General features: G+C 43.2%; 2 protein-coding genes across 2 annotated transcripts; both read left to right on the top strand.

Annotated features, from left to right (window-relative positions):
* Positions 1-1,335: 1,335 nt before the first annotated feature.
* On the top strand, positions 1,336-24,517 carry TMX4 (thioredoxin related transmembrane protein 4). The gene is made up of 8 exons (XM_035110623.2): positions 1,336-1,599; positions 6,985-7,100; positions 10,646-10,691; positions 11,928-12,056; positions 12,686-12,731; positions 15,100-15,201; positions 17,847-17,904; positions 18,845-24,517. Exons 1-8 carry the CDS (start codon positions 1,364-1,366, stop codon positions 19,096-19,098), a joined length of 987 nt encoding a protein of 328 aa, XP_034966514.1. The 5' UTR covers positions 1,336-1,363; the 3' UTR covers positions 19,099-24,517.
* A 1,034-nt stretch (positions 24,518-25,551) lies between these two features.
* HAO1 (hydroxyacid oxidase 1) lies at positions 25,552-56,980 on the top strand. Its single transcript, XM_035110118.2, has 8 exons — positions 25,552-25,828; positions 33,385-33,536; positions 38,738-38,993; positions 39,896-40,071; positions 41,717-41,808; positions 47,567-47,725; positions 48,344-48,413; positions 49,080-56,980. The coding sequence occupies exons 1-8, from the start codon at positions 25,692-25,694 to the stop codon at positions 49,148-49,150; spliced, it is 1,113 nt and encodes a 370-aa protein (XP_034966009.1). The 5' UTR covers positions 25,552-25,691; the 3' UTR covers positions 49,151-56,980.
* The last annotated feature ends 3,968 nt before the right edge of the window (positions 56,981-60,948 follow it).

Below are 60,948 nucleotides of genomic sequence, written 5' to 3'. Positions count from 1 at the left end.
GCTGCTGCTGCTACATATTGTAGTCTCCATCATCTGGAGCAAGAAGTTGACAAAGGCTGCTGTAGAGTCTCAGGAGTTGAAGCAGCTCAGGAAAGGAGATGCCAATAATAATGGAAAGCATGCTTCTTTGAAGTTTGACCACAGTCACTGTTCTCTTCACCTAAATGTGGTGAGCAATCCTAAAAAAAAGCTCAACAACTTTGGCCGGCCCTCACGCATGTTCACTTTATCAAATCTGGCCCTCTTTGAAAAAAGCTTGGACACCACTGGCATACAGTAACGATTATGGGAAAAGTTGAGGAAAATAAATATGAATTTCGCAGCAAGTTATACGATAAAAGAAAATTGAGGGATCTTTTATCCACATGTGGTGGTTCTGTAAAATAATTAAGGAATATCGGGAAACTATATACAGTATAATGAATTTTTAAAGATACTTAAATAGACACTCCCAAAAAACACCTGAGATTTTCCTCTTGGGGATGGTGACGACGGAGGTTGAAAAAAACCACACAAGAGTTTATTACTATACAGCACCACTGCAGCTAGAACCTTGTTGGCACAAAGGTGGAGAACAAGTCTAGTACCCACTAAGCTAAGGAAGAAAGGCAGTTTAAAATGTTTGAAATATGCTGAACTGGCTGGTCTGACGAAGAGGATAAGAGAAAATGGAGATGAGGAGGAATATACAAGGAGGAATGGATAACATTTATTGAATATTTTAACAACCAATATAGACAAACACATAGTTTAGCAGGTCTCGAAGAAATCCAGAAGAGTTGAAATAGATAAGTTTTTAATAGATGACAAATTGGATTATTGAAAAGATGCGGATTAGGCGGACTAGCAGAAAAGCAAAAGGAACCAGGAAAAGGCTGGAAAGGAAGTCATATGGCATATGTAGACACCATGTATTTGGTACAAAGTTGCAAATGGGACAGGGGGCTAAAGATGCTCTCTGTTCTTGAAAATGCAAATAAAAACAAATTAAAAAGAAGCATTGGGTAACAGCACGGATGACGCTTCGCGCCACGAAGGTCACGTAAACGCCGAGACGTCCGGTACCCATGCGCAGCCGAAATACAACAGTGCAAAAAAAAACCATGCCGGGCTCGATCTTCCCTGTTAATTGCGCAGGAACCTGGTCCCCACAAAGAGAGAGGAGATTCGCGCTGCTCTTCAAGCCACTGTTTTTTCCCCCTCACTCAAAGCGCGTCCCACGAATAGGCACTTCCGTCACTCGCTTCCCCGCACATGGCGGAGGCCGCCCAATGGCAACCGAAAGGGGGGCTGCGTCTCTGCGTCACGGGAAAGCGGAACTCTACGGAGGTTTTTTTTTGGCGGCTGTTTGATTCCTCCCAAGATGGCGGCGGCGGCTCTCCCTCAGTCACTCGGTTCTCGCCGCAGCCGCTCTGGCTGGGACGGGACGACGGGAAGGAGAGCGGCGGCGGCAGCAGCTCCGGCCTTGGTGGCGTTGGCGGCCGCTGTCGCCGCCGTCGCCTCGGCTTCGCAGGATCCCGGGGCGGCGGAGCGGCCACTGAGGGAGCTGAGCGGGTCCAACTGGAGCCTCCTGCTGCAGGGCCAGTGGATGGTCCAATTGTGAGTCGCGGCGTCGCTTACGGCTCTCCAGGGGCTCTCGGACTATGACTCCCGACGGCCCCTGCGCGAGCGCGGCCCTCCTGGGCTGATGGGATTTGTAGTCCAAAGTTTCCAGTAAGGGCGGGGCGGGGACACCACTAAGCAGGCTGATCTCAAAATTGCTCGGGATCTCAATGGAGGAAACTGGACCTTGGTGGGTGGCAGTCGGTGGGTTGGAGGCTCCCTCCCTCTGGCTCCTTTGGTCTTCACTGGGCACATATATTTTTTGCATTGATTAAATTTATACCAGGAGAAATGGGAGGAACCCCAGCAGGTCATCTAGTCCAGCCCGCTCCCCTGCCTTGTAGGGATCTTAAGATGCCGGCCCTCATGCGATTCAAAACCATACCAGACTCTTCTTCTGGTGTTGATTCAGACTCTGATTGTCTTCTGCAATACGGTTAAGGTCATTCCCTTTTAGGTGGTTTGGGGGTGGGGGTGGGGGTGGGGGTGGGGAGGGACAAAGGTTCATTAGTTTTCTTGTTTTGATGCTGGGGAGTAAAACAAGAAAACTATGGAATCTGTCCCGACAAGTCAACCTGGATAACTCAGTGGGCTGGAGCATGGTGCTAGTAATAACATGGTGCTAATAACGGCAACGTTGCAGGTTCTGATCCCTGTATGGGACAGCTGCATATTCTTGCATTGCAGAGGGTTGGACTAGATCAGTCATTCCCAACCTTATATTTGGTCATGCCTCACCTAAGCATCTCTCAAATCCTGATTCCCCCCCTCCCTGTGACATATAATTCTTATTATTCAAAAAGTGAACTATTCACGTGGAGGAAGTCTAAAAGGCCCCTAACTTGGTCTAACTCATTCTCGAATTGCCCCCATTAAAAATCAAATTGCTCCCCTGTGGGCTGGGTGCCCCATGTTGGGATCCACTGGAATAGATGATTCCTCAATGTCCCTTCCAGCTCTACAATTCTAGGGTTCTAAGAGGCGTCCAACTTAGAATTATAGAATTATAGAGTTGGAAGTGAGTCCATTCCAATGTTGGAACAGCATTTACCGTCAGAAAATTCTTCCTGGTGAGTCGTAATCTCCTTGTAACTTGAAGCCATGGGTTCGGGTCCTAGCCTCTGAGGCAGGAGGAAAAAACAAACTGGCTGCATCCTCCATGTGACAGCTGTTTAGATATTAGAAGATGGCTATCCTATCTCACCTCAGACTCTTCTTTTCCAGGGTAAACACAGCTAACTCCCTCAAATGTTCCTTACAACCTGCCCTTCTGGGTGTTTTATTTACGGTGCATTGTTGGTCTTGTTCTGTTTGCTGGTCGCTGATTATCAGGCAACATCACTCTCACCTGGTTGGATGGCTTGCGTTTCTTACCTATGTTTCCATCTCAGGGCTGGCCCACTCAGGAGGCCAGGTGAGGTGATGGCCTCAAGACAGCAGCATCCACAGGGACAGCAGTTCCCAATTTCAATCTCACCATCCTGCCTGTGTTCCTGATGTAAATCTTCACTTGCTCCTTCTTCCCTGTTGGGGAGGGTGCTCTTTTTGTGGGGGATCGATCACCTCAGGTGCCCAATGTATTAGGCCGGTCCTGCCTATGAATCTTCATGGCATTCAGAGATGTGTACACCCATGGCTTTTTTTTTAATTATAAGGATGTCAAATCCCACCCATAGCTTCTTAGTTACCTAATACAGTGGTACCTCGGTTTATGAACACAATTGTTCCGGAAGTCTGTTCATAAACTGAAGCGTTCATAAACTGAAGTGAACTTTCTCATTGAAAGTAATGGAAAGTGGATTAATCCGTTCCAGACGGGTCCGCGGAGTACTTAAACTGACGCGTTCATAAACTGAAGCATGGGTGTAATTGGTTCCGGAAGTCTGTTCATAAACTGAAGCGTTCATAAAATGAAGCGAACTTTCCCATTGAAAGTAATGGAAAATGAATTAATCCGTTCCAGATGGGTTCGCGGCGGAAATGAACCGAAAATTCATAAACCGAGGTGTTCCTAAACCAGATGGGTCGGGCCAAAGGTCCAGCTAACCTAGCATCCCTGTTTCCCACTGTGACACCCAGCTGCTTATGGGAAACCCCTGGACATGAAGGAAACGGCACTCTCCCCCCCCCCCAATATGCTCCCCAGTCATGAGTATTCAAAGGCATATTCTGCCTCTGCTACTGTGAGTAGAAAGCATTGGTCTCCACATTCTCTCTTTTCCCCCCCTTTGCATTTAGGGTGTAACTGTATGCAGAGTTTCTGTAGTCATTGTGCCAACTTTGTAAAGTAAATAACTATATCTCTGTATTGCAGATTAGAGGTTAGACGGAGGAAGAAAGGCGGATCTGCAAATGGCCACTTTCTGAATTTATGGCAGAGATTGCTGCTTTAAAAGATCTGTGCCATAACTGGTCATTGCATACATCTGACTAGGACAGAGAAGGCTGTCTTAGGTTAGGTCATGTAGGCATAGATAACTTTTTTTTTAAAGAGAGCAGTAGACAGCTTAAAAAATGTTTCAGCTGAACCATTTGCATACACATTTTTAGAGGGTGTTTGTTAACATGGCAGCTGGTAACTCGAGCACAGCTTCCTTTTGCACGTTTTGGGCCTTCATAGGATGGAATCTAATTTGTATGGAAACTGCTGAAGTGTTGTAAATCCACTTGTCAGAAACTGGAAGACTGTCAATCTGCTTACAGCTCCAGTTGATTTTTTTGAATATAAAGATAAATTGAATAATAGCAATTCAAGAGAGGGATCCACTACAGTTTAAAAGCAAAAAATATTGTGTGAGAAGCCACACGTTCAAGAACTTAGCTGTTTTCTAGCAAAGAAATGACAACCACATCTGAAGAAATGTGTTTTATGAGTGCAGTATAGAGAAGGTGTGGCCCCTTTGTGGTGTTCCTGCTTGGATCAGGATATATGAACTGAATGTAGTTAGACTGCCCAGAGTTATATTTTTGTATAACAGTTTTTAAGGCACTGAAAGTGGCTGTAGTTTGGAATCCAAAGTTTGCTGCAGTTGTCCTCTAAATTTGTCTTTATTCCTAGATGGACAGTTCCTAGAAAGTGCGTGCCACACAAATGCTGCTATTAAATAGCAGTAAATCCTTTGGTAAACTGGAACTCATGTTAGTTTACTTTGTGCACAAAGAGGATATTGACAGGCATGTTCTTTAATTATTTATTTTATTATATTATAACAGTAGTTGGCCTTAAGGGGACGTTAACATTGGCCTCTGTCCAGCAGCATATTATCCTGACACTTTCTGCATGGGTAGGGCGCTTCAGATGTTAGCAATTTTGGTAGGATATACACTGAAGAAGAAGAAGAAGAAGAAGAGTTTGGAGGTGGGAAATGTCTAATTCAACTAATTTAAAGAATTGCAAAATGGTGAGGCATTTGGTGCAGCAGGGCGACATTAATATGCTTAAGTTGAAAGGTTAAAATTGGGAGCACACAATTTATTCTCAAATTCTTTTTCATTCAAAGGAATCTTTGCCATGCTCTTTGGCCAAAAGGTTTCTCAAAGATCAATAACAAAGACAGTATCAGCATTCAGGGTTACAGTCTAAAAGACATGAATTTGCCAGTTCAGCTTGCCTCCCACAATGGTACTCCTACCAGTCAGTGTTGCTGCTGTTGATACACAATGGTAACTATGGTTGAAGGTCAATCCAGGCGAGACTGGAGCAATTCATAAGCGCGTGTTCTCACTCACTCATATACTTTCTCAATAATTTGTTTCAAAGTGGAAACCCTCCTTGCTAGAGCACACAGCATGTACATCTGCAGCAAAGCACATTGCAGGTGTGTATGTGGATGCCACTGATGTATATTCTGGCAATGTATAGCTGAGAGCATGCATGCTCTCTCATGCATTTATTTCCCAGGTCTTGTTTCAGCTTACCCCACCAGCAGCCCACCATGTATTATCCAGCTGCACATTACTGAGCATATGAGGACTTGGTTGTGCTCATTTCACCCAGCAGCCCACTTGGCCCCAGATACATGCTATATAAACATCAAACATTGAAAAACAAAATATCCTATACAAGCAACAAACAAACCAATAAATCAATAGAAACACAACAACAACAACAACAACAACAACAACAACAACAACAACATCTGAAATAAGTGTTGACATTTTGGGTCTGGAAGAGAGCCTGGGCTCTGGGTCATCATGGTGTCTAGGACTAGAAATAGTCAATTGTCTTGGATGCCGATACAATGACCTAGAAATAAATTTCCCATCCTTTATTTTCTGGAAATTCCAAGAACTGCATGGGGAATGTGTGTAGAGGATGCAGGCAGAGAAAGTTATGTTTCTGTTTGTTTTGTTTAGCTTGTGTAGATTGCTTACCATATACCTTTCTTCTGTGAAGACAAAGTGGCTTACATGAAAATATAAAAATACACCAAAACAAGAATTTTAACTATCATTCTGTTATGTACACTAGATTCAGCCATAATGGAAACAATTAGAATACAGCAACTTAGTTTAAAACAATCCAATAGTAAGCTTTTGATATGTGAGAGGTAGCTGCTAACAGTCTGAATATGGGCAAATAGGGCTCCAAGTGTATATTCTGGCAATATTCATCAAGAGGGAGATTCGCAGTCTTGCTGCCACCAATGAGATAGCCCTGTTCTTGTGTCTGCCTGCTGGATCTCATTTTTCAGGCTGGGGAACCTCTGGATGTTGTTAGACTCAATTCCCATCAGCCCCAGCCTGGCCAATGGTCAGTGATGACGGGAGATCTGGTCTAGCAACACCTGGAGGGTCACACATTGCCCCCCCTTTGTGCCAGTCTTATATGAATGGACACCACAGCTGAGCAGCCAGCCAGGTTCATATGGGAATATTTCTGAGGTGGCCTGGTCTAAAGCCATTAAAGGCAAACACCAGGGCTTTGAAACAGGCCAGGAAACAAATGGGCAATCCATGCAGGTGATACAAGACTGGAGTTGCTTGCTTTCTTGCTTCTGGTGGAAGCATTTTGTGCCAGGTGGAAGTTTCAGGACTACTTTTAAAGGCAGCAAACATGACAATAATCTAGTCTTGAGTAATGTGGCAGAAATATGCAGGCAACTCCCAATTTATGCAGGGGTTATGTTCCGAAGCACTGTGCATTTAAGTGAGATCGCATATGTTTGAAACACCCAATTCCACCTCGTTTTGTGGCTTTTTTGTGATGTTTTCGGGTCACTTCTGAGTTTGGTGTAATGTAGCACACACATTGGACGTACCTAAATTGTTCTCTGCCTGTGACTGATATTCCTCAGGGAATTTCACATTGGCGATACATTGCAAACTCTCCAGATATGGAAATGTGTGCAATCATTTAACTCATGTTGTCACTTTCCTTAGCTATGCCCCTTGGTGTCCCGCTTGTCAGGAGATGGAATCGGCATGGGAGGCTTTTGCAGAAAACAGCAAAGACCATGAACTCAGTGTGGGCAAGGTGGATGTCACTCAAGAACCAGGTAAGCCAAAATTTTCTTTTTAGTGGGGAACTTTAATACAAATATATTTACATGCTTGTTTTCAATAGGGTATTCCTTATCGCCATGCATTGTTAATTTATGGAACTGAAAATCCAGCATTTCTTGCCAAATTCTAGACGTTACTTCTACAGCAGGTGTGGAAAACCTCTGGCTGCAGACATGGGTTCCCATTTGGCCTGGGAGGGCATTTCCCCCAAACCACAGCTGCTTTTTTTGTCATACGTGGGGCAGATAGAATGAATGAATGAAACTTTATTTGCGTCAGCCATCGGCCATAGCAACAAAAGAACATTGCGAACAAAATAAGTTGATTATATAAAACACAGTTTAGGGTCCTGAATCAGCTGTCAAATAGTGGACCATATTCTGATTGCCCCAGCTAAAAACCTTGCAATCTTTTCTGTCATCTGCTCCTCTTGATCTGCCAGGAGAAAAGACACTGTGACAGTGGTTGGGTGACCCGGAATGGACAATAAAAGAGTGGTGATAATCTCTTTCCTCAGGTCTTTGTAAAGAGTGTACGCCAGGAGGGCATGTGCCACTGATTCGGTACTGCCATCTCCGCAGGGACATAAGCGTTTTTCGTGTGGAATCTGTTGGAATCATCCCTCAATTACAGCCGAGGGCAATACATTCAGTCTTGCGAGTGTAAAAGCGTGTCTACATTTTGGAATTGCTAGGTTATACAGATAGGGTGCCAGAGAATCAGAGTGGGGGGATGGGAAATGGTTATACCATGGGCAAAATTTCCTTATTGTGACCAAGTTGTTTGGACGCTCGATATTATTTAGGCGTTGACAAATTTTACTGGGGCAGATAGAGCTGCAGCTGCAAATATACAGTCATGAACCTTAAAGTGCACTCTTGAATCTGCAGTGGCAATTGATGCACGGAGAACTTTCGCAAGCTGAAATTCACCAGCGATGAGTTGATAGGCTGCAACTTCAAGCCTTTCTTGAGTTGGGTTTTCTTTTGCAGCCATATTGCAAAGGACAAACTGGTCATCTGGCATCAAAGCAGTGTCAGATGATTGACAGGTGGGCAGGCCCCCATCCCAACTGTCCAACTGCGGTTGGGGGAAGCAGCCAGGTCCCCAACTCTGTACTACGGCATGCATTGTTAACTAGGCATATTTTAAGTCTGTACTGGAACATTGCTGCTATTGTGGGAATATGATAACTTAACTACAAGTTAACTTGAGCGTTTGGCTGGACGAGCTGGTACATGGTGTTCTTTGATGCATTCAGTTTGCCCCAGATGGCAAGAGGTCTGGGAACCTCTATATGTTAATTTTCTACCCTTGACCTGAGTTGTGCTACTGCTCATCTGCTCACTTAAAGTTAGCAGTGCTTTTATGTATGCTAACTAGAGGATGTTCAGGGTTTTGCTGGAGGACATCTAAAAAATTATCCATTAAAATGAGGAAATAATTGAATCTGAAGAGCAGGCGTTGTCACCTAATTGTAAGCGAGGTTTTTGGGGCTTGGGCAAAAATATCAGTATGAATTTCAAGAGAAGAAACTAAAAGAGTTTTTGATTAGCAAAAGTTCTTGCTTGGTGTGTGTGTCTTTTCCTTAATCATACATGCCGCTGCAGGTAACTCACAAAAACACATACTGATAACATCTTTGCATTTAATTCAGTGGTTGGTTATTCATGCTCCAACTTCACTTGTTGCTCTTCCCTGGATGATGGTGATTAACATTTTCAGGCATTCCACCACTGCATGTCACTAACGGCTATTAGTTTTTTGTTCCCTTTGTTTATGAGATTTGTTGTTCCGTTTGTTGTAGAGCTAAAGCCAGGTGTGCAGTAGCTGCAGCTGTAGTTCCTGCGTTCTTTTGGAAGGCAATTGCTGCCGCTCAGTTTAATAGCAATGTGTGGCCTGCTTTAAGTCGGCCCATACAAATCTATCATATGCTGATTGACTCTAACCTAATCAGGGTGGATAAAAAGCAATGATTTATTTTTTTAAAAAAATCAAATCAGATTTTTTAATTTAAATTGGATTTTTAAAATAAAATGCTTTTGGGGGGAAAATCTTTCTAAAGATAGTTTTCTATTTAAGTTGCATTATAGTCTAAAGGCTATTCATCAGGAAATAAGGATTTGTTTTAAGTTTTTTATGTGTGCTAAAACTCAGTCTAGTTATATTTTTTTTAAAAAATTAACCACATCAGTTAACAAACATGGGTACATGTGCTATAATGTTATTGTTTTAGTTAAATAAATTGTTTAAATTGTTATTAAGGAAATGATTATTTTTCTCCTTCTAATAAAGTACAGCAGAAAAGTTGTCCAAATATAAACAGTTAACTTATTAAGCCTCACAATAATTTCATTATTATCTGTCAATGTATTTCTAATAGTATAACCAAATTTGTAAAACTACTCTGAAAATTTTCCATGAAACCTTCATCTGGTTGTATTAAGATTATACTAGCAAGAATGAGTCTTTCTGTAAAGAAAATGATTTAAATCGTGATTTAAATTCATTTGATTTAAATTAAACCCACCCTGAACCTAAGCAGCACTCTGCTCCTGTAAATATAGACATACTTAATTTACCACATCCTTGCTGCCAGATTGTGAACTTAACGGCGCAATCCTTTGTGCGTCTACTCAGAAGCGAGCCCCATTGAGTACAGTGGGACTTCCTTGCCTTTAAGCATGCATATACGATTGCAGCTTAAGTTTCACTACAGCTGAAAAGTTACTTAGTTACGTAATCAGTGTTCCTGACAACAAAATGAACATTGGTTCCACCATTTGCTCCCACACTGCTTGTTCTCTGGAAGGAGTCTCTTTACTGGCCTAGCATTTTTTGGGCCACAGGCTGCTGTAAAATGTATCATGGTTAAAATCCTTCATTGTAGACGAAAGCAGCTGGGAGAAGGTGTGGCTACAATAGTGCCGGAGGAGTTGTTGGTAGCTGTCAGTACTACTGGTATTATTATTATTATTATTATTATTATTATTATTATTATTATTATTATTATTTATACCCTGCCCATCTGGCAGGGTTTCCCCAACCACTCTGGGCGGCTTACAGCACAAAAAATTGGTAAAACACTAGACACTTACGATACAGGATTGTCATAGCTACAGTCAAACCTCGGCTCCCGAATGTCTTGGGAGTCGATTGTTCTGGCTCCTGAACAACCGAAAACTGGAAGTGAGCGTTCTGGTTTTTTTAATGTTCTTTTGGAAGCCGAACCTCTGACGGGGCTCCCAATTGGCTGCAGGAGCTTCCTGCAGCCAATCAGAAGCCGTGCTTTGGAAGTCAAACGGACTTCCGGAACGGATTCTGTTCAACTTCCGAGGTACGACTACTAAACAGTAGATTTTTAGTTATGCTCAATCACCAGCAGGCGGGAAACCGAAATGGACAACTAGTTTTGGGGACCAGTTTCATACACAGCGTAAAGTGACAGTATTAATTTGGTTTGTTATACGACTGTGTTTAGGAAAGCAAAATAATGTCCTTGGGGAAACTACTCAAAATACTTTTTTTACTTCCTTAGGCGTAAGCGGTCGTTTTTTTGTTACGACACTCCCCACTATTTACCAGTAAGTATCATTTCATTTGTCTGAAAATGACAACTGTTTGCTATTGGAAGACAGTATCTGTCTGTGTCGATTTTGGGGGGTTGGGATGTTGTGAGAATAAGCAGAACAATTCAGAAGTAATGGAAAAACGTGGGCCATATACCGCTCTGTAACTGTTGGTGTTCTAGAGCAGTGTTTCCCTACCAGTGTGCCTCCAGATGTTTTGGGACTACAACTCCCATCATCCCTAGCTAGCAAGACCAGTGGTCAGGAATGATGGGAGTTGTAGTCCCAAAACATCTGGAGGCACACTGGTTGGGAAACACTGTTCTAGAGAATTTAACAACTATCTTTCCTTGGTGGAAGTATAGCTGAGGATCTGGGTGTGTTGGAATTAAAGGTTTTTCAGGTTCAAAGGTGCACTGTTCTCTCTGCAGTTCCTGGCACAGATGAAACAGCAATCTCTTTAAGCAAAGTAACCAAGTGAAGATGAGACAACACTGAATTCACTGTGCTACAGTGAGGAAGGGGGACCACAAATGATTCTTCCTAAATATGATTTTTATTAAAATTTTCTGTTATACAGTTTCAGATAAACGTTTTACATCCTTAAGATATCAAAGACTTCCCCTCTTCTCTTTCTATGGCTCATTTTGCATATCTTATATCCCTGCCTATTTTACAAAAAACTACACCAACTGGTTTTCCGTTATTACATCCATCAAAAATTATTTACCCTGTTGATCTTATCTTAATGCTGCCAGTGTTTTCAGATGCACACATTTATTTTCCATACATTCAATAAACGTTTCCCAATCTTCTTATTCTGTTAAGTCTGCAAGTTGTGCATATTCTGTCAACTTAAGTTGAACTACAAAAGAACATGCAGTGTCTCTTCTTTTGATCAGATACAGTCTTTTGGTTACTTTCAATGTAAGAAAATATGATATCCAGAGGTAGGGGGAGAGAGTGGGTGATAAACCTGCACACTATTTCCCCCCCTTCCCCCCCCCCCGTTTTTCCAACTTGGTCTACGTGTGAGGATTTTATGTCAGCATCATTTCGGTAGGTACTCTTCTGTACATTTGTTGGTTTACGTAGGCAATGAGAGGGGGCCCCAGGGTGTGGTTGTTTGCCTTTAATTGACTGCAGTGAGATTCATTTCCATGTGTGGAAGTGGGGTACAATAGTTCCTGCTGTGTGTTGTGGTTTTAGGTCCGGCGCCATAATTATACTATTACCTGTTTTTGTTTTCAGTGCAAAGGATGGAGTGTTTCGAAGATACCGTGGCTTGAGGACGCTGGAGGATTTAGAAGCCTATATCCTGGAGAGAAAATGGGAAGCTGTAGAACCTGTGGCTGGATGGAAGTCCCCCTCATCTATTATGTAATTGTGTTACAATATATTGTCTTCTTGAAATTGGATCTTTATCTATTTTTGTGGGGGTGAGGGGAGTTGAAAAATAGCTTTAATTATTCTTAACATTTAGGATAACTTTCTGTGGTGTGCCTTTTCCCAGCCCATATCATTGGCTACCACTCACTGGTAGGGAATCTGCTGCACTTGTGACATCAGAAAAGAGGTAATTGTTCTAGATGTCATGGAATGAGTGATTGGAACGTTCACTTGCTGTTCGCCACATGCTTGTAGCAACTAAGTGTATTAATATTATTTTTAATAAATTTATTCATTTGGTTTTTCAAATTAAAGTTTTACACGCAGAAACTGTCATAGGAAGGTAAGAATCTTCTGCAGTGATCTGTGAACTATTACATACAGTCAAATGACTTGTTCTAGTCTTCAGAGCACATTGCCTATCTCTTATAATGATCAAAACACATAATTTATTTCATTATCCCCTACTACACTGTTAAATTATGGTGTAGGTGGTCGAAGATTAGTGCAGATCAAGGATGTGAAATTATTCAATATGTGACATAGAACATGCAAGAATACTTAATTTGTCGTGCTTTATCCATTGACAATGGTAAAACCAGATGGTTATTCTTTATTAGGATGCATGGAATGGCAGGACTCTTCCATTTATCGGCATGGATCAGGGTGAGTGAATGTTCCCCAATTAATTCTATATCTTAAGAAGCTTGCCAATGGCATTGTAATGAACCTAATGGTATATAACCCCATACTTAATGCTAATGAAATGTGAGGTTAGCTCTGTATCCCATGGAGAAGCCTTTGTACTTTTCAGAACTCAGTTCATACGGTGTTGGCTAATTTACTTTATTTCAGCTATACAGTAAATTTCAAAACTGAGATGGGTTATCATCTCAGATGGGTTATCATCTCAGAACTTCTGTACTCTAGTAATTGAACAGTAGCTGTTGAAATGGGAAATTTATGAGGCTATCAGAAGCAAACCCTTGGAAAGGACTCTTATTTACCATATTGCATGCTTAAATTCTAGTCAGCAGAATATGCTGCAAGAGGCTTTTTAAAAACAAAACACAAAACACAAGTACCACTTCCACTCTGATAATTACAGTGTGCAGTGACATTAACTAGTTTGTAGCTGGCTTTATTTTTTTACCAAACGGCATTTATTTATTTTCATAATTTATATCGTGACCTTCAGTGTAAGTTTTATGTTCCCAGGGAGGCTAACAGTGCTGTAAGAAACAATCACGGGGAGATGTGGCTAGTTCTGACATAGTTAGGTTTTAGGTGGCAATGAAAGGCATGCCTGTTTTTCCAGCCTCTTGGTAGATAATGTAGACAAGAGTTTACTGCAGAGACTGTTGTTTATCTTTTGCTGTTTTAGCTGTTAGTTGAGTTGCTATATTTTTAAAAAAATATTATTGCTGTATTTTATTTTATCATGTTGCACTCTGAGAAAGGAAGACTGGGGTGTTGATGTTGTTGTTGATGACAATGATGCAAAAAATAGAAAACAAACCATGCAAATTACCAGTAACACAGCAGCTGTCCCTCTAGATAGAGTAGCTTAGGGTTTATTATTTACCATACTTTTCCGTGTATGGGTTTATTTAAATTTAAAAAATTGTTTAGAAAGGGGGGGGTAGTCTTATACACGGGGCAATCTCCCCCATTTTTTTTAAATTTTGAGTCTCCAAAAATAGGGGGCGTCTTATACATGGGGGCGTGCTATACACGGAAAAATACGGTAAGTTAAAAATGTGGGTGATAGCCAGTTATATCAATCCACGAGTCGAAAAAAAATTCCTTTCCTCTCCTGTCCTCTCCTTCTAGCCCTGCCCTTGTAACCCCTCCACAGATTTGGGAGAATCAAGGGAAGTCTTGTTACACAAGTAGGTTTCACACAGGTTGTCTGCTAATGTGAACCGTCCTGGGACTGCATGGTTTTGCTAGACCTGCTAACTGTACTTCTACACACAATGCGTGTTTTGCTGCATGTTGCTGTTGTTGTTTAGTCGTGTCTGACTATTTCATGAACCAGAGCACGCCAGGCACTCCTGTCTTCTACTGCCTCCTGCCTCCTGGAGTTTAAATTTTGAATTCTTTGTACTATTAAAGTTGTAACGGAAAACATGGTCATAATTCCCCCCCCCCCCGGCAAACAGAAAAGCTTGTTCAGATGACTTGCTTGTGATAGCTGTTCTTGTGAAAGAAGTCTTGCCATCTGTCCAAAACGTAATATGGGAAATATCAATAAATATGTATGGTTTATATTCTTATCTGTGGAATGTAAACCATGTGACATTTTTAGATAGTCCTGCAGGCAAAATTGCATGGCATGAAATTATAATTATAATAAGTGCAGAGCTTGTCACTGCTTTCTGAGGTGGTGGTCATCCAGAGAAATCTATCATGACATCATTCTGGCCTGCCTACGGTCAGATTAATTTTCTGGCAAATTGTAACTGTGATAGCGCTTGCATGCAAAATCAGGGTTTAGATCAGCTTGTTTTCCAGTTGGTGTTGAACGGTTGGACCATAGTACAACAGGTGAGGTGTAAGGAAGCATTTTATCTATAAGCTGCACATTTGTATATTGAGTGAGATGATGAATACCAACATCAGCTGTATTGATACTATTCTGTTTCCTGGTGTCTGTGAGATAGCATTTTTGACCATTTAATCTGCTTTAAGTTAGAGGGAATGTGGAATTCTACAAATGTGTTCTATAACCACATGAATTGCTACTTCAGATCGTTTCTTAGGATGGAGATGGGCAGCTTGATATTGATTGATATTAATTGTTAATGATGATTTTTTGAAGGGGGGGATGAGGTCCTCAGGGATTACTTAAAAATATCAAAAAGCCTAGTTAGGGAGACAAAGACTGAAGACCCAGAAGAAAAAAGAATAGATTTGCATATAATCTGAGTCCCAATTTGTATTAAAGATGATCAATTGATTTTTCTGAATGTCATGTCCGGTACTAAAATTCCACTTTTATTTTAAGCTGTTTGTTTGTCTCCTTTTATAGCAAATGCACAACTACTTAACAGTCACTCTTGGAATCCACATTTGGGGTTCTTATGCAGTCTTCATATTGGCCACTTTATTGATTGGTCTAATCCTGGGCTTGGTAAGATTTATATATATATATATTATTAAACAGAATTGTAAACAGTCTTTACTGTAGATAATATAGCATCTCTAAAGCAGTCACATCACCCTGGAAGTTTGTAGTGGGCTTAGCCATTTGTGATTTTTCAGTGTTAAGGTTCACCTTCCGTCCTACCATTCTAATAAGAATTGTGGAAGATACATGAGGTCTAGAATACTGACACTTTACTAGAGAGGAAGAAAAGATCCTCAGTTCATTAGGGGAGTAAGAGAGAGGCTGATTCCATGTCACAAGAAATGCCAGAAGAACAAGCACAGATACAGGCTTGAGACAGTTTTGACGCACTTTTCCCATGTGCTGTCCCTGAAACAAAATGGGGAAACTCCAGGCTAGAACACCTTAAATTGACATCTAACAAATGAATCCTGTGTTCATTGGGGACCCTCCAGCCTGCAGACCAAGTTGGGTACAGCGGGGGTCAGTTTGGCCCATGAGGCCATTTCCCCTAAGCCAGGCCGATCTGTCCCACACCTGAAGTCATATGTGACATTGGGTGGGGCAACGAAAGATGTGGCTGCAAAGGAACAGTAAGGAGTGTGCACTCCTCATTGTCCCTTGGCGAGTAGGGCTAGCTGACAGTGCTGAAGAGCTGATTGGTGCCCCACTAGGATTGACCGTACTGCCACATGCCTACTTAGAAACTCCCTAGGGCAGTTTGCTCTTGATGCCAGTCAGATGCTTGCCTCTTAAATCAGGGGTCCCCAGACTACGGCCTGCGGGACAGCTGCAGTCCAATTGGCCTCCCAATCCGGCCCGCGACGACCCCTGCCACCCGCTCTTGCGGCGCGCTGCGCGACGGCGCGCTTCCAGATCTGAAAAAAATCGCCGAAAATCGTTTCTGCGCATGCGTATGGGCCTCTCCCGACCCAGAAGAGGTCATTTCCGGTGCACTTCTGGGTCGGGGGAGGCCCATACGCATGCGCACAAACAATTTTCGGCGATTTTTCCGGCCTGGAAGCGCGCCACCGCGCCAGTAAATGGGTTTGCGCATGCGCACTGGCGCGCACTCCCCCACCCTCCGGCCCACTGCGCGCACACTCCCCCGCCCTCTGGCCCACCGTGCGATCGGCGCGGCGGCCACCGGCCCAAAGGCGGGTAATTCTGGGGACCCCTGCTCTAAATGCTACACACGAGCAAGGGACAAACACACTGAGGGCCATATTCTCTGCATTGCTCTGCCTGCCATCTTATCAGGGACGTGGGTGGCGCTGTGGTCTAGACCACTGAACCTCTTGGGCTTGCCGATCAGAAGCTCAGCGGTTCGAATCCCCGCAATGGGGTGAGTTCCCGTTGCTCTGTCCCAGCTCCTGCCAACCTAGCAGTTCGAAAGCATGCCATTGAAAGTAGATAAATAGGTACCACTGCAGCGGGAAGGTAAACGGCATTTCCATGCGCTCTGGTTTCCATCACGGTGTCCCGTTGCACCAGAAGCGGTTTAGTCATGCTGGCCACATGACCCGGAAAGCTGTCAATGGGCAAACGCTGGCTCCCTCGGCCTGAAAGCGAGACGAGCGCCACAACCCCATAGTCACCTTTGGCTAGACCAGGCTTCTTCAACCTCGGCCCTCCAGATGTTTTGAGACTACAATTCCCATCATCCCTGACCACTGGTCCTTCTAGCTAGGGATCATGGGAGTTGTAGGCCAAAAACATCTGGAGGGCTGAGGTTGAGGAAGCCTGGGCTAGACCTAACCATCCTGGGGTCCTTTACCTTTTTACTTTACCTTTGCCTGCCATCTTCCATGAGGTTGAGGGCGAAGTTGGAAGGAGACAGCCTACTCTGCCTGTGGAAACTTTTTCTACACAATTTAGACCCCTGAACTCCTCCGGGTTCTCAACTGTGTGAGTAGTCTGCAGGAATTGATTTGTGAGTTGCACATTAGAATAAGTCATTCCACTTACTATGAATCATTTCTCCTTATTTCCTGTGGTCCTTGTCATACGTACCTGATTTAATGTTATGTTGCTTCATTCCTGTAAAAACCCCACTTTTCCTCTCTAGAGGATACCATAAAATGCTTTCACAAATGTTAATGTTCTTCTGCTGCTGCAGAAGTAAGGTGCATGAAGGCTAAAATTAGTAGATCTTTTGCATTTTTAATATGTGGGGATTTGGCTAAGCTTGGTTGGAATCTAATTTTTGCTGATGCACCTGGAGATGTTAAAACCCAGCAAAGAAGGGAACAATTTAAGGGGAACGCTTTAGATCGCCTCCCGTTGCATGCAAAAGGGTGGAGGGCATTTGAGCCTAAGGCTCATCATGGCTCATTCTTGTAACACTGGCAATTTGATGGAAGCTTGTTCAAACAGAGCATGCCAATCTGTATGCAGTTGAAAATGTCATGCTCATAAGGACAAGCAACAGCACAGTATAATGTGCATAATTGTCAATTGTGTTCATGGTTTTCCCCAGCAGCTGAATAAAATAAAATTACAAGTGAGCTAAAAACACAGCCATTGCACTTATGTGGATATGTAGCGCTGAGATACAGGTGAATGGTAAAACCCCAACAACTTAAAGAATAGCATTCAAATGTGAAGAAACCCGGTTCTGGTTGGAGAGCTTGTGGATTGCCTTTGTAATACTTTCCCCTTTCCTTCAGATACTGGTTTTACTTATAGACTGCATTTTCCCACCTAAGTCCGAAGTGGAATATTCTGGTAAGTATGTAATAAAAAAAAACTAAGCTCAGTGTACAATTTTGCGAGGCAAACTGCATCATTAATGAAAGGTAGATAACTTAAAATGTAATGTTTTCAGCTGTTCCTGTAAAGTGGTTTGAAACTAGACATGTTATCAGATTTCTGTATAAAAGTGTTAAAGGAGCTGACACGGCCAGTTTTTTATATGAAAGTTTGAATAGTACTTGAATTGTGGATTGCCAGTTAATTATATTAAGCAAGTGATATTGGGCCTGTGAAGAGATGAGTCCTTTTCCAAATTGGAAATAGATGGGTGTGATGTTTTTTCAAGTACTGTAAGCAGCATGAGAGCAGCTATTGGGCTGGTGACACTGGAAATGTGTAATGCTTCTTCCTAACCAAGTATGAAGAAGTGTGTGCATTTCTAAAAATTAAGTGGAGTTGAAGGTAAATAGTTTGCTTGGGCAATGATCTGTGGCACATTAATAGTCTGCATTAAAGAAAGACATTATTGTAATGCCAACTGTGATCCATAAAGAATGATACCAAAGGAATTGTATTACCAAATAGGTTTGCTGAAGACTGCAGCCTTATTTTCAAATGGCGGGAAATACTGGATGGCTGGTAGAAGAGGAACAGGCAAAATCGGAAACTTAAAGCATTTCCACTCGCAAAGGAGGATGAATAACTTGCATTGAGCGTGTGAATGTGTATCTGCGTGTGGGAGAGATATTAGGAGGGTAGTGGTCTGGCCCTTTTAGGTAATGCCAAGTTGCAAGGTGATGCAGTTAACATGTAATCCCATGGCACGTGTGGTCTGCTTCTTCACAGCAAGCATAAGAAGAATGACAGAATATAGGAGAGCCACCAGATGGAGGCTGTTGAAGATTTTAAGTTTAACAGCAACTTTAACGTAATGTATATCAGTTTTTTCTCTCTCAATTCTTCCTGCCAACAGACTTGGTGGACTGCAGTGATGATAAAACAGAGGAGCAGCAGGAGACAGTAGAGCACATAGCCGAAGAACCAGTTGCAGAAAAAGGTTTGTCTGATGGAGAAGAGGAGGAAGATGAGTCTCAAGGAAACTCTTCAGAGGACTCTGCAGTTGAAGGATCTGAGACTGAAAATGACTCTGATCACCATGCATTTGACAAAGTGGAGCAAAGCTCTCTAAGGCAACGTAAAAACCAGGTGGAGGCTGATGGACTATAGTGCAATTAGCTGTGTATGTACTTTTTTCTGGACCAAAGAAGCATCGGGGACCATCCTTGATTGCAGCTGAAGCCAAACACTTGACCTGTAAACTGTTACAGCTAAATCCATGCTTTGTGTCGGAAGGCTCCTTGCTGTCATTGTCTTTAGGGCCAGTAATTTCTAAAGTTCATACTGGAAGATAAATTTTTTAATGTCCAGATTGAAGCTATGACAATCATGTAACTTTGATTTTGTACTAGATGCAGGGGTGGTGTTGATGAGAGGCGTTATCTTTTGGCTAGGATGCCATAGGCAAGGCACAGATACAAATTTTGTGTTTCAGTATTATGTGCTTACAGATTTTAGTTAATCTAAGGCATGCTTTGGTGTTTGTTGGACAAGCTAGTCACCCATGGAATTCAAAGCTTTCTGTAAAACCCCCATAGTAGTTCCTCGTTAGATATAAGGCAGCTTCAATTATTATCAGTGAAGAATTCACTTGCATATACATGCAGTGCACCATTATTTTTGAAGTGGTTAAATGCATAGATTGCATACAAGAACACATTGGAGGTGCTTGCCGTATTTTTCTGTGAATGAAACGAGGATTTTTTATTAATAAATTAGGTTAAAAATTTGGGGTTGTCTTATCACAGGGGGGATTGGTTGCAGCTGCAAGCAGGAGATTGTCAGCAGCTATTGGGCGATTGATTTCTGGGGGAGTGTCAAGGACTCTTAACAATTGGCTGCCCCTGCGTCAATTGGGCGGGCGATTGGTGGCTCTTGTGTTGCTTTCAATTGTTTTTCATTGTTGAGTTGGGTGAGCGTTTTTTGGCAACCCCCTCCCCCTCAAAAAGCTCAACAACTCTGGGCAATCCTCCCCCGCAAAAGCTCAACAACTCTACAACTCTTGACAATCTTCCCCCATTTTCTTAATTTTGAGTCCCCCAAAACAGTACAGTACATGGGAAAAATACGATGCTTGCAGTTGCCTAGTGTACATCTGCAGAACACCACAACACACACGTAACTGACTGTAAATTAACATAACATGTAATAAAACTGTAATCGTCATATCAAAAAATTGCCAAGCACAGTTCCTGATGGCAATAACATATCATATTACTATTAACCTTCTATATGTATTATTGTAAAGTCCAAGGATGGTCAAGTCCAACGATTACAACGTACAGTTCCTGTTGGCAATGCCATTTCATACTGATATCTTCCTTCTGCATTGTCAGCTTGCCGATCAGAAGGTCGGTGGTTCGAATCCCTGCGACGGGGTGAGTTCCTGTTGCGTGGTCCCTGCTCCTGCCAACCTAGCAGTTCGAAAGCACGTCAAGTGCAAGTAGATAAATAGGGAGAGCGGGAAGGTAAACGGCATTTCCGTGGGCTGCTCTGGCTCTCCAGAAGCGGTTTTGTCATGCTGGTCACGTGACTTGGAAGCTGTACGCCAGCTCCCTCAACAAGTAAAGCGAGATGAGCGCTGCAACCCCAGAGTCATCCGTGATTGGACCTAACGGTCAGGGGTCCCTTTATGTCTTAAAAGTGCAACAAACAAAACTTCCTTCTGCATCACCCTGTGTCTTGAGAATGTAACAAACGGAACTACTTAGTAACAACAAGCAGCTGATGATAGACCAGTTCTCAGGATACACCCTTGTTTCGCCCATTGGGCTTCTTCAGCAACAAGGTTTCCAGGAGATTTTTCAGTAGGTTTTTTCAGCCAAAAGTAGTCCACAGGAACACATAAGTTAATAGTAATATGATACGTTATTGCCATCAGGAACCGTGCTTTGCAATTTTTCGATATGATGAGTAAATTACAGTTTTATTACATATAATGTTATGTTAATTTACAGTCAGTTACATGTGTGTTGTGCTGTTCTAAATATGATTTACGTAATGAGGGAATTGTGGTGTGTGTTGACTTAGTGTACATCTGCAACATGTAAACAGCACAGCTCCCAGTGCAACAAGTAGTGTAAGTTTATAAGCCTACAAATTTTATTTTGGATGTGCTGACTTGTATCGAAGAAGCATTTTAAAACTATGCACTATCTGTTTCTTGTTAGTGTATCGGGCTTTCATGTGGGTTGCCCGAACACTTGTCCGTAAGGTGAACTCCTCGCTTCCCAGTTCTCTGACCATATACCTGTATGAGGCTCTCCAGGTTACTCAATGTGGCTTTGAACATGTTGATACCTAATACGCATTCCAGCGCAAGGAAGATTCGGGATTAGAAAACATTGCTTAGTTTAAAAGAATGGATGATACCTGAAGTCACTTATTCCTGATGACCAAAATACTCATTTGATTTCAAAAGGTTTAGGTTGCAGCAATCGCTTAAACATAATGCCGTCTGAAAGAAACATCCTTAATGGTTTCAGTTGATTTATTTAACGAACGGCAGTTTGTTTCTAAGTGAATGTTTACTGACTTCATGCATCCCATATATTGATCGGTGTAGTGTAGCTGTGTAAATACAGCTTCAGTGTCGCAGTGACTGTTGTCACCCTACCTAAATGCTCTCTGCAGTGCATTGGAGTGAATTAAGCTTACAGGGTGAAACAAAAGCAATTTAGTGGCAGCATAATCGGATGGCTAGGCTAAGAGAATAAAGAATGCAGAGCAGAGAATGAATGGCAGCTAATTGCTGGACATGATCAGCTGACATGGCAAGAGATCATTCCGTTACACCAAGGGTGTACACCAACCTGTGGCTCTCAGGATATTGTTGGACTACAACTCCCATCTTACCTATCGGAGCTGATGGGAGTTGGACTCCAGGCAACCTATGGAGGGCCACAGGTTAACTACCTCTCTGGTAACTAAATGGTAGGTTTAAACTAATAGTAAAAAGCATACATAGCGTCACAGTGCCCACCCTGTGGCTCTTGCCAATAGAGCACCTTGAATTAAAGTCCTTCATAACCCTTCATTGCACTAAATCAGGAGTGGGGAACAGGTGGGCCTCCTTGTTGTGTTGGTCAGACCAGAACTATTATCTGTAGCCAGCACAGCCTCAGGGATGATGAGATTTGGAGCCCAGCCCATCTCGAGTTCCAAAGGCTAGCCACGTGTGTATTAAGCTATGGCAGCTTCAGAAACCCTATGCTGTGTCAGTTCAAAACATGTTGAGGTCAAAATTCTAGTTGCATCTTGACAGCATTGCTCAAATCCAAGTTGTCCTGAACATAAGCCAGATGCACGACTCAAGTGCATAAAATGCATTAAGTTTTAAAACTACTAGGTGCTGGGTAAATTACTAGAATTGCTTCAATGTGCACATTTAACGTATAGCAAAAATACTGATAATCTGAGATGATGCGACCAGAAAAGCTTAACAGAACCAATTAAAACGATGCGCAATTGGGAAGCCTAAATTTAAACGTCTAGGGAATGCAATTAAAGTAGCAAAAGAAACAACATGGTCACGCTTCTTGATTTGATTCTGAAACCATCCTAGCACAATGCCTTAGCCGTGTTGCCAAGCGTATTTTTCAGGTACATGAGAAAAGGATTAAAGCATTAGAAGTTGACCTCTCCATGTTCCCATGAAAGATAGCTAGACCATAGCTAATTGACAGTTGTTACATTGTTACTGGTAGAGTCTGTCATAATTAGAATCTCAACTAATAATGTATTTGCAGCATGTTATTATTTAATAGCATTTTCATGTTTCAGAAGGTCACTTCATGCACATAATTTCTAAATAAGTATAGTTTACCTAAAAATGCAAAGCAATACTGGCATTTTTTGTTAGGCACTCTCAGGAGAAAGTTCACCAAGCTTGCAATTCTAAGCATGAGTATTTGGAAGTAAACTGTTGAATTCAGTGGGACTTAGTTCCAAGTAAACTGGTTTGGAATTAAATGATCATGGTCTCTTAACAAGACAATCATCAATGCTGTACAGTGGTACCTTGGTTCTCAAACTTAATCCATTCCAGAAGTCTGTTCCAAAACCCAAACGTTGCAAAAACCAAGGCGCGCTTTCCCATAGAAAGTAATGCACAACAGATTAATGTGTTCCAGACTTTAAAAAGCAACCCCTAAAAGAGCAATTTAACATGAATTTTACCATCTAATGAGACCATTGATCATAAAATGAAAGCAATAATCAATGTACTGTACTATAAAATAAAATAAATAAAACAGCATTGTAGATTATAAAAATAAAAATTATCCCCCCCTTACCTGTACTGATGATAGTCATTGTTTGGATGGGGGGGGGCTTTTATCCATTTCCGCAGTCACACGATCAATCAATCAGTAGCTGAACTGGGTTCCACACAGTCACAAAAACAAATTAACCAAAAAAGCCTCAAAAACAAAAACTCAAAATAAATAGCAAAAACAAAAGTGCCAAACTTAATTTGTTCTGGAAGTCTGTTTGACTTCTGAAATGTTCGAAAACCAAGGCGCAGCTTCTGATTGGTGCCGGTGCCCTGTAAACAATAGCCAACAGCCGCATTGGATGTTCGGCTTCCGGAAAACATCTGAAAACTAGAACACTTCGGGGGTTTTGGCATTTGGGAACCAAGGCGTTTGAGAACCAACGTACCACTATATCTGTCACTGCCATACTTAGGAATTCATCCTCGTGTTGCAGTATTAGATAAGGAATTGGCACTTTAGAACTCTGTTGATCAGGTTTTCCAACTCTGCTGGTTTATCCTAGAAAGCTTGCTGTCAGGATGCAGATATGGGGTAGGGGACGTTATGGAGAACAGCTTAAGTTAGTTTAGGACACAGATATCCCAAAGGATGCTAGTGGTTTGTTTTTGTTTTTGTTTTAGTTTGTGAGTTATTTATTTTTAAAAAAATCTTCATGGAAATTCAGTAGCATACCAGTGTGAATTTCTCCTAATGCATATATTTTTATATGCAGTTTTCTGTTCTTTGCACAACAAATATTTTGGTATGTTGTTTTGACTGATTCATGCATTTTTAGACATACATTTCTCTGCACAATACTTGATTGGAGAACAGCATTGCAAAATTTGGACAAGTGGGAATATCGAGGGATGGCTGTTTCGGTTATTTTGTTGTTTCTGACAGTATGAATTAGGCAGGTTCTCCTTTGAATGTGAACTGAATTAAATTTCTCCCCACCCTACTCCCTGATCCCCAGTTGAAACCGATGGTCACATAAACTACTATGTATAAATAAATGTACTATGGTCCAAAGGGTTGCATCAGGGTTTTAACTTGCATGGATGCCAGGTTTTCAGTAAATAGAGGGATTCATTGGTATTGGGCCAAGCAAATGAACCTCAAGGTCAAAGCAAATCATTCCGAAGAAAGGCAATATTATTTTTGTGCTTCTGATTGTTTAGTCGAAACGGTTAGTTTAGTTTGTCATGATTTTTATGCAAAAATATATATACTAAAAATGTTACTGTTTATTTCCTTACTCACTATATAAAAATTATTTATTACATGTCCTGTGTCCATGTAATTTAATGGTGTTAAAAACATCACATCATTTCTATATATTAATATTCCATCCTTCAGGTTCCCAGTTGATGCTGACCAAAATGTATTGCGATGTAGATAGCATTTAGTTCTATTGATGGGAATGTCTTGATTTTTATTTTATTTTTTACCACAATGTTGTTTTCTCCGGTAACTCTAAAACAACCTGCTCTACTTACAAAGCCTCAATTGCACACTTGAAGTGAGTTTCTTTTCTTGTGCCCTGAAGATGCCAGGTGGGAAACCTAGGACTAATATGTCTACACTGCAGACTTTGCTATGTACCTTTAAATTGGTGCTACTGTTGATACAACCTACTTTCTCTGTAGCCTAGAAGGTCAATGGAAATGGTTCTGTTTCAGTCATTTCGTGAAACAAAGGTGGGTGTGAAGGACTTGCTGTACTCCTCAGATTCAAAAGTTAAGTTTATTGCAACAAGATTCTACTAGGGATGCACCGCACAAACGCTTGAAGAGGGGAGCTGTGTTAAAGCTGAACTTGACTTAAAGGCACTTTCAAGATGGGGTTCCAGTCCCATGTGTACTAGATTGCAAATTTATTTATAATCTAGGTTCATTTCCCCTCCCGCTATGTTGCAGTGACTCGTTACATCCCTAACAAGAAAGGAAATTTAAATTTAGCGTTTTGCAAAGTTAGTTACTATTTTCTCCCTTCCTGTGTTCTCTCCAAATGTCACCTTGGCATGCCTTAATTCTAAAAGTATTTTTGTTTTTGCTTTTTCTCTTTTTTGGCCTAGGCTTCCCTTCCTTTTAAAGGTCTTTTGTCTTATGTAGCCTCCTTGAGATGCCTGTAACTTTTTTTAGACTTGTATGTTCCTTTTATAAGCCGTGGTATATCTGAGCCCTCATAGCAACTTTTACATAACCTCCAAGCATGCTTCTAGTTTTCCTGGTTGATATGCATTGGCACATATCCGAATTTGGTAAATGAGAAATAGATGCCAAAGTCCAAAGCAATTGTCCAGAAATGTCAACAGGGGGCTTGTATTTTACTTGGGTTACTTAAAAATATATATATACTGAGTTATCTGAGCTTTGCTTTAATTTAATGATTAACAGGCAGAAACTTTAAATGATCCAAGTGCAACAAAACTGAGTAACCTGCATCATGTCCGAAAAACCAATTTGCATTGCTGACTTTGAGGAACATGCTAAGAAATTTCTTCGAAAATCTGTGTATGACTACTATAAGTCCGGAGCTGATGATCAGCAGACCTTAGCTGAAAATGTATCTGCATTTTCAAGGTAAATAAATAAGTTTGCATGTCATTAAAGGGGGCAATGGGGAATATGAAGCTCCGAAACATGTCTGTAATGGAATTAAGCCGCAGTGACAGTGGACAGCTTGGTTGGCTACAGGAGTCATGCTTAACTGCTGCTGGAGCTTCTGGCTAAATACTCTTTAACTTTCCACTTTCACCATGTCCATGTCTGGTGGGTACTGAGTTGGAGTAAACAGTTTGGACAACTGCGCTGTGCCCCAAAGGCCGCTTTTTTTGAGTGGCTGATAAGGGTGGGATTATCTTGATACCCCTGTTCTCTCAACCCAACAATTTCTCCCTCCTTTCCTTCAGCATGGAAAGAAGCAACAACTTCATTGCACCCCTCTTTGTCTCCTTGCTTGTTGAGATGAAGGGGTATTGAAGAGAAATTGTAGATGTATGCTTCAAAACAGTCCAGGACATGGGGGTGGTGAGGCTAAACAAGTTAATAGCCAACATAGGTGCATTATGCATGCAAGGAAAGAAGAATGTCTTCCTGAGGGAGGCTCTGTATTTCTTAACAGACCTTTCTTTATTCGTCCAAGCCTTTTTAAATTACAGTCGTACCTTGGATCTCGAAACGTCTTGGCTCTCGAACAAATTGGCTCCTGATCAAAACCCAGAAGTGAGTGTTCCAGTTTTCGAACTATTTTTGGAAGCCGAACGTCCAATGGAGCTTCTGCAGCTTCCAATTGGCTGCAGGAGCTTCCTGCAGCCAATCAGAAACCGCGCTTTGGTTTCTGAACGTTTTGGAAGTTCCGGAACGGATTCCGTTTGACTTCCAGGGTTCAATTGTACTGGATTTTCGTCTGGTTGAATAGCTTGATTCCTCTGTCTTTCTAACATTTTGTGCTTTAAATTATTGCGCGTATTGAACTGAAATCCATTTTTTGGAAAAAGGACATGGTACATAAACTTTTAAATAGGTGAGCCCACGAGATTTGACAGGCATCGTGCCGTGTCAGGATTTTCAATCTTGCATTCTTGCAAATATCTTCACTCTAAACTGTTGCTCACTGGCTTTGAAGGGAATGGCTTTCCCCTGAGGAATAAGGCCACCATCTGGGAGGGCTCAGCCAACCAAGCAATTACTCCTTACATTTAACTGGGATATCTTAGTTAGCTAGGCTATAGGCTTGGGCACTTGGTAATAATGGCATCTGACACTGAATGGTTTCCTTTTTTTCGGCCCAGCATGCTAGAGACTGAAAATTGCAATTTCTCCTGACAGAATCCTTGCTTTTCTGCCTAGCAAGCAGGCTGTACTCTGCCCACTGAGAAAGGATGGAAGGGTCAGGGCCCTACAATCGAGGCCCAATTGGTCTGTTGTATATTTTTATTTATTATTTTAATTTATTAAACTAGCTGTTCCCGGTCACGCGTTGCTGTGGCTCAGTCTATTAAATGGGAAAGTAACTCTCCCACTCATGTGCATTGTGGAAAGCCCCCCCCGACCCATTCACCCTCCCCAAACCCATCAGCGCCCCCGTTCCCCACCCCAGCCGCATGACGTCACGACACCGCTCTCTCTGGTCCCCCTGCCGCGTGATGTTTTAATTCACCCATGTGATGGCATTTGCCCCCTCTGTCTATCCCCCTTGCATACACCATGCGCATCATGGGGTGGGCCTGGCCAGTTCCCCTTCCCCTGGCGGTTCCCGGCAGAGGGAGAGACAGGATACGACCCCCACCCTCCCTGCCAGCTGGACATACTCCTAGCAGCCTCTGGGCACTCACACATTTATATTCAGTAGGTTTCCATGTTCTTTGTGATGTCACTGATAGTCTTTAGCCAATGGCAGCAGCTGAGGCCTGAGATTATGATGCAGCATCCTCAGCTGTGTTGCTTTAACATGCAACAAATGGCACTGGTTTTCTATAAAAGCATGTTTTTACCTGTCACAGGTGTGACATCTATATAATCTAGGTATATAAAACACTCGTGTATGCGAATGGAACGTTATGCCAAATTTTCAAAGCAATCGGTCAAGTACTTTTGGAGAGTATAGATTAGTAACAAACGGGCAGTTACATTTTTATTTATATAGATTTGCATACTGCCCTTCCCTTCATAGATCTCAGGGTGGTTCACAACCTAAAAATACAAGATGAAAACACAAAAGTTTTGAAAACTGTCATCACATTACTTCAAAATAATGGCATTGCTGGACTTCATATTTTGCAAATGGCAAAACTTGGCTAGAAACCACATTAAGCTTTTATTTTCCACCATCTCTCTTGTAATATATAAAAATGGAATGAGCAAATCTCAAATACACAGATAACTGTGAACCCTCAAATGACTTATGTTTGGAAACATGCCTTCCTATATTATCTGAACCCCTGAAGGTCAACTTGTCAGATGCTGTGTTATCCTCTTGTAACAGAAGAAAAACCATTTTGACACAATCTAGGTACTTGGTTTCCTGGACGGAATGTAGGAATTAATCTCTGGCTACTTCTGATCACAATAGCCAAGTTTTTCTCAGTGCTGAATAACGTTTTCTGTTCTGAAGGCTGTCACCCTGCGCCTGATCATATGCATAAACTAAGAAATATATTAGCTGAAGAATGAGAACCAGTGACTGAAAATAAACACACTTCATTCTCGAAGTCCACCCACTCTGATTACCAAAATTATGACATGGATGCAGCAATAAGGATGTAAATGTAACATAAAAGTTAAGGTGAATATTATCAAGTGGTCACAATCAGAAAACATTTTAAAGCGTTTTACTAGGATGCCATTCAATCTGTGAGTCCACATTTGCCCTGAGAGAAAGGTCTTGCCCCTTGGACAAAACCAAGTGCCACCAGAATGTTGCTGGACTCCAAATTCCCATCAATCTCAGTTTCCATGACCAATGTCATGGAATAGTGAAAGCGCTAGTTCACGACATCCAGAGGACACCACATTGCCAACCCCTGAAGAATCTCTTCGGCTGAGCTAGGAAAGATATAGATCTGTTTCACCAAGGAAACTGTTCAACAGATTAGTTTATGGCATTTCCCTCCTACTGCAATGCGCTCTACGTGGGGTTACCTTTGAAGGTGACTTGGAAACTACAACTAATCCAGAATGTGGCAGCCAGACTGGTGACTGGGAGTAGCCGCCGAGACCATATAACACCAGTCCTGAAATACCTACACTGCCTCTCAGAACGTTTCTGAGCACAGTTCAAAGTGTTGGTGCTCACCTTTAAAGCCCTAAATTGCCTCGGTCCAGTATACCTGAAGGAGCATCTCCACCCCCATTGTTCAGTTCAGACACTGAGGTCCCTCACCGAGGGCCTTCTGGCAGTTCCCTCCCTGCGATAAGTGAAGTTACAGGGAACCAGATAGAGGGCCTTCTCAGTAGTGGCGCCTGCCCTGTGGAACGCCCTCCAGTCAGATGTCAAGGAAATAAACAACTATTTGACTTTTAGAAGACATCTTAAGGCAGCCCTGTATAGGGAAGTTTTGAATGTTTGATGTTTTGTTGTGTTTTTAATATCCTGTTGGAAGCTGCCCAGAGTGGCTGGGGAAACCCAGCCAGATGGGTGGGGTATAAATAATGCTGCTGCTGCTGCTGATGATTCGTTTATTATTATTCAAGTACTTCCATGCACCATGTCATCACTTTGTAGAGCTCTACTGTTGTGGCGTTTCTCAAAGCTCATCTTCTAGGTTTCAGTTAAAAGCCTGCACTAGCATGCTTTCAAACTGCTAGGTTGGCAGGAGCTGGGACAGAGCAACGGGAGCTCACCCCGTCGTGAGGATTCGAACCGCCAGCCTTCTAAACGGCAGGCTCAGTGGTTTAGACCACAGCACCACCCGCATCCCCATAAAAGCCTCTAATAAGGAAATAAAGATAAAGCATTATATGGACCAAGCTAGTGACAGCTGAATCATAATTTTCAGTGCCCCACTTCCTTCCACTATGATTGCCATTGTTGTCAAGGCCACAAAATAGTATGAATGGGGTACTAAATAATCTTTGATACAGTCATACCTCAGTCTAAGTACGCTTCGGTTTGAGTACTTTCAGTTTAAGTACTCCGTGGACCCGTCTGGAACGGATTAATCCACTTTCCATTACTTTCAATGGGAAAGTTCGCTTCAGGTTAAGTACGGACTTCCAGAACCAATTATACTCATACTTCAGGTTAAGTACACTTCAGGTTGCCCATTTGGTGATATCCATGTGTAGAGTGTAGTTGGAAAATAGTGTTTGTGATGGACCATAAAGAAGGCTGATCGCCGAAGAATTGATGCTTTTGAATTATGGTGCTGGAGGAGACTCTTGAGAGTCCCATGGACTGCAAGAAGATCAAACCTATCCATTCTGAAGGAAATCAGCCCTGAGCGCTCACTGGAAGGACAGATCGTGAAGCTGAGGCTCCAATACTTTGGCCACCTCATGAGAAGAGAAGACTCCCTGGAAAAGACCCTGATGTTGGGAAAGATTGAGGGCAGTAGGAGAAGGGGACGACAGAGGACGAGATGTTTGGACAGTGTTCTTGAAGCTACGAACATGAGTTTGACCAAACTGCGGGAGGCAGTGGAAGACAGGAGTGCCTGACGTGCTCTGGTCCATGGGGTCACGAAGAGTCGGACACGACTAAATGACTAAACAACAACACTTCAGGTTGAGTACTCCGTGGACCCGTCTGGAATGGGTTAATCCACTTTCCATTACTTTCAATGGGAAAGTTCGCTTCAGGTTAAGTACGCTTCAGGTTAAGTACAGAATTCCGGAACCAATTGTGTACTTAAACCGAGGTACCACTGTATAATATGCTCATGGGCTGGCAAGATGGATTGCTATGTCTTCTGTGTCCCTTCATCCCCTGCCACTGATCAGCAGTGAAGTTGATGAATATTTGGATGGGGAGGTGTGAGGGTTATGCATGCAATGTAGTAACTTTTTACTTTGTTGATTCTTGTGGAGTCAAGAGGCTATGGTCTCCCAAGGAATCAGCAGTTAGGATTTCAGGCCAGTGGCTTAAGCCATGAGACAAATTGAGATATGGCTACTTCCCACTCTCTTTACACTTGGCTGTCATAAACGAATGCTAAAGATACTGCAGTGTGGATGATGGCGCCAGCGTTTCTGTAACAATTCGTGAACACACTGCTTTGAAATCTGCCCCCCGCCAAACAAGAGATAACCGAGCTGGCTTCACCCTCTTCAGGTTAGTGCTGGGGAACTAAAAAAAGATTGTCCTCCAATATTTCTGTTCTTGGTGGGTAAAATTCTCTCCCAAAGTCTCTTTCAGCCAGATTGTTTGTTCGAAAATAGATTTTATGGCAAGGTCGTGACGCCTGTGGGCCTGATGACATTCAAGGAAATCAATTTGAAACGACATCTTTCAGCATTTTAAATTAGAGTGGGAGAAAATGATCAAACCTCTGACAATCAGTTCTGACACATTGTATCCCTGACTTTCCCAAAGCCTTTGGACAATGAGCTGCCCTTCGCTGATAAATGTGGGACCAATGACAGCTTGTTTACCAAAGTTGTTCACGCAACGCGTGTCATTGCTTCCCTGAAGCCGAGTGCGAGGAAGGTCATTGAAATAAGACTTTGTCTCAAACATGGAGAGGAAGGAATGGGAGGCTAAGCAGAGTTCAAGGCTCCTAACAGACAATGATATAGACAACTGGTACATCGAGAATACATAGTTGAGCTGTTAACTAAAGCATTTCTGAGGAACACAGAGGTCCTAGTGGAGGCTTGTCAACACACAATGCAACATGGTTTAATCACTTCCCCATTCTGGATGTTTTGACATAGGTTATTCCATTTCTCAGGAGTGGCTTTAAAGCTTAGATATAGAGTAGACCAGCACAACCTGGCCTATATTTATTGTGGCGTCAGTCTACCTGTCTCAGTACTTATGCTTTATAAAAAGAGCATCCAATTCCAGGGAATGCAATAGGTTGTTTGGAGCTGGACAGGTAAAACGTGAGTGGTTCCTGGAGCTTGTGATGTTATTGAAATGTTGCCCGTAGTTAGCACAGTTAAGTCTGCAGCCACTTTCACACCATACCAAGGACTGTGGTACTACTTTAAGCATTCATGACTCCCCCAAAGAAGTCTGGGAGCTGTAGTTCAAGTTGTTAGGAGATACCCTATTGGCCTGAAATTTTCCCCCAAATTCCGACCATGAAAAGTTAAAGTGCGGCTTATATTTGCGACCTTACGGCATGCAGCCAGGAGTGACGAGCCGCTTCACCGCGCCCGCCCTGTGCGTAGTCCCGCATCCTCTCCCCCAAGGTTGGGAAGGGAAAGAGGGAGGAAGGGGGAAAGGCCGCCGACAACGCAGCTCGGCTCCTCCCCCCCGCCCAGTATGCAGCCAGGAGCAGCAAGGAATGGAGTGGCATATATTTGGGTATTTTTTCTTTCTCTCTCTTCCCCCCCCCTTCCAATTTTAAAGGTGCTGTTTATATTCAGGTGTGGCTTATATTCAGGCCAATACGGTATCTATTACCCGCCCCAAGAGCTACAATTTCTGGAGTGGTTTAACAACCCGCCCCTCTTCACAGGGAGCTGGAAATTGTAATTGTGATGGGAAATGTGGGTCCGTAACAACTCTCAATTCTCTGAACAAACTCCAGAATTCTTTGAGGGAAGCCATGATGCTTTACAGTGGTACTGTAGCACCTTAAATGCATGATGTGAATGTGGCCTCTGATTCCTTCAGTGGTTGCGCAGCCTCGGCGATGGCAAAAGCCCCAGTCCGAAACCCCTAATGCTTGACAATATGTCTGCATCGTAGGGCATTACTTGCTTTCCCTCCAGACCTTCTTTACCTGGCAAAAGTTGAAAAGTGTGCGTTGCGTTGACCCTGCCTCTTTAGGTTTCTAGAACTGGACACTTGCCACCCAAGTTACCTTCTCCTGGGTAGCTTCACACCACCTGAAAGTTAAGGAAGAGCTATAGGGACAGAACTACCTAAATTGTATATAAATTTATGTATGCTACTACAGCAGCAAGAACGGTACTTGCCCCAAAATGGAAAGAAGCAGAAGTCCCAGCAAAGGAAGAATGGATACAAAAACTTGTGGAATATGCTGAAATGGCAAATCTTACCAGAAGAATAAGAAATCAAGATAACAAACTTTTTATAAAATAATGGAAATGGTTTATTGAATATTTGCCTGTAAATTGCAAACAGATGAAAACATTGGCAGGATTATTGTAATAACCTGCAGTTTCATAAGAGTTTATATTTGAAGCAGCTGATTAAATGAGCAAATTAAATTAATTTGGACATGCAGAAGATATTTAAAAATAAATTTATGGAACCGCAGAAAGAGGGGGAAGGAAGTCAAACTCTGAAATGTTAAAATGATTGTAAAATTAATGAAATGTATAAATTTGAAAATTAGAACTAAAAACTTTTTCAAAAAAAGAGCTGGTTCCAGTCCATACTGGTGGGAGCATTAAATGATAGTGTTTGCTCAGCAGTAAACAAAGACAAAAAGTGCAGTGCAAACTCTGGAGTTTGATTCCCGTCTGTGATAAGTTGACTTCTCCATTTCCATCTGTGCTAGGTTAAGACTGTACCCTCGGATGCTGAAGAATGTGTCTGCTCTGGACCTGTCGACTTCCATCTTGGGCCAGAAACTCAGCATGCCAATATGTGTAGCAGCGACAGCCATGCAGTGCATGGCTCATGCAGATGGAGAAATTGCAACCGCCAGAGGTATGCTGGAAAACCCATCTCTGAATAATATAACCCAGGAAGGAGCTCAGCAATGTATCCTTGCTGGTTAAAGGAACCTTGGGTGGAATTCCCCTACAGTATTGAGCCCCACCAGCAAACTCCCTGTGCAAGGATTTCCATTTCTGTAGTGGGGCTTCCCTCTTCTTCCCCTGTGTGCTCCCCCATGCGCCCTGAAAATGACTCCTGGGGAGATGGGAGAACCCCCAGAACTTCTGGTGCCTCTTACCAGAAGATGTATAAATAAAGCTGTCAATAATAATAATTAATAATAATTTATTACTTATACCCTGCCCATCTGGCTGGGTTTCCCCAGTCGCTCTGGGCGGCTCCCAATAGAATATTAAAAACATGATAAAGCATCAAACATTGAAAACTTCCCTAAACAGGGCTGCCTTCAGATGTCTTCTAAAAGTCAGATAGTTGTTTATTTCCTTGGCATCTGATGGGAGGGCATTCCACAGGGTGGGTGCCACCACCGAGAAGGCCCTCTGCCTGGTTCCCTATAACCTCACTTCTCATAATGAGGGAACCACCAGAAAGCCTTCGGAGCTGGACCTCAGTGTCTGGAGGCTGAACGACGGGGCTGGTGACGTTCCTACAGGTATAGTGGGCCAACGTCAAAATTGCCTCTCATTTTTTTAAACAGAAACCCTGACAAAATGAAACTTGAGGATTTTCTAGTTAACTCAGTCCACAACTCTGGGCCAAAACAACCAAACAAATCAGTACCTTCAGGGCATATAAATAGTGCCAAGAGCAAAGGCTTGAATGAGGGATTAGTTTTCAATTAGAGGACTGCCACTATTCTTGGGGCTGTTTTTTTGCAAAACATCTAGCTTTGAACACAGATTGGATTGAAATGTGAAAAAACACACCCTTGGGAGTTTTATTGATGAAATTTGATGTCAAGGTGGTTGGATTGTCCTGCACTGTTGTGGACCCTTCCCCAAATCACTTGTTTCTGACAGAAGTAATCTGAGGTTTAAATGTGAACCTAGAATTAAAAGCTTCAGTTGATTGAACTAGTGTTTTGTTTTGTTTTGTTTTAATCGGAACAAAGCTTTCTTTCCCCACTTTGTGGCATCTCAAAACAATATCCTAATCATGGCTGACATCAGGTGTGAAGCAGGTAGCGATATGCCTGTCAATGCAGAGTTGGGAAACTGTAAAGCACACTCCTGGTTGGCAGTGAGAGCAAGGCTCCCTTTTGCCAATGCACAATCATCTGGTTGACAGTGGGAGAGAGCCTTCTGGCAAAGCCAGTAGTGCAGTTGACCCTTCCCCAAACAGGGCACAAGGAATTCTGGTGAACTCACAGATACCACCTATCAGCTGACAGGTTTATTATTTATACCCCGCCCATCTGGCTGGGTTTCCCCAGCCACTCTGGGCGGCTTACAACAGAAAAATGAAATAAAATAATCTATTAAACATTAAAAGCCTCCCTAAACAGGGCTGCCTTCAGATGTCTTCTAAAAAATAATGATTGACAGGAATCTAGGACCAGGGGTAGACTTTGGTATTCTGTCATAAGAAGACACCCTGTTGCGAGGCCAACATTTGGCATGTCCAAATGGGATCTTCTCAGTTATGGATCTACTCAATTTTGTGGCCCCTGTGCAGAGGAACAACTCGCATCCCCCTAAATCCAGCGCTGCGAGGACCACAGCCTCCTTTTAAAAGTGCCTTGCCAAGGTTGGGGGAGACCAACCTCCTTGGCTGGATCCATTTCCACACCTCCACCCTAATGAACCTCTCTGTGTTGTTTTGAGATGTTGGCTTTTGTCAGATTTACTCAGAAATGAAGACAACACTATTTCACTTCTAAGATTCATTGTTACGCTTCAAAACACGACATGCGTTTCCTTTACTTCTGATGGTTAGTATATTAGAATTGGATTGCATGGAGGCTAGCCTGCTGGACATCGTTGGACCGCAACTTCCATCTGTCCCACCCAGCAGGGCCAATGGTGTAGGGATGTTACACAGCTCTTGTCTGTCAAGGAAACTGCTTCCTCCAACCCAGAATGGATTGCTCACAATAACCACCCCCCCCTAATGCTTTTAAGTGACTTTGAGGCGGGACAGAATATCTAAGTTTCTGTGACTGTGAGCACAGCAGCATATTTAAAAGTTGTGTTTGTGTGTGAGAAAGGTAATTTATAGTTCTCATTTATTTTAAGGAAGGTGGTTATGTTTAGTAGGGAAAAGCTTCTGGATTTTTTATAAAAATAATCCTATGAAACAGGCATTTCATGCTTACGCTGCCCATACATAGACCTGTGGGCTTGGTCATCTGGTTACAGATGTTTGTTGGTTATGAAGAAATTGATGGGTTTCCCCGTTCATTTTTTAAAAAAAAGTCCTACCTGGAAGGAAACTTGGCAAAAGGCCTCAATACCAGTGTGTCTGTCACTCTGAGTAATGTGCTGTCAGTTTTGGCCTCAGTTTACCTCTTGTACATTCCCAAAGGTACTTGGGGATAATATTCTCTTAGCTTTTCCCGCTTCACTAGACTTCTCACATCACAGGAATCTACTGACACAGAACATCCACTTCTTCTTGAGGGCGTCGAATTTCAAGTGCCTGACAAGCCAGCTCCCTCTGGTGGTCAACCTGGTTTGAGATGTTGCTTTCAAGTTGACATTGTGGTCATTTTGACTGGATGCTTTTTAGAAGGAGCTGCAACCTGATGGAGGTAAAGTTGAAAGATGGATCCATCTGAGAGAGAAGGAGCACAATCGTATTGTTACAGGTTCTCAACTTCCGTGCGATGGGAAGTTCCTGGATGGCAGTGTTGAGCTGCTTTTGGGTGAGAGTAATGAAGAATTAAGACGAATCTACATTTGTACCTTGGTTCTTGAACACTTTGGTATTCGTACATTTTGGCTCCCGAACGCCGAAAACCCGGAAGTAAGTGTTCCTGTTTTCGAACGTTCTTTGGAAGCCGAACATCCGACGCAGCTTCTACGGCTTCCAAATGAGTGCAGGAAGCTGCTGCAGCCAATCGGAAGCTGCGGCATGGTTGTCGAACATTTTCGGAAGTTGAACGGACTTCTGGAACGGATTTCGTTCGAGAACGAAGGATGACTATATTTGCTTTATTTTCTAAAAGAAGACAGCAGATCCCCCAGAGGAGATGCAATAATATATATTTCTATAAAAGAACTAACGGAATCCATTATAAATATTCACTTAGCAATGGCTCCTCTCATGGGCATTTCTATACTGTCACTATTTTCAGGTGGACTCAATCACATCCCAACAAATTCAGGCTACACAACTTAAAGCTGGTTTGGAGCTGTTTCAAAACAAATCTCCTGATGCAAGAGATAGGACTTTTTGCAATAAGGAAAGTGATGGCAAAATGCACTGGAAATTGTGGCGTAACACCAACTAGGGAGGCTTTTTAATGTTTAATAGAGTGGAAGCCACCCAGAGTGGCTGGGGAAACCCAGCCAGATGGGTGGGATATAAATAATAAATTATTATTATTATTATTATTATTATTATTATTTTGTTTAGTCGTGTCCGACTCTTCGTGACCCCATGGACCATAGCACGCCAGGCACTCCTGTCTTGCACTGCCTCCCGCAGTTTGGTCAAACTCATGTTCGTAGCTTCGAGAACACTGTCCAACCATCTCGTCCTCTGTCGTCCCCTTCTCCTTGTGCCCTCAATCTTTCCCAACATCAGGGTCTTTTCCAGGGAGTCTTCTCTTCTCATGTGGTGGCCAAAGTATTGGAGCCTCAGCTTCACGATCTGTCCTTCCAGTGAGCACTTATTGTTATTACCGGTATATTATAACCTCCTTGCAAATAAATCAGGCTGCCCTCTGATCTCTCTTGCAAACAAAGTGACTGAATGCTCACTAAATTGGCCACCTGGAAGCGACCCATATGCCCATCTTGTTTTGATTACGTGGAGTCTCTGCCCCAGGGAGCCCTCAGGAATTTGCTTGGGAGGCTCTGCTCCACTCAGATGGGAGTGTTGCTCATGGTGAGAGGGCTTCAAATGTTTGGGCTGTTGCTTGGAGCCACCGCTACATGGACTCTGTGAATGTTGGAATGTGGAACATTGTTTTTTTATATATATATAAAGCAGCCCACATAAATTCTCAATAAGAGCAGCAGAGATTGAGGGGAATGGTTTGTTTAGGAAGTGAATAAGTTGCAAGAATATGCTAGGATTAAGTAGATGTTCCACATGGTGGAGCTCTAATACCTTGAATAGAAACCCAGTAATCCCAATCAACACAAAGGATTATTATAATGGCAGTCACTAGGGACAGATACTTCTGGTTAACTGGCATGATTCAAGAATCTCAGTATGAAATAATCTCGCTTAAAGTGTACTTGGGACAGCCTGCTATGCCTGCAATGTAGTACATAATCTAGAAGTTCATGCATTTGTATCCTAAATGGTGATGCTATCCTGAGGACAAAAAAAACCTATATCTAGTGAGATACAGTATTTCTTAATAGATAAGCCTTTTAATGTTAAGCTGTCACTCAGGTAACCACCATAGTTAAATACATAACACAGTGCTTATTCTTTTATTTTCTGTTTAGGTGATCTTTTATACAAGTTTCTTCAGAAATTTACATTAAAACAAACACATTCATGAAAATTACCCAGCATTTTGGTGTGAATTTCTCCCAATAAATGTATTTTTCTCTGCAGTTTTGACTAACATACACTTTCTTTGCAAGCAGCTTTTCCCAATTGTATATTATTTTCAGAAACATATACTCATTTTTATGCGTATTTTACCATAGCAAATGCATTTTTGTAAATTTTGATGGGCTGGCGAAATGCACTGTGCTGTGTTTTGGTTCTCGTGTAATTTCAGAAAGTGCAGATTTGATAAATTTTAGGGAATTTGATAAATGTTTAGGGAAGCTTTTAATGTTTGATGGATTTCTGTGTTTTGATGTTTTGTTAGAAGCCGCCCAGAGTGGCTGGGGGAACCCGGCCAGATGGGCGGGGTATGAATATATTATTATTATTATTATTATTATTATTATTATTATTATTATTATTATTAATTTCACACCTTTGACTGCTATAAAGAGAACAGAGCAATTCGAAAACTCGAGGGATTTCCCCCCCCCCAGCCCGTAATATTTCTTGATGGGGTCTTGAAGATATTTGGGAGACATTTACTTCCTGATCTTTAGCTTGCAGATCAATGAGAACGGGAATGATGCTGAGTTCGTGGTCCACAACATCTATAGAAGAAGTTGCCCAGGAGGCTCCAGAGGCAATTCGCTGGTTGCAGCTCTATATCTATAAGGACCGTGAAGTCACCAGGTCCTTAGTGAAGCGAGCAGAAAAAGCTGGATACAAAGGCATCTTTGTGACTGTAGATACACCGTTTCTTGGGAAACGCTTAGACGATGTGCGCAACAAATTTCAGCTTCCCCCGAATCTCAGGTACTTACAGGGGTGTTGTTGTTTTTTATTATTATGAAAAAAAATTGTTCAGAAGAGAAAAGAGGGTAGATGTCCACTCCTGGTGTCCAGATGCTTCAATCCTGAACCGTGCTGCAAAACAAACACCACTGGCTCTAGTCCAGTCACCTGCTTTCAGCCATGGCCAGCCAAATGCGTACAAGAAGGCCACAATGAGGGTATATGGGGGAAACACCCTTCCTGGGGCATCTCAGTTTGGGCACCCTTGTCACCAGGTCTTCAGAGCTATACTGCCTCTGAACATGCAGGTTCTATTTGCAATCATGCCTAATAGCTGCCAATAGCCCCATTGGCTAATGTCCTTTTAAAGCCAGTGGCTCTCACAATTTCATATGGTAATGAATTCTGTGGATTAGTTACACGTCGTGTGACGAAGTACTTTGTTTTCACATACCGGTAATAGAATCATAGATTTGTAGCATTAGAAGGCATCCCCAAAGCCATCTGGTTCAACCCCCTGCAATACAGGAATCCTTTGCCCAATGTCCGGCTTGAACCCGCAGCTCTGAGATTGACAACAACAACAACAACAACTTTATTATTTATACCCCACCCATCTGATTGGGTTTCCCCAGCCACTCTGGGTGGTTTCCAGCAGAATATAAAAGCATAATAACAGTCTCATGTTCCCTGTCAATGACCACAAGACCACCTCAACTGTTTAGGATGCATTGCTCCGCACCATGGTGGAGAAATCACTAGGTGGTACCTCAGAGGCTTCCAAGTCCATTCATTAAATATGAAGTATGTGACATTTGAGAGGATTGGTTGGGAGCTGAAGCTGTACTGGCTTTAAATTTTGCCGCATCCAGCTGAGTTTTCTGAAAGTGTTTTCTCCCCCCCCCCCCCCTCTTGAACTTCAGAATGAAAAATTTTGAAACGAATGACCTGGCATTTTCATCGGAGACGGGCTATGGCGAAAACAGTGGCCTGTCTGTTTATGTAGCAGAGGCAATTGATCCATCAATCAACTGGGAGGATATGAAGTGGCTCAGAGGATTGACTTCGCTGCCAATTGTTGCCAAAGGCATCCTTAGAGGTTTGTTCAACTTGAGTTAAATGTAACTGTTGAGGGATATTGGATGAGGCTTATAGAAGGAAGAGAAGAGAGAGAGAGAGAGAGAGAGAGAGAGAGAGAGAGAGAGAGAGAGAGAGAGAGAGAGAGAGAGAGAATGCAGAGGCTATTTTTGATGACAAACAGAATATATGTTTTTCTCGAAAGCCCTGTTTATTTTTGCAGTTTGATTTTATATCCTTCTTTCCTTCTCTCCTCACACTTATCACCTTGGTTCAAAGTGTTTCCATTTTGTCTAGAAATGGGAGCTGCTAAAAATCGGGCAAGCCAGGATGAGATGATGTTTCCTACCAAACCTATGTTTGATTGGCTAGGGAAGCACTTCAAGATTTCAAGTGTCCTTCACAAAAGGACTTTCAAGTCCACCTGAAGGCTGGATCCCCCTTATATTTTAAGCAGGAAGATAAATTGTCTTTCTTTTGTTCCCTTAGCTTTGAAGAACTAAATAGCAGGCTCACAAGTGTTGGATAGTGTGAAAGCTAATAAAGGGTTTAATAAAGAGTATACGCCATCCAGACATTAGATTATGTATTAGCAGTGCTGGTCTGAATCATCTCTCTTTTTTTAAAATGAATGTTACTGTGTGTCCCTGTCTGCACACACACACACACACACACACACACACACACACACACAACCAACCAACCAACCAACCAACATGTGTATTTTTGCACTTTGAGCTCAAAGTCACAGAGCATGGCAATTTATTTTGTTCAGTTTATTTAATTTATTCAGTAAGTTGCAGTACTCCTTAGAAGATGAATGTTTAACATATGATTGTAGAAGAAATGTGCAACATTCAATTTCGTAAGTGTGTAAATTGTTAAAACAAAGCCAGCTCTTTCTTTTTATAAACCTTGAATGGCACATTCTTTAGCAGGTTGAAGCTCTGGAGCAATTTAGATCATGAACACTTTTTTTTCTAAAGGAATTTGCTTGTTTCTTGTTTCTTGGGGGGTAGGTTGGGATCCATGCTCTTCCAGGAAATTCAATCTTTTGGTTAATGTAACACTTCTTAAGGTTTGGTGCAAACCCATAAAATAAGCTATAAAGTGATGTTCCTTTTGAAAGCAATTATCTTTAAGCAGATGTCAGAACTGACATTTGCTTGTATCTAACTTTGAGGGAAGGTACAATAGGAAATGGATTATGTCTAAACTTGCTCAATATACTGTACAAACAGGCCCACGTTCTCCTCTGGGCTGCATATGATATATGAAATTATGAGGCCTCTTCCTTTCTCTGTTTTTATAATGAATCAAAAGCCATTGGAATACGAAATGATTACATTGTGTGTGAGAGAGATTAAGGTAATCGTTATTGTCTGTGTACAGTAAATCTCTGAGCAAAAGGGCTAGTTTTGATGGGGATCAGTAGAATGAACATTTACCAGCTCTTCGGAACAAGGTCTTCCTATAGCGATAAAAACGTTGTCTTTGACTTGGGAGACAATCACACAGTGAACTTTAGCTGCTGAATCGCATTCCTCATGCAACCTTCTTCGGAAAAGCTGGCCTTAGTTCTATGTGTTCATTAAAGAGTTTTATGGATGTTGCAATTCCCACAATGACAGCTGCAATTTGTAAAGGCCCCATGTTTTCTTCCTTAGCCGATGATGCTCGAGAAGCAGTGAAGCATGGCGTAAATGGGATCCTGGTGTCAAATCACGGTGCGCGCCAGTTGGATGGAGTTCCAGCCACCGTAAGTATTAGTAAAGCAACTGAGAGTTGGCCGCAATGATTGACAAATTTATTTAAATGCAGTTTAAGCAATTAACAGCCAGGTTCCCACCACCACCCCATAAAAATGTGGCTTCCAAGTGTGCTTGAACGCTAGCATTATAGGGATATGTGCTAGCCTATGGTTTGTCTGATCATTTGAAAAGGACCTAAAAGCAGACTTGCATTGTGTTGCCGTGTGCTCTCAGCTGCAGACTTTTTTAAAAAGAGGATTGCTTCTTGATTTACTCCTAGGTTCTAGAGCATAATTTTTTTGGGGTGGGCACACACGAAGGGACCGTGGCCCCTAAGAATTGGCTCCTATGATATTGGCCAAACCTTGCTATTGTCATGAGTTTTGGCTGTCAGGGTTTGTGGGTGAAAGGTACTCATAATTTATAGATTTAGTAGATTCAGCCCTGAAAACTTTAAACTGTAGATGCCAGGAATTGAACCTGGGATCTTACGCATGTAAAGCATGTATTTTTTGCCCCGGAGAGGGGGGGAAAAATAACTATTTAGAGTCTGATTGAAACCCTTACGTTCTTGAAACCTGACTACATAGTTTAGCTTTATTTTGGTTTTGAGAACAAATCAAGTCCAAACTGGTGAATGTTTCCTTGTGTCTTGTTACACATTGATGAAATGTGCGCTTTAATTATGGCTTGTATGAGACTCAAGTAACAGCACTTGGCACAATCTTCCTGGATGTGAAAGTGAGCATACATATGCGGAAGTGGAACCAAAGTATTTCTGGCAACAAAGCAAAACCTAAAGAGGAAAAACAAGCCCTTTAATTGTGTGCCAGATGACTAGAAACCTCAGTCAGAAAGAATATACAAGCAAACTGAACCTGCAAGTTTTGATTCCCTCTGGCCACTCTGTTTTGCCTTCAAAGAAATGAAGATTGCCTCTGCTTGTCTTGCGCAGCATCATTTTCTGTGCATGAAACATTGGTTTCTACTTGCATAAGCTCCTTACCTATCAACACATTAGACTTTGGAGGACTCTTTGAGACTTTGAACTCACCTATCATCTATCATAGGGACCCAGGTGGCGCTGTGGGTTAAACCACTGAGCCTAGGGCTTGCTGATCAGAAGGTCGGCGGTTCGAATCCCTGTGATGGGGTGAGCTCCCATTGCTTGGTCCCAGCTCCTGCCAACCTAGCAGTTCGAAAGCACGTCAAAATGCAAGTAGATAAATAGGAACTGCTACAGCGGGAAGGTAAACAGCGTTTCCATGTGTTGCTCTGGTTTGCCAGAAGCGGCTTAGTCATGCTGGCCACATGACCTGGAAGCTATACGCCGGCTCCCTCGGCCAATAATGCGAGATGAGCGCACAACCCCAGAGTTGGTCACGACTGGACCTAATGGTCAGGGGTCCCTTTACCTTTATCATCTATCATAGCCTTGTTACATCCAGTGGTCCTGTGCATGTAGTTAAACTGCCTGGTCATAAGTTTATCATCCATCATATCAGTTATCTATCAGTCATCTGTCATAGGTTTCTCACATCCACCTGTCCTGAGCAAAGAGCTGAATTGCCAGATCTCAGGTTTTGGCGTGCAATATAAAGTGGTTTTGTTGCCTTGCCGAAACAATTCAACAGTCTTATTATTTTGCCCTGTTCCAAAGAGAGGCAGAATTTGGAAACATCTAGTCTGAGGCACTGGAGTTTCTCCAACATTTACAGTTGATGCACAGCATAGTTTTTCCTATCCCTTATCTTCACTGGAGCCACAACACAGTTCTTAAACAAGAACTTTGTCCCTCCCATTTCGCAGACAAGTGTCACAAAATGAGCTAAATGTTCACATTGCAATTTAAGCAACAACAACAGCAGACTAAACAGAGAATCTTAGCTGAATTCTGCTTTTTTGTTGCAGTGTAATATCTTTTAGGAATTTTTTTCTTATATAAATTTTCTTGTGTTTCTAAAGTCTGCAAATGCACCTGCCCAAGCCACTGTTGTTGCTGCAGGATGTCTCAGTAGCTGGGTTTCAGGGGCATAATGTGTGGGTGCCCGGGGGGCCATGGCCCTGGGGTTTTGAGGGTCACGAAGCAGGCTTACTGCACAGCCCGGCCTGGCCCTCCTCTCGTGGTGTTGGAGGAACCAACACTCAAGGAGAGGAGCACTGGGCCAGGCCACACTGGGGGTCCCGGCATGGGGAACCTAGTGCATTTTTCACTCTTTCCTTTCTTTAGCTGCCAAGCCAGGAGTTTTCCTGGCTTGTTGGCCCACTCAAAATTTCTATATTTCCATAATTCCATTTGTCTATTTGTTTCTTCTTCTATCATTTTTTCATACTCCAACCTTAAAAATTTTAACTCTTGATTAACCTCCTTCTTTCCAGTTTTATATAATATATTCTCCTTTCTCTTAATCTCTTCCGTTAATTTTAATTTTTTTTCTTCTCTCTTTAATCTGTCTAATTTATTTTGTTTGATAAAATAACCCCTTACTACCGCTTTCCCGGCCTCCCACACTGTACTCAGATCAACCTCCCCATTGCAATTTATTTCAAAATATTCTTTCATTAGTTTCCGGGCTCCCTGTACAACTTTCTCATTCTTTAGTAAAAATACATTCAATCTCCATCTTTTATTGGTCTCTTTTTCTTGTTCTTCCATTTTTTATTGCTACTGGGTTGTGGTCTGTCAAAGTCTTTGGTTGAATTTCCACTTTTCCTAATCTTATAACTACACTCAAAGAGAGGAGCACTGGACCATGCCAGACTGGGGGCGCCGGCATGGGGAACCTAGTGCATGCCTGCCAAGTGCTGTGTCGGCTGACCGGGCTCCCCCCAACTCAGACAGGCAGCGCAGCGTGGCCCTGCTTGGCTCTGGTGCATGGCGAGGTTGTTCCAGCTGTGTTGGCGGCGAGGGCTGGGGTGCTGTGGCGAGATCCTTCACCCCCCACCCCCCGTGCTCCCCTCTGGCATGCATATGTGCCTGCGCCAGGTGCCGGGAGCTCACACTATGCGGCTACTGGGTTTATTAAAATCTCTATTAGCTCTTTCTTCAACCTTGGCGCTCGGAATTAATGTGCACTGTTCAAAACCAACCCAATGCACCAAACACAAAATGCAATAGAGTTAGGGCTCGCTCCAGGATTTGGAGGTGCTTGGGCACAGTGTCAGGGGTCCCCTTGGGTCCTTCCTTTCCACCTTGAACCCCACACCTCTCCCTTTTGGTTCCACTAATTACCACCTATTGGCAAGTGTAAAAGGGGTGCCTATTGAGCGGACATTTAAACCAACTGTTCAGCCATACCTTGATTGACGAATGCCTTGCGACTCGAATGTTTTGCCTCCCGAACGCTGCAAACCCTTTTTTTAAGGGATTTTCCCTTATGCTGAATAGGCTTCCTCGTGAGAAAAGGGAAAACTTGGCAGCTATGCCCGGGAGTGTTCCAGTTTGTGAGCATTCTTTGGAACCGGAACGTCTGCCACAGAATGTTCTGATTGAGTGCAGGGAGCTCCTGCAGCCAATTGGAACCTAGGCACTGGTTTTCGAACGTTTTTGGAAGTCGAATGGACTTCCAGAACAGATTCCATTTGTCAACCAAGGTACAACTGTATTATTTGGATTTCATTGCCATCCAACTCCCACCTATTAATCTTCTTCCTATTTCAGCAGTGTAAGGTTTCATGAATCTGACAAAACAAGTGAGTGCATGAAAACTTCTGTCACAAAAAGATTTGTTAGTCTTTGTTGTTCTTATTGAGAATTAAAGAATTCTGAGACAGGGAATTCATTCTTAGTAATTGAATGGCACCCATAGCACTTCAGCACAAATAGCCACACTAATATTTTTGGATCAGAGTGGGGAGTCATTCTGCTGATCTTACTGCTATGCTGTTGGGAGTTAGAAAAATCAAATGAAGTTGTCCCTTTCAACTTCAATAGAATTAGTCTAGGCCTAGCAGTTTAAGGCTTCATTCTTAACAATCTAAACTTGCAATCCTAACTCCACTTCCCTGGGAGTAAGCCCCATTGAATTCAATAGGACTTGGTTAAGACGATGGATGCATGCAAACACAAATCAGGCAGCCAAATAATAATAATAATAATAATAATAATAATAATAATAATAATAATAATAATAAATTCTTATTTATACCCCGCCCTCCCCAGTCAAAAACCGGGCTCAGGGCGGCTGACACCAACAGAATTACAATAAAACATAAAAACAATTAATTAAAATACAGATTAAAATACAGTATTAAAATTTAAAGTGCAGCCTCATTTCAAGTAGGCCATAAATCCAAGCCATGAGGGAGGAAAACACAGGGGTCAGGCTGAGTCTAACCCAAAGGCCAGGCGGAACAGCTCTGTCTTGCAGGCCCTCCCTGCGGAAAGATGACAAATCCCGCAGGGCCCTGGTCTCCTGGGAAAGAGTGTTCCACCAGGTTGGGGCCAGTACTGAAAAGGCCCTGGCTCTAGTAGAGGCCAATCTAGCCATCTTATGACTCGGGATCTCCAGAATATTATTATTTGTGGACCTTAAGGTCCTCTGTGGGGCATACCAGGAGAGGCGGTCCCGTAGGACAATAAAACAGCTCAAGCACTAATCAATCCTACAGTTTGTTAAAACAGCCAGTGCCATGGGAGGAGGCAGTGCACAGGCCACAAAGGGATGGTGCTGTCTGGACACTGTTTCCCACAAAAGATGCTTGTGTTTTATGGCGATGGGCTTCAACTCAAAACGCTGCATGCACTGGAACTGTTCTGCTCTTTTCTCCCTGCGGCACCATTGTGTCATTGAAATTCTACTCAGTATTGATCCAGATGAGAACTTCAACGTATAGTTAGCAGAGCGAAAACTTAAACACGTTGCAGGATTCCCAAAAAATAGACTAGAGGCAATTGTATTTCATCCAGCAGAACTTTACTGCTACTGAAGGCAAATGACGCATCATAGTCACAAATCCAGTACATTCAGGATTGGCACTGTCCATAAGAAATCCAGTTGCACCAGACTTAACTTGAACTTACAATAATTTATAATAAGTTTAAACCTTAACACTACGCATACTACTGTATATACAGAACACCACACCAGAAGGAAAAGAGATGAGAAAGTGAAACTCAAGCTCCTTCTGGCCTGACAGAAGAGATAACAGAACCAGTTCAAACCAGCTGTACTCAGCTTCTCTGAATAACCCAAACATCTTCTGCTTGTTTCTTTCACACAGAGAAGCTTCCAGAACCCTCTTGAATTAATTAGAATAGGAACGATTCTCTACACATCAGATCAATACTTTCTGCACTAAGAAATTCAAACTGGCACATTGGACTCCCAGAAAGCTGCTCCCAAGTGCTGGTGGCAGTGGGCCTTCCAGAGCTGTGTGCGATATAGGATCAGTGATATCCCAGAGTATGTGCAGAAGTGCTTTCTCTCACAACTGGGTCTCTTTGGCGCCAGGTGTTGATGTTTCAAATCAGGGACGGGGAACCTGGGGTCTTCCAGATGTTGTTGCTCTCCAGCTCCCATCAGTCCCAGCCAGCAACAGTGAGGACTGATGGGAGCCTATTTGGGCAAAATCTGGAGGACCTTAAATTCTCTGTCCCCGCTTTGGATCATTGGGTTTTTTAAAATTAAAATTTGCACTTGCCAAACTTTACATTCTCACACGTGGAAATAAAAATGGCGGCTTGATCAAAACAAACAAACGTTGGGCCCCGGTAGTTTGAAAGTGTTCAGAGGATGTCACCCCCTGCCCACCTTTCCTTTGCAGGTTGAGGTCCTGCCTGAGATCATGGAGGCTGTGGGAGGAAAAGTGGAGGTCTTCCTAGATGGTGGAGTAAGAAAAGGCACAGATGTCCTCAAGGCCCTCGCCCTTGGAGCCCGAGCTGTGTTTGTAGGAAGGCCTGTAATCTGGGGACTCGCCTATAAGGTAATTTAAAGCATTAGTGCGAATGCCTGCTCCGTAGCTTCTGCTAGTTTACTGGAAAAGCAGATCTGCACATTAATTACTGAGTCAGACTCATAGGGCGGGATTCGGCTTATAAGTCCTGCTGGCAGGATGCATTGGATTTTCAAGACTTGTCTATTGTGTAGGTTAAAATAGCTATAAATCTCCTTTCCAATACACTGATACAAATGTTCTTATTTTATGCAAAGCCTTTTCTGCTTTTTGACTAATGGATGGAATTCTTTGATCCAGATCTCTCTCTCTTCCCCACCTTTTAAATTGAAGACAGATGAAGGTTAGTTCCAATTTCGGGGTGGAATTTTTTTCTGACCAGTGTCTTGTTTTTCAGCGTTCATTCATGGTTTGTTTGTTTTAGCGTACAACCAGTCTAGCTATCTTAAACTATATGGGACAAAGCATTGTAATTATAGCAGAACTCATGCTATATCTCACGGTAGCAGCCAAGTGGCAGGATTTGGAAAGACCACTTGGTGTTTACTGAACAAACCAATGTTTTTGCTACCACACTGAGGGCATTGCCTGACTTAAAGCTGAAACCTCAAAATGTTTATGTTTATGTGATATGCTAAACTTAATTAGGGTGAAGAAGGTGTGAAGGAAGTTCTTAAGATATTGAAAGAAGAGTTCCAGTTAGCAATGGCACTTTCTGGTAAGATGCAAAATATATTGGAACTATTGGCTGTGTGTACACTGTACCTTTAAATCACATTCTAAAGCACATGGGTTGGGGTTGATAAATGATCGAGATTGCAAATAAGCATGGACGGAGAGCTTAACTCAGGCATCCCCAAACTTCAGCCCTCCAGGTGTTTTGGACTACAACTCCCATCTTCCCCGACCACTGGTCCTGTTAGCTAGGGATCATGGGAGTTGTAGGCCAAAACATCTGGAAGGCCGCAGTTTGGGGGTGCCTGGCTTAACTCTTTCTGCCCATGCTGTGCTCCTGAGGGCAGTGCCTCCTCTGAAGGTGGTGTTTGCCTTGTGGGTGGGAATCTCCCATTGGTGTCAGTATCACTGGAGACAGCATGGAAAATTGAGTTCTTTACTTGCCACTTGGAAGTTGGATGTGATTATGGCAAATGGGCTACTTTGAGAGGGGTGTCCAGAGACAGGGTCGCACCTGTTAGTGGTCACCACTCATCTAAGCTCCAGAAGGTGGTGGGGGTCTTTCAAAACGTGCCCTGATCTGATTGAACAAGTATAGGAGAAGACCCCGTCCCCTAGGTAAAATTACTGGAGCCGTCCTGGGAACAGAAAATAATTTGGACTATAAGTTGCTTTAATCTCCCCTGCTCTTTCCTTTTTTCCCTTCTAGGTTGTCAGAATGTGGAAGCAATAGACAGAACATTGGTGCGGAGAGACCCATGGGCTGCCTCCAAGATCTAGCCGTGTTTGCTGCCGCCGCTGTAACTTGTCCAGTTGGTTACAAATTATTTGACAGCAAACTGCAAAGTGAATTTATGCCTCCAGTACAGGTTTAGGCTGGGTTAACAGGCCTAATATTCCACAAATATATATCAAATATATCAAGGCATCATTTTAATGCCTAAAGTAGGGTATTGGAAAATATTGGCAATACCTTGATAGATAAGTTTATATCCTTTTCATTATTATCCAGTGTTCAGTCATTTGCAATGAAATGTGAGTACTTATTGCCCAAATAAGAGCCGGCATTGTTCTTAGATGGGCTGATCTAAATACATCATTAATTACCAAAGTTGCACATTTTCTGATGGGAACTGCTGAACTGCAGTTGCACAGATATTAGTGGTGTTGCTTTGAAGTTGTTGGCTTGCATGACTGGGAGCGGCTGAGCTGCTAAAACGCTAAGCAGATGTTTGGATGGTGCATTCGATGAAAAGAACGGTTCCAGTGTGAAGGCTGAAAGATACCTCTTTGCCATTGCTTTTAACTATCTAATCCTACCCAAGCTGGGCTCTAAACATAGCAACCTGAATTAACTCTACCCTTGGCAGCTGTGAATACAGGAAGGCAATATGGGTTTGCTAGAGTTTTGGCAAGCTGAAGATCTGGGGAAATGGAGGTGCGGGAAAGGCCTTTTTACATGGTACACACCTAGCTACACTGAAAACTAGTTATATCAGGGGAGAGGAAACTCAGGCCCGGGTGGTGGGGGTGGTCCAGGCCTCTTTTTCAAACCCTCAGGCCTTGGCCCAGGCCACACTTCTCATGGGCCTATTCTGCACCCTCCTGGATGGAATGCAGAGGTGTGCAGTGACATTTTCCATAGGGGACCTGTTAGGGCCAGAGGCACCATCTTGTGAGGTCAATTGGGGCTGGGGTGCTGACATCACATGTGGGAGCATTACACCTCCCTCCTAAGCTGGACGGAAGCTTCCCAGACTATGGGAAGGAGGCCCCCGGACTCTTGACAGGATGCTGGAGCCCTGCTGCCTTTGGGAAGGTGGCAGGAGGGCTACCCTTCTGGGGACTGACCGCACACCACTGATGGGATGTATCTTTGAACTATAATAATGTCTTTTGTTTGTCTGGATGGAGGGGGAAGCGAAAGCGAATTATGTCCATGCACAGGAACTTCTGGCTTGAGTGGTTCAACAACATCTGGAAGGACAAAGAGAGAGCTGTTTCACCCACTTTAATCAGGAACATAGGAAACTTCCTTTTACAGAGGCCACACCTAGCACCGACTGGCAACTGATCTTCAGGGTTTCAAGCTGGTTTCTCTCCCATGCCTACCTGGAGATGCTGGGGCACTGAAAACAGAACCTTCCATGTGCAGAGCAGATGCTCCAGATGTGCAGAGCTATGGCCTTTCCATCATCCTAAAGTTCTGGTATATGCTTGAAACTGTCCCACAACACAAGGACAGTCTGAGGGTACACTTGGTAGCTGTTGACTGGGACTTTCAACATGAAAGAGACAGTTGACTAGACAAATAGTTGTTCATCATAAAGGATTTGCTGAAAAATGAGAGCACTGGAAAACCCACCATGGCTAGGTCTTGTTTCTTAGAAATACAGTGATACCTTGGTTCCCAAACTCAATCCGTTCTGGAAGTCCATTTGACTTGGAAAACGTTCGAAAATCAAGCCGCAGCTTCTGATTGGCCCCAGAAACAATGCCGACAGCTGAAATGAACATTTGTCTTCCAAAAAAACGTTTGCAAACCGGAACACTTACTTCTGGGTTTGCGGCATTTGGGAGCCAAGCCGTTTGGGAACCAAGGTACCACTGTACTGTGTTCCCTGCTCTACCATCCATTAGGAAGTTCCTTACCACTTTCTCTCCTGTTGGGAGTTCTGAAGTAATGTTTCTGTCATAAAAGAGGTTCTGGGAACCTGGCCGTATGGAAAGAGCTGCGGGAGAGAGAAGGGGTCAAACTGCTTCATGCTTCCCAGATAAGTGATGGCTTCCAACCCTATCATTTGAATCTCAGTAGTTTAGCTGATTTAAAAAAAGAAAAATTTAAAAAATACGTAAGCTCAAAACTGGTCACTTGTGCACTAATGTTGACTTGGTTCTCACTGAGGCAGTCAATCAGTATGTGGGTTCTGCCACTTCACGCGGCAGGTGAGGGCTTAAATGACTGAATGCTCTTCACCCCCACACCCCAAGCCCCACTGCATAGAAAACTAACTGTCATCTACCCCCTCCATCTCCGACCTGGCAGATGGTGTGAGCATCTTTTTACGTTATGTCCAGGGTTTTTTTTGCCCGTTGAGCATTGATCCAGTGCAGCAGTCCGCTGCAACTTTTCTCAAGGTGAGTTTCCGATGCCTTCTCATCCTCAAAGGATGGCTGCAAATTCCTCAGTGGATCCCATTTCTCCAGAACACTAACCTCCCCAGAAACAAAACAAGATGGATATTTATTAAATAGACAGTGCCTTTTAATCTCCCTGCAAACAAATCAAGATGGATGCTCCATAAACATGCCAATCTGAAGTGCCCTCAGTGAGCAATAAGACTGTAGAATCAGTTAATGCATTTGCAACCTTTCACTGAACTTGCCAACTGCAGTTTAGTCCCCAGAGTGTAAAAATGCTCTTTGAGGTTAATCCTTGACTTGAACATCTCCTTCCCACCAGAGGGTGTTGTAGTAGTTAAATAGCATTTTTCGCCAACAGTTTTAAGAAGTCCTTGATGCTAAATGATGATGGAATAGAAAGAAGTCAAGCTGCGGCATGATCTGAGAGGGTCAATACAGCACAATGCTTGTCTTGGTTTGTAAAATTCCACACTTTATTTACTGTGGGATGCTGAGAGTTGCATGGCAACTGGATTTTGTATGCACGAAGGCTAAGCAAATGTTTCTCCGTGTGTAATGAAGTGTAATTTCTATTGTTTACTGCACTTATCGTATTTGCTGCAATGTGGAATCCGTTGCATGTCAGTTACAGAAAACATCAGAAAGTGTTTATTTTTGATAATATAAATTCAGAGATTGGACAGTGAAGCCATGTGTTTATGTGCTAGGGGTCTCATTCCAGAATTTTGCCAAGGGGATTTCTAGCACTTAGCCCAATCCAGCTTGAGAAAGGTTGCTGTGTTCTAGCTGAGCAGCAGATGGAGAGAGAATTAACATGTGCCCGATGTGAACCATTTGAGAATTATTGCCAGGGTGAGCTTATAGGTTTGTTGTTCTATGTTTCTTTAAGCCAGGCTTCCTCAACCTTCGGCCCTCCAGATGTTTTGAGACTACAATTCCCAGCATCCCTGACCACTGGTCCTGCTAGCTAAGGATCATGGGAGTTGTAGGCCAAAAATATCTAGAGAGCCGAGGTTGAGGTAGCCTGCTTTAAGCCCAGAGTTGATTGCTTTTTTATGATTTTGAGCCCCTCTGCATTAAGAACAGCTTCTCTGACTGATAACCAAGGTGAAGGTTAATGGGGATTCTTAAAAAGTGTTTACTAACTTGGGCCAGTTAAACACTCTGATAATTAAGTGGAAATCACAAAGTTCTGCAACAGCTTATAGGTCATCATCGCTGGGTGGAATATCCCAGAAGTTTGGAGCAGTGCTCCTCTGACTTCTAACTTGTACACTGACAGGCTAATTTGGTTATGATTGTGGTTGGAGTGAAAGGGTTTGGGGTGTGTGATTCCCATTCCTGTGTCCCAGGGAGCTGAGTCTGAGATCAGTGTTCCTTCAAACATTTTTCTTTCATGCCCTCAGACTATCATCAGTGTAGGCCAGGCACCCCCAAACTGCGTCCCTCCAGATGTTTTGGCCTACAACTCCCATGATCCCTAGCTAACAGGACCAGTGGTTGGGGAAGATGGGAATTGTAGTCCAAAGCATCTGGAGGGCTGAAGTTTGGGGATGCCTGGTGTAGGCATCTGTTTTTAATGGGGTTGTTTAAGCAGGACATGCACTCAAACTGGGACCATAGTTGATCTCCTATTCTACTTTAAAGCTGAAATCCCACCAACAGATTTATATGTTAAGGTTAGAGGTTGCTCCAAATTAATAGCCACCCAACAAAGAATGGCAAATATCTAACAAGGATGTGTGGAGAATTCTCTGCATAGGAAAATGCTGTATTTTTTTGCTCCATAAGATGCACCTGACCATAAGATGCACCTAGTTTTTAGAGGAGGAAAACAAGAAAAAAATATCGGGAGGAGAGTGATCCCCACAGAGGCTTGGGAGGTTAGGGAGGGAAGCTGAGCACCTGCCAGCCATATGGTTGGCGGGGTGCAGCTTCCATCCTAAGCCTCTGCAGGGATCGCTCTCCTCCCGTGGAGGCTTCAGAGGCTTTCCTTCTCCCCACTTTTTTCTCCCCCCTCCCCAAGCAGCACAGGCCCCTTTTCCAGCCTCCTTCTCTTCCATCCCTTTCGCCCAAACTCAGGCGACGTCTGCAATTTCTTCCCTTCGCTGCTGCCTCTCCTTTGCCCTCTACCATGACTCTCCACTCACGGCAACCTACCTCTTCTCCCTTCGCCCCACTTCTCTGTCCCCCTACCCTCCGCCCTTTTCCTCTCCCCTCTCGGCAGCTTCCTCTTCTCGCCATCCTCCGGCCAACATCCCCGGAGCCATCAGGGGAAAGGGGAGGCTGTTGGCAAAGCCTCTCTCAAAGAGAGCAGCCCGGGAGCGTGAGGCAATGTCGCACAGCCTGCCCACCGCTCCCAAACCTTCCTGGGGGTTCAGGGGAAAGGGGAGGCCGCCGGCAACCCAGGAGGGCAGGGCAACGGCACGCGCCGCACTCGGGAGATTCGGCTCCAGGGACCACACATTCGCTCCACAAGACGCACAGACATTTCCCCTTACTTTTTAGGAGGAAAAAAGTGTGTCTGATGGAGCGAAAAATACGGTAATCCAAAGGACAAGATGGAAGGTGCTGATTAAGCTGTGGCAGGACTGACAAGGCCTTTGTGAACAGCAGCCAAACATCAGCCTGGCATACAGTGGTACCTTCGTTCTCAAACTTAATCCATTCTGGAAGTCCGTTCCAAAATCAAGGCACGCTTTCCCATAGAAAGTAATGCAAAATGGATTAATCCATTCCAGACTTTTAAAAACAACCCCTAAAACAGCAATTTAACATGAATTTTACTAATGAGACAATTTATCCATAAAATGAAAACAATGTACTGTACTATAAAATAAATAAGACAGTATTGTATATGATAAAAATTAAAATTGTTTTTCTTACCTGCACTAATGAATAGTCATTGTTTGGATGGGGGGCTTTTATCCATTTCCGCAGTCACACAATCAATCAGTAGCTGAACTGGGTTCCACACAGTCATAAAAACAAATGAACAAAAAAAAAATCCTCAAAAACAAAAACACAAAATAAATAGCAAAAACAAAAGTGCCAAACTTGATCCATTCTGGAAGTCTGACTTCCGAAATGTTCGAAAACCAAGGCGCAGCTTCTGATTGGTGCAGGTACCCCGGCAACAATACCTGACAGCCACATCAGACATTCGGCTTCCGAAAAATGTTCAAAAACTGGAACACTTCTGGGTTTTTGGCATTTGGGAACCAAGTCATTTGAGTACCACGGTGTTTGAGAACCAAGGTACCACTGTACAATGCTGTGGCAATAAACCCCCAAAAGCCAATACATTTATGGTATACATAAAAACACATTGTTCTGAAGACACAGGAGATAATGGCATTTCCCTACTCAGCATGTAATGATCACACACAGCAATACGTTTGGAACCATGTTTGATGCTGTTAACAAATTTTGTCAGTGCAATGTTCAAAATTCACTAGGCGTATTTTGCACTTGCAACCGAGTGAAGATGTCTGGGTGCCAGCATGGCACTTGACATCTCCACCATCTGGAGGTGCTTGCCTGGGGATCTTGACTATTTCCACACACTAACACCACCACCTGTAGAATTCTATCCATGATCTTTTATCTGCGCGAGCAGAACAAATTTCAGGGACCAAAAAAGTGTTGAAAAAATACGACTTTTGAGCTGTCTTGCCCCAAAATGGCAACTAGACATTCCATTTTGGCGACTGCGACCCTGGTTTAAGGATCCATTTGGCGCCTAGCTTATATATCTGAGTTTCTAACACTGCCACTGCCAGTCGTTTGGTGGGCCTGATGTACCCCAAAGACCACAGCTTTGCCACACCTGGTTGAGGTACCTAATTGCAGTACTTGGGTGAATGGAAGTGGCTCTTGCCAACAGACAGCAGCTCCTTGAGTCCAGGGGGGCTCGTGGCTGTTTCCCAAGGAAGTCCATCTTTCTGCTGAACACACTTTTCCAGAATATTTGTGATCTGTGGGACACAGGCCATGAGGAGTCTTGAGTCAAAGGGTTTCCTGTCCTCTGCGCGATGAACATCCCAGTCCCACCAGGCTTTTTGTTGACCTTCACCTTACCCCTTAGCACTGAGCTCTTTTATTTTTTGACTCCCGAAGCCAAGCTAAACAGAAAAACTCTGTTGCAAAGTACTATTTAATGTTACCATTTCCATAACACCAGAAGGGCTTTTTTAAAAAAAGCCGCTTATGTGTGCAACTTGTCTGTCTAACTGAGAACTACTGAACATTAATAAACTAGGGCTTGAGTAATTCCTTTTTGATAAATGAAGCAGTGTGGCTTTTTTTGGGTCCTGTTGGAAATGCAAGAGACTCCGAGATGAAGCAAACTTTTGGGGAAGGAGGCAGGACTGGCTCTGCTTGTCTTGGCTTCCTTGAATGGCTTTCAGCCTGAAATCAAATACTGGGAGCACGGGGAAAGCTGGCTTCTGAAGTCATGATTGTACTCTGAACCTCATCCTAAGGGTCCTGCTCTCTTAATAGAGCTCCTTTTCATGTGAAACTCTGGCGTCAGGCAACACGGAAGCCCATTTGTAAACACTCTCTTCATCATAGGACATCACACAAAAGTTGGCTTCCTAGAATACTCTTAGAAAGCTAGTTGAACTGTGGGCACTTCCTGGGTTGGCGTAATCTGGTTACGTTGTATGATGGCTATACGTCTGTTGAGAATTTCTCCAATTCAGAGCTTGACTGTTCTACATGTTGGATTTGTTTCCCAAACTCTAATTAAAAACAAGAGATCCACACATTTTTTGTGGCTCTCTGCAGCTCTCCCCCAGGTACATGTAGGGTTGCAGCCTCATATAACCATAGCATGTCTAATTAGTGCTGGAAGGGGTTAAACCATAGAGTAAGCTGTCCTGCCAGGCTTAGCCTGTGTCATCACTTCCCACTTTGAGGGGAAATGGGTCACCAAGCCTTTGTTAGGTCTCTCCATGTGGAATTCAGTATGCAAGGAGTTCTGAGCGCATGCTTTAACCCAGTGTTTCCCAACCTTGTGCCTCCAGATGTTTTGGGACTACAACTCCCATCATCCCTAGCTAGCAACACCAGTGGTCAGGAATGATGGGAATTGTAGTCCGAAAACATCTGGAGGCACAAGGTTGGGAAACACTGCTTTAACCAACCCCTTTTTGTTTCAGACCAGAAAGTACTGTAGTCTGAAACAAGTGTTTTCCCTACCAGTAGTTTTAAAACACTTATATTTCATAACTAACCAATGTTTTGACTGCCTGTGCATCTTTTCTGACTGCTGCGTAGGAAAGAGTTTTGTGTATGAAGAGTTATGTAAGTAAACCATTTGTGTGGGTCTGTCAATAAGCTTGGGGAGTGGGATAGCTTGGAAAGAGCTTTTAAAAGGGGACATTTTGGGACTCACTGGAAGGGCACATTTTAAAGGTTTTACAGACTATATTCCCATGCTTTTCTTTGCTGCATGTTTTGGGGTGTTTCTGCTGGGGTTTGAACCTGCAACCTTGGCGTTTTCAGTGCTACACGCCCACCAACTAAGCTAAGGTGGAGCAGAGTCCCAGCCTTGCTTCCCTTTTATCCATCCCAATCTTGATTGATGCACCTGAGCTTGTTCCAGCTGAGCAGCTGTGCCTCTCCACTTAACAAATATGTGATCTTCATCAGCTGAGTGACCACAAGCCTCCTCCCAAACCTAACAAGCCCCATGATCTCCACTTGGTCCACTAGTGAGCTGGGCTGTGTTCCCTTGCTTGCCTCAGTCTGCTGGAGTGCATTTTCCACTGTTCCCAGCGCTTCAGAGCCTGCCATGCCCACGGAGACAGGGACACCTCTGGTTTTGGTGGTGTGCAACATCCTCTGATATCCCGTGAGTACCTCCTAAATCCCCGACCTCCCCTTCCCCATCTTCAGGTTGTCCCAGTGTGTACCAATCATGGCTACACCCCTCGCTGGGATCCTTTCCCCCTTCCTTGGTGTCCTGCCAGTTCATGAGACCCATTGAGTTTTGGGAGACTGGAGCTCTTGACTAGTGTTGCAGCTGAGTTCTTCTTGGTTTTCCTTCCTGCCATGACGACAGGCAAGGACACTGGGGTACAGTTAGAATCATAGAATTGAAAGGTTAATCCAACCCCCTGCAATGCAGGAATCTTTTGCCCCAGGCAGGCCTTGAACCCACAAGCCTGGGATTAAGAGCAGGCATCCCCAAACTTTGGCCCTCCAGATGTTTTGGACTACAATTCCCATCTTCCCTGACCCCTGGTCCTGTTAGTTAGGGATCATGGGAGTTGTAGGCCAAAACATCTGGAGGGCCGCAGTTTGGGGATGCCTGATTAAGAGTCTCAAGTTCCACCAACAGCTGTTCCTAGAAAGCAGATAGAAAGAATGTTTGCTCAGTTCAAAGAGTGGGGATATCATGTATTATTGAGCAATATGGGAAGTCCCAGAAAAATAAGAATGGTAACATGATTATAATTTTTTTAAATTATAATCAATAAAATATTTTATTGATTTTTCATATAATGAATGAATGAATTAATACGGTCACAGACCAGCTTCGATTTTTCATATAAAACATATTTGGCTCAGTCCCATTGCCATATTTGTGATTGGCGATCGTGACTAGCCAGCTAAGGTTGGTTAGTAGTGAGCACCTTTGCATCATGCAGCTTGGCTCGCTTTTTAAAGCGACCACCAACTATTTCCTTCCTTTGGTACCCCTGACCATTTGCCTGTGGTGCATTGGCAGGGCTGGCCTTACTATTAGGCAGAGCGAGGCAGCTGCCTCAGGCAGTGGACGCTGAAGAGGAGAGCGGTGGCAGTCACCACGGCTGTTCCTTCCGATTGGAGGACAGAGTTGTGTGCGCCAGGCTGCCTTCTGTGCGCTCTCAAAGCTAGCCTGCTACCCTTAGGAGGATCCTGTCTGGTGGCCAGGGTTAAAGTAAGATCCTGTTGCCACTCCAGTACATAGAAGGGGGGGATTGCCATGTTGTCCTTTGCTCCAGGCAGCCCTGTGTCTTGGGTCAGCCCTGTGTATTTGGGTCTGGATTGATCCAATCAGCTATTTTGTGCTCCTCTCTGGCGCCGGGTTGTGCTTGTGAAGTCTTATTCTTTCTTGCAATTGGGGGCTGGTGGCTTTTTGTGCCTTGAAGTGATTTCATGTGAAGTTTTATAGTCTCTTGAGTACTTAAAAAAAAAGAAAAAAGAATTATTATTTAAGGCAAGTTTCAAGGAAGTGTGATTCATGTGTTTTCCCAGTGCAGCGTGGTTCCTTCTGACAGCGCCAGGTGGTTAAGAAAGCAGTATTAAGGGACATAGAGCACTTGCTCTTCTGTACAATAACGCCATGTAAAGGTCTGTTTTTTGATTCAGGGAGGGGAAGCCTTGAAGCTCTCACATCCACAGTAAGAAACCCAGCCTAGAGCTGCCAACTTTTCTTCCTATTACGTCAAGGCATCACAGAGTTTAAAGCTTAGTAAAAGTCCAGGTCCCACCTCCCTTCTCCCCTCTCCTTTAATCCCAAGGTAAATGTTAGGCAGACAGCAACTCTGCTTTATGCATTAACAAACCTGGCTGGGTTTTTTCTGAAAAGGCTTTTGCAAGGGCACTTAAGGGATTCTGAAAGTGCTGCTTGGCTGTGAGGGGAACTCAAGGAGCTGCCATTTTGCCGATGGGGCGCGAGGGGGTAGCGCCTTGGCCTCCCTTCATAAATTCGCAGCTATTGCAAATATCAGCTGGGTGACTGTTTTGTTATCTCTGGCAAAAAAAGGCCTGGAAGGCAAGTGGGGAGGGGGCCGCTCACGTTAGGCAACGTTGTTTTGAACTCCGTGGGGTTTCTTTACCAAATCTTTCCGTGCATGAACAGTAGCTGCTGAATGAAAACCTTGTCTCAAAGCCCGCACAGGAAAACAACACACACACACACACACACACACACACACACACACACACACACACACACACACCGTTCCCTGCCGCTTCCCTTTCAAAACTGATCATTAGCACCTTGGACTTGGTTTGAACCTTGAACACTTGGTGGGCTCCAATGGGGAAACCCCGCTTCAAAATCAGGTTCTCTTTATGTGGATGTAATGTTTTATTACGTGTTGACGAGCATGATATTACATGCTCCCCATTTCTCTGAGCAGTGAGGAGTTCCAGGAGGAATGCTGTGGGGTTGAATGTCCTTGAAAGGGGGGAGAGAGAGAACTGGAGACTTTGGAATGTTTCTTTACAAGTATCCGTCTAAGCAAAATCTTTAGCAAAGACAAAGGGGAACTCCTACAAGGCAGAAGATTCACACATCAGAGAGAGGGGGGCTATCCCAGTCATTTTACCTTCACCCATCTCTGAATTCAAGTGTTTTCTCTGCCTCGAGATGATGATGATTAAAGCTGCCCAGTACTCCTTGAAAATCATAGATCTGTAGAGTTGGAAGGGACCCTGAGGATCATCTTGTCCAAGCCCCTGCAATGCAGGAATATGGAGCTGTCTCATATGGGGATCAAACTCGCAACCTTGGTGTTATAAGCACTATACTCTAACCAACTGAGCTATCACCTGTGTTGGACTATGCTATTTCATCAAAGGGCCTGTGGTCCACCAGGTGTTACTTTTCAAAAGGGATGTGGGTGGTGCTGTGGTCTAAGCCTCTTGGGCTTGCCGATCAGAAGGTTGGCGGTTCGAATCCCCGCGACGGGGTGAGCTTCCGTTGCTCTGTCCCAGCTCCTGCCAAACTAGCAGTTTGAAAGCACATCAGTGCAAGTAGATATAGAGGTACCTTTGCGTCGGGAAGGTAAAAGGCATTTCCATGCACTCAGGTTTCCATCACAGTGTTCTGTTGCACCAGAAGCGGTTTAGTCATGCTGGCCACATGACCTGGAAAGCTGTCTGTGGACAAATGCCGGCTCCCTCAGCCTGAAAGCAAGATGAGCGCCGCAATCCCATAGTCGCATTTGACTGGACTTAACCATCCAGGGGTCCTTTACCTTTTCACCTTTACCTACTTTTCAAATGTGACAGCAAAATGCACCATCACACTGCAATTGGCTGGCATTCCTTTGCTCTGTATTCTTTTCATTGCACTGACATTCTAGGTAGGAAGAGGATGTAGAGCTCCGCGAGGAAAGAATCCTACTTTCAAAACCACTTTTGATTCTTTTCCCTTACACTTCTCGGTTGAACACACTGCACATAAAAATGAGCGAAGTGTGCGGAGACCACCACACCAGTGCCATACTGAGAGCAGGACAGCTCTCTTCACTCATCACTCAAATTTACAACTTTGCAATATAACAAAAACAGCTGCTCAGCTGAGGCAGGAAATAAATGTAATCCTTTTGGATGCTCGGGGTAGAAAAAAGCTTGTAGCCGCACATCCAGGAGGCAGGTTTGCCTCTGAATGCCAGTTGCTGGGGAGCATAAGGTGAGAGATTGCTGTCTTT

The sequence above is a fragment of the Zootoca vivipara genome, chromosome 3, assembly GCF_963506605.1.
Source record: "Zootoca vivipara chromosome 3, rZooViv1.1, whole genome shotgun sequence".
Taxonomy (NCBI): Eukaryota; Metazoa; Chordata; class Lepidosauria; order Squamata; family Lacertidae; genus Zootoca; species Zootoca vivipara.
Note: the sequence above shows the minus strand (reverse complement) of the source record. Positions and strands in the feature narration are given on the sequence as shown.

Bases quoted from the DNA above. Each gene is read 5' to 3' on its own strand.
- TMX4 (XM_035110623.2), top strand. From the start codon at position 1,364: ATGGCGGCGGCGGCTCTCCCTCAGTCACTCGGTTCTCGCCGCAGCCGC. The intron at 15,202-17,846 runs GTAAGATTTATA...CCTTTCCTTCAG, and splicing joins TTGGTCTAATCCTGGGCTTG to ATACTGGTTTTACTTATAGA. The intron at 17,905-18,844 runs GTAAGTATGTAA...TCCTGCCAACAG, and splicing joins GTCCGAAGTGGAATATTCTG to ACTTGGTGGACTGCAGTGAT.
- HAO1 (XM_035110118.2), top strand. From the start codon at position 25,692: ATGTCCGAAAAACCAATTTGCATTGCTGACTTTGAGGAACATGCTAAG. The intron at 33,537-38,737 runs GTATGCTGGAAA...CCTGATCTTTAG, and splicing joins AGAAATTGCAACCGCCAGAG to CTTGCAGATCAATGAGAACG. The intron at 48,414-49,079 runs GTAAGATGCAAA...TTTCCCTTCTAG, and splicing joins GTTAGCAATGGCACTTTCTG to GTTGTCAGAATGTGGAAGCA.